Genomic DNA, 72,089 nt, shown 5'->3' with positions numbered 1-72,089 from the left:
AGTTACATGCTAAATGGGCCTAATTTAGCTTTTACATGTTATTAAGCCTTAGTGACCCATTTACATGCTAATTTAGCTTAGAAATAACTTACACGTCTATTGGCCATAGTTGCCTTTTCTTCATGTTTGTTGGGCCTTATCTTTTCATTTCATGCATTATCTAGTGTTCGAACTTCTAAATACATATAACATTATACAAATTCATGTGGAAACAAATGGGATCTAGTAAGACGTGTTGGTTGACATCACTGAGTGTATGTCCGTAGCTTGTAGTTATAATCAGAGTCTCCTGGAAGGAAAGCGAGAGTTTGTGTATAGATCTATACGGGGGTGACTCCCCCACACCTGAGTTGTTCACTACAGTTACACTAAGCCAATCTAGGATGACAAAACCTTGATCAAATACCGGTGTTTGGAAAAATGCCAAGACAAGCAAATCAATCACTATCATGTATGGTTATAACGACTCATATATAGATCCATTCCCATCACGACATTACGGAAAAATTAAAAACTCGTAAGTCATATTGATACAAAACATTTCGACAATGCAAAGACCGTGACATTTTTACAAATCAGAAAATATCGGATTTTCTAGGGAAATACTATTATTCAAATACCACTTACTTACAACAGAAAGAATACAAAGAAATTTGAACTGCATTCCTATATGTTACTACTACGAAACTCATACATGCATTATACTCGATGATGGGTAATTTAATATGCTTATATTTTATTCAAGTTAATTTATAAAAGTAATTTACTTTACTAGACTAATAAACACACTAGGCAGTGTACCTAATTGTGCATTAGTATAGCAATGGTAAGAATGATTGTCGAACATAAGGAACGGTGTTTAGATTGCTTTATTTTACTATTGACTAATTAATAATTAAATTAAAAGAGGGGTTGTTTTCCTAGTTTTGCAAGACTAGATACTTGATTTACTAAACTAACTCAAAAATTCACTTAATAAAACTAGAACTAAAACTAAGCAAGTAACAAGTATGAATTACCAAGGTGAGAAAGAGACTTTCGTTCACCTTCGGAATTGTTGTTATTATGGTTGTTTCATAGAATTGCAATGAATTTAGTTTCTTTGGCTACCGATTCCTAAGATGACCAAATTGGTATTCACCAATTTAATCCTTTAGCAAACTAGCTTATTTATTCGGTGATCAAGCAGAAAAACTTACAAGGTCACTAGTGTTCGGTTCTAGTTGCATAGACTTATAATTAATTAACCAATTAAATTTATTGATTCGATTTCATATATGATTTATCGTCATATATTGGCTCCTATACTTTTTTACCCACTTTTCTACTTAACCCTAGGTTTTAATCAAAACTCTAGTCCTACAATTTTGCAAATAACAAGATCATAAAATTCAAATTCAATTCAGAAAAATAGTCATTCTAACCTAATCAAATTCAACAATAAGCAGATAAAAAGCAGTTACCAAAAGTACTTGAGGTTCTTTAATAAGCAAAAGTCAACAAATAACCAAATAACTAAATTCTAACTATGAAATCAACCATGTTTAATCAACTCATCCTAGCTAAACAAAATTCATGAGTGTTTAGCTCATGATTTCTGCAAACAAAGTCATAAAATCAAGATTTAAAAGTAAAAACGTAGCTATTCCTAATGAAAAATAAAAAAGTAGAGTGTAGTTGCCTTTGATCTCCTCCTTCTAATGATTGTGATTGAATTCCCTGCTTCCAATGCGCAATTCCAGTGCCTTTGCCTCAAAAAGCTTCAAATTATCTAGAGCCAAAAGTTTCCATTCGGAGGTTTATGTGAGATATTTATACTTTTTCCGAAAGCAAGGCACTATGTCATGGTGGGTCCATGTCACACCCCGAAAACCAAAGGCGGAAACGTTTCCGGGGTTGACTCCACGTTGAGTATCAAATCCAATGTACATAGTAATCACAGTAAACAACCATTACATTACATATATATGAAAGTTTACATTTGGTTCAAAAGTAAATTGTACAAAATTTATACATATATCATATGAACAAAAGAGACGAGTCTTCAGAGCACTCCGTCTTCACCAAAAGATATCGTCGGGTACCTGTCTAACTTGGACCTGAGAATACAAGCAGTTTGAAAATCAGCATAAAGCTGGTGAGTTCATAAGCGGTTTTGTTTTGTGAAAATGTTTCGGTTTCCTTTAGTTTTCTGAAAAGGTTTGATATCCAAGAAAATCCCATATTTTCTTATGTAAAGTAGTTAATTTATCTTTCGTTACAGTTCTGTTACAGATATAAGTTAACCCCAGGAAAATCCCATATTTTCCTAAATGTAAGATTGATTAAATAACACATAGTATAGTTTAATATACAAAACTATAATTTAGACGAACTGTATATAGAAAGTATTTTGAAAACCTTGGGACTAACATCCCGAACCAGTTTATAGATAATTCGATAAAGACCATGGGATCACTATCCCGAAAATAGATATAAGATAGCTTGATAAACCATAGGATCACTATCCCGAAACTAGATATATGACTGATTGATAAAATCATGGGATTATCATCCCGTATAAGATTTAGCTTGAAAACCATGGGATTACTATCCCGAACGAGATATAGACACAAAATCATGGGATTATCATCCCGAATAAGATATAGACATAAAACCATGGGATTACCATCCCGAACGAGATATAGATACAAGACCATGGGATTATCATCCCGAACAAGATATAGATTCTAAACAAAATCCTAGCTGTGAATAAGTTTATATTAATACATATTGTGAGTCGGGTAACCATACTGATATGACAACGAGACCTCCTTGACGTTAGTCAGACGTCGAATGATATACAGAATTTGTCACCCCAGGCGTGCCCGCCTAACTGTAGCTAGCAGTTAAGGTGTGGGATTGTCAGTCCCGAATAGATCTATTCACAAATTCCTCGCTCTCCCTCCAGGAGACTCTGGTTACACTTCCGGAGAGGATTTACTTGATCATCCATAAAGGGTAGTGACTATCTCACAAGCTAGTATTAAACTATTCACAGGATTCTCATACGATACTAAACATACAAAGATTTCAAGACATGATACAGTGAAAATAGTTACATATAGGAAACTATCTGGCAATACATTCAAATGATACGGAGATAAACTGAATCAGACATAGTTTATCAAATAACTTTATACAGATATCAGTACATGATATAAAGAGAATTATAGAACCCCAAATTATTCCCATAATAATTTGATTAGTTTGGTTATTTTCTTAACTAAAATCCATTTAGTTGAAATCGATAAATCATTCCTTATGCTCAACATAATACATAAGGAGTAAAAGAGTTTATAAGTTTGCCAGATATTATTTGAGATACATCAATGTTATAATTCGAAAACAGTTATAGTTTTGCTTGTATTCCCCCCCTGAAAACATTGAAAAACACGGAAAAAGGCGTAGGGGTATGAACTCACCGGACGAGAAATGTGACGATTTGGATGCTAAGAGTTGATCCGGGGCTTGTAAATACACGAGGTTCCTAATTATAATGTAAAGATATACATTTGTATCTAATTAGGACTTAGTTTATTCATATGATAGGGACACTTGCTTCAAGTCGCGAAAACACTCCGATACAAGTGTTTGGAGGGACTCGGGTGGTGTTTAAGGACGTGAAATGACACTAGGGACTTGAGACTTGAGTTTACTCCCCATGAGTAAACTAATATAAGAGTTTTGGTCTAAAACACCCACTCCCCATGAGTTTACGGCCGTAAACTCATGGTGGGTGTGGTTAAAGGTGCTAAATGACTTCATACACTTAGGGAATAATTTCTAGACTTGGTTTAAGGACTTGAAAGGATTTTAAAACATAAAATAGACCCACTTATGGGAGTTTACGGCCTAGCATGGCTCCATGGCCGTAAACTCCTATTTTTCCAAGAAAATGATGTTAAATGGAGCTAGAACAATTCACATGTGATTAATTGAATTCTTTCAAGGCCTATTATGAGTTTGCAAGGGACATTTGAGGAGTTTATGGAGTTTACGGCCCATGAGACCCCCTCATGGCCGTAAACTCATCTATAGGGTGCTACAAGATGTTTCAAGGTCTAAAACTTGCATGGAAGGACTTCTAAAATTCATCTAAGGGCCTTAGAGGTGTTTAGTTTGCATTCTAACACCAAGAATCATGGAGTTTATGGCCCAAGAACAAGCCTTGGCCGTAAACTCTTAAAAATCCCACAAATAGTGTGTTTAAGGCCCTCAAACTATTTTTGGTTGGTCCATTGATTTATTCCAAGGCTTTTGGTGGTGTTGGATGGCTTTCTAACACCTTAGAATTGAATTTATGCCAAGTTTTGAGGAGTTTACGGCCCAAGCACATGCCTTGGCCGTAAACTCACATAAGTCCCCCAAATTTCATGTTTCAAGTGTCCAAATGCTAAAACCAAGGTTCTATAATTCATATCTAAGCCATACTAGTGATTTGGAAGGGTTTAAGGGCATGAAAAACCCCATTTACATGAGTTTACGGCCCAAGCTTATACCTTGGCCGTAAACTCCTTCAAATGACTCAAAATCAACGTTTTAAATGTTCTAAGTCCATATCTTGAAGTCCCTTAGCCATATCTAAAGTCCAAATGAGCTTAGGAAGGAGTTTAAGGGCTAAAAACCCTTCAAAATGGTGTTTACGGCCTAGGCAGCCTCCTGGGCCGTAAACTCACATATGATGTCCAATTTCATGATTAAATGTCAAATTTGGAAGCCAAATATGCTATAGATTAAGGCTAGGAAGGTACCTTAAGGATTTGAGGCCTTAAAATTGAGTTTTGGACCCTTAATCTTTGGATTTAGGAGAGAGGTTAGAGAGAGAGTAGAGAGAGAATGAAAAAGCTTCAAATGATAGGTTAATCACATTTATATAGTTCCTAAAACTTGGACACGGTGGAATTCTACCCGATATCGGCCTTAAACGAAGCTTTAGGTCGCACTCGATTGAGTTTCCGTCATCCGACGAGGATATTTCTAAAACTTATGAAATAAATGTTTTGGGCTAAATTCATGAGTTCCTAAATGATTTGGACCCTCATTGAATGATAATAAACATATAATTTTAGTTAACTAAGCCCAAAAACGATATCGGGACATTTCAATCTCCGACGAGTTATACGGGTAGAATGGGTTTTCGGCGATGAACAACTTCGGGTTGTTACAGTCCACCACGTCGTGGTGATTGTGTTTATCCCGTAATCTCCAAGTCATCGAATCTGATCGGGAATCTTCAAGACGCCATGTCGTGGTAGGATCACCACGACGTGTTGGGTGTATTTTTCTTCATTTTATTGCTTTGGTTCAATCCTCCATCTTCTAGCATCCTTAATCCAACTTCCAACTTCCTTTTTGCTCCAAACAAGTCTTTTAGTCCCTACAACACAATTCATAGCAAATTAAGTATCTTTTGTTCTATTAAGGGCATAAAAGTAATTAAAATATTAATGTATGTTATATAAATATGCACATATCACTCGATTTTCACATCATTTTTCAGACTTTTTTTTACAGAAAATATCGAATTTTCTGGGTTTTACAAACAATACAAAGACTTTCATTCAAATATGCTTATGAACTCACCAACATTATATATGTTGACCGTTTTCAAAATAACTTGTATTCTCAGGTAATCGTTAATCAGAAGGATTTTCAAGTGTGTATGGATTTATTTTATATAATGTCACTCATCGTACTATTAATACTTCGAATTTATGTAATCTAAGACAATGTAGTTGATGTGAACAATGTCGGTTATATTATGTAATGTGGGTGACGATTGTATTATGTTTCATGTATATTCATTGTGATGATATTTCAATTTATAGTCACACGAGCCCTTAGACGTTTCCGCCGTCTGGTTCGGGGTGTGACATGGACAAAGAGGAACTCCGCGAGTAACTTGGGTGACTCGGCGAATTGGGTCGCATTTTCCCTCAACTGTCTTCTGGAAATGGTTTTTGGTTGAGTGGAAGGAACACTCAACCTGTTAGGGGTTTGTTATGGACTTAAAGATCGAAGGACTCGACGAGTTCAAGGAGGAACTCAGCGAGTTCATGGCAATATCCCAACCACATGAAGACGGACTCGAAGAGTTCAAGGATGAACTCGGTGAGTCATAGACTTAACACCTTTATATGGATGAAGATGGACTCGACGAGTTCAAGGACGAACTCGGCAAGTCGGTTGAAGATAGCCCGATGTGTTGTTGAAGGAGAACTCGTCGAGCTCTTGCTAGACTCGACGAGTAGGGACAGGATTATGGCATTTTGTTGACATGGGGACTCGGCGAGTTGGTGGACTAACTCGACGAGTCGAGTCAACCAGATGTTGATTTTGACCAAAGTTGATTTTGACCAAGGTTTTGACCTTGACTTTGACTTGGACATGAGTAACCCTTGTAATGGTAATGGGTATGAATTGATAACTTAGAAAAGTTGTCGTATAGGGATTGAGGAGTTGAGGAGAGTCAATTTTCACACCGAGGACAGTGCAGGCACTACACGACATTGAGGTGAGTTACCTTCCAGTAGGAGTGGGTTTAAGGCTCCAAGCCCGACCCACTAGAAGTTGATTACCGTTGAGATGATTGTCTCTGTGATAGTTGTCTGGTTTTCTATTATTTGATGTGTTCTATGTGCCAGTATGATATGTCTTATGTGATGGTGGTGGTAGGAGGGGAATAGTCCCCAAATTTGGTCTTTAGGACCGAAGGGTAGGTCGGACACCCCAGATCCGTCTGACAACATGATTATGATATGTTATTATGTGATAGTAGTAGGGGTGAAATAGTCCCCATGACCGGGTGACATAGACCGGAGGATAGGTCAGCACCCTAGAATGGCTTGATACGGGTAGGTCAGCACCCTTGAATGGCTTGACATGGGTAGGTCAGCACCCCAGAATGACTTGATACGGGTAGGTAAGGCACCCCAGAATTGCCCGCCAGTATGTATGATTGTATGATATGTAGTATGATGGGGGAACTCACTAAGCTCCATGCTTATATTTTTTAGTTTTGGTTTCAGGTACCTCTTCAGCTAAGGGGAAGGAGTCGGCATGGTAGCAGCGCATCGCACACACATGATTTCTGCTTTGAGAACCCTAAGATTGTACTCTAACGTTTTACGATTTGATGTTATGGTTTTCGAGACTTGTGATTTGTGAATTGATGTTTTGAAATGATAATAACGATGTTTTCCGTAAACTATTTTTATAAGTAATATGATTAAACAAAAAAATTTGGGTCTTGATTTTGGGATGTTACAAGTTGGTATGAGAGCCTTGGTTTGAGGGATTCGGGCACACCTTCGAGGGTGTCTGGACTCAAACTGAGGACTTGAAGGATTTTTACAAGAAAAATAGTTTTCTAAGATTTAAAAATAAGGAGTTTTGAGAAAGAACAAGGCATGTGATGCGTGCGGCCGACCGAGCTTAAGTAAGTTTTCCCCAAGATACCCATACATGTTATGTTATGTTATATGATATGATTATGAGAACTGCATGATAGACTAGGGCTAAGGATCTAAGGATGATGCCTTATATGCCTGTTATGTGATTATGAGAACTGCATGCTAGATTAGGGCTAAGGATCTAGGAAGGGTGCCTTACATGCCTGTTGTATGAGTTTAATGAGCTATATGCTAGGGCTGGTTAGTTAGCAGTATGGTAGTCCGATTAGGTTATGCTTGGTAATGGTTACTCAATGCAAGAATGTTGTTTGCTTTTTGCTGATAAGGGTTCCAGCTAGCTTTAACTAACTAGTAAGAGAATATGTAATAGTATTCGCAAACTAGTTACGGGAATATGGAAGGGACTCCTTCTGCATCTGATGGCGGAGAGTAGGTCGGAGAGTGCCCTAGGACAAGCCTAGGATGAGATTAGCTTGGAAAGCAGTCTTAGTAGAAGGGAGTTTGTGAAGTCGAAGAAATCCTTGAGGAAAGTACGGATAGATGTGGAACGTAGTATGGGCCCGTACTACTAGAAGCAGAGGATCCGTACTCGATTCGAGGAGGGCTAAAATGGAACCAGGAAACTTGGAGAGTTTGTGAGACCTCTCGAGAGTATGGGTGACCCTAACGTTTATGTGTTTTATTTATGTATGGCGATTACGCGACATGGAGCAGGAGGTTCAAGGTCTGGATCAGGATCATGATCAGGCTCAGGTGCGGGATCCGAGCAAGTTGATGATGGGCTACACGAGTTCATCGCGTATGAGATAATGAGAGGTATCCTTGAGGCGACCCGGTCATTTTTGGGTCGATCAAGGAGGGGATTATTGAGTTGATGGAGGATCGCCTCCGGAAATTCAGGAGTGACTTGGCGTCCAACCAGTCGGGTATGCGCACATTCTCCTTCAATGACTTTAGGGGGAGTGGTGCGCTAGACTTTCACGGGGTGAAGGACCCCATTGCTGCCAGGAGATGGATCGCAGACATCAAGTCTGCACAATTGACGGGATTCTACCCAGAGGGGTCGAAGGTCCGCTTTGTTGCGGGTTGTTTGAGAGGTAGAGCTAGGGATTGGTGGGAGTCAGTTGGTGACTCACTGGGAGCCCTAGCCATCGAGGCGATGACTTTGTCCGACTTTGTGACCAGGTTCAGGTTTGAGTTTGCTTCAGCTGTGGAGCTTCAACAGCTGGCTAGGGAGTTTCTTGACATGAGACAGACTACGGAGACAGTGGCGGAGATCACCGCCAAGTTTAAGAAAAGGGCTTTGGTTGTACCTCAGTATGCGGGGAATGAGGAGATGCGGAAGACCCGCTATCATGACATGTTGAGGGCTGACATTCAAGAGCATGTCAGCTACTCCGCCTGCCCGACCCTGGAGTCCATGATTGCCAGGGAAATGGAGAGGGAGATTGATTTAGAGCACCTCAGGAAGAGGAAAGCAGAGACAGAGCAGGTCACTGGGGTTTCGGGGAAGAAACCTAAGGGATGCGACACTAGGTCGAAAGGCCAGCTGGGCCAGATCCGCTGCAGGAAATGCGGCAGGCTGCATGAGGGAGCTTGTAGAGCGGGATCATCAGGCTGCTACAAGAGCGGCAAGATGGGGCACTTTGGCAGGGATTATACTGCTCCTGTCCCCACTGTTCAGATGTCAGACCTGATTTTCTTTTGTGACAACCCCAAATCTATTCCCGTTACAAATCCCATTTTTACTAACGGAATGCGTCACTATGCGTGATTTTATGTAATATTTGGAATCGTCAATAACTGAATATTTAGTTATATGCATGTCTTAATATCATCATAAGAAATATAACTTGTATGTGTTAACCCCGTTTAACCTAATAGAGTTGTATTACTTTTTCAACCACTTCACCCGGGTAAAAAGTTTTAACCCAGTTAACTTTAAACATCGGGTAGCCGTGTATCGGGTGCGATACCCGAGACATATGAAATGGGTGTACACAAAATTTGAACACTCTTTTACCACACATCTACTCTCTCTCTCTACTTTCGCTCTCTAAACTCGAAATTGACCCCGAATCCGCTAATTTCCGACTTCTAAACGTAAGTACTCATCCTCTATCTTAATCTAGACATACTTCATTGAATTTAGGGGCCAAAATCATAGAAATCAAGGACCAAAAAGGAGTTTACGGCCTAAGAAGCTCCTTAGGCCGTAAACCCCCAAAATCATGCCAAAGACCAAGTTTTTCCTTCTTTTAAGCTAGCATACTAATTAAGGCATATATCTAGAAGAGTTTGGACACTAAAACACAAGGATTTGATGCTTAAAAAGGAGTTTACGGCTCAAGCTTGTGCTTAGGCCGTAAACACCTCAAACACCCCCATAAATCTATGTTTAAAGCCCCAAAAACTCTTCTAGGATGTTTGGTAAATTGGACTTGACACCAAGGAAGGCTTAAATGCATCAAACAACTTCATTTGGACACAAAAAGAGGAGTTTACGGCCAAGGCTAAGCTTGGGCCGTAAACACCCATGTTTTTGTGTCAAACAAGTCCCTAAACTACTCAAGTGCATGTAAGGAATTTAACTAAGGCCATTGGAGGGGTGTTGTACCATTAAACTTCACATTTGGATACAAAATGAAGAGTTTACGGCCAAGGATGTTCTTGGGCCGTAAACTCCCCAAAAGTTGATGCCAAATTGTCCCAAAACTCATTATAGGGCCTTCTAGGATTTATCTAAGGTGTATGAGGCCATGTTGTACCATTAAGACATACATCTTGAAGGACTTAATGGAGTTTACGGCCCAAGAACAAGTCTTGGCCGTAAACTCCCCAAAAATGTCACAAATTAAGGGTTTAATCCCTCCCTCTTAGTCCAAAACACATACCATTAAATTAAGGAAGTGAGATAAGGCCCTAAACATACATTTTGGAGTGCCATATGAGTTTACGGCAAAGCCTAGGGGGATTACGGCCGTAAACTCCCAAAGGAAGGCCTTTTAGGCCATAAACTCTAAGAGAGTGAGCTCATGGACCCTCCCGTAAATCATTCATGGCCTTGTACCACTCTCGGGAACCCTTTCTAGGCCTTAAAACCCCGAAAACGATGCTAGAATGTCCAAATACTATAATGAAAAGCATAAGATGATTAACTTCTTGTAAAATACATATTTCATATGACATTAGGGTCCTAAAAGGTGCTCAAGTGGTTATTTGGTACCAAACGCTCAATCAACACTTTTACCCGATTTACCCGATTCACCCGATTTCCGCGATTTCAGGTGAGTTCATACCCCTTAATGAACCTTTCAAATGTTTTAAATGTTTTAGGGGGGAGATACAAGTTGCTTACAAATGTTTATGTAAAGTTTTACAGAACAAATTCCGCATTACGAGGATTAATCACATGTGATTCACTACCCTTAGTTCAAATCACATGTGATTTGTCCCTATGCCTTATAAACGGGTTTCACCCTTTTCAAACTGTTTTTAAACAGTGAATCAGAATTTAAATGTTCTTTTGGAAAAATATTTTTATTAAATCAATTTACTTATAAAATGTAACCACTCTGATATATTTATATAAGTAAGACTTGGAGGACTTAGGACCGATATCTCGCCTTATTTCCTGTTCTTGTTTGATTGTGGGCTTAGGGTAGTGGTTATCTGTCCGAATGTCGTTGATTTCTTAGTTATATAATCTGTATATCAGTATGGGATACGAATGTTACTGCTTTCACATAATGCTAAAGTCACTAACATGCCAAGAACCATCCCCACTAAGATAACTATAATAGGTATAGTTACGGTTACTACAGCTACTACTCGCTAAAGTCATTACTATCTACACTATAATACTCACTATTACTAGACGATACACTAGTAAGAGAATACACTATGATCAATACTAAAAGATTACTACACTATAACAATAGAGAAAACACTAGAAAAACAATAATACACTAACTCGCTACGAGATACTCTATTCGCTACCCACTACGCCCGGAGTTTTCCAGCAGGGAGACGACTCTACATGTATAGATCTATACGGGGCAGACGCTATTACATCCCGACTGTTAATCTCAGTCCGCACCGTGCAGGCCCAGGGATGCCACTACTTCACTATATTGTGCATGACTGGGAAGGTCATGGGATCCTCTATTATCCTCACTATTAGTAATATACAAGGAATACTCTACAACTACTCTAAAATACTACACTAAATGCTAAACCACATCTCGAAGTAAGTAAGTATCTATCACTAAAAGAAGCTTGTACCTCTATCACTGATTACAGGCTTAACCTATTCTATCACAATTATTGTTTGGAGATTTCTCAATATACGTTTACAATAAAGTGTTTCAAAGAAATGAAGAATGCATATTTCTTACAAATTGTCACTCACAATGTATTTTCTGGAAAACATGGGATTTTTCTAAATTTCTACTGCTTAAGAATTTAAATGACGCATTTTTCGTACTAATGCTTTGTATACAAAACTCACACTAAATTCTTATGAACTCACCAGCTTTATGTTGATAATCGTTTTCAAAATAACTTGTATCTTCAGGTCAAAGATAGACAGGTACAGACGCAACATTTTTGGAGAAGGTGGAGCACACAAGACCCATCTCTTATTTTTGATTTACTTTTGAGTGATTGTTAAACATTACAAAACACACTTGTAATTAAATTCACTATGTAAATGCAATGGTTGTATGTTTCTTGTTTTTACTATTATGCAATTGTGATGATACTGTTCACTACGTCATCCACCCCGAAACGTATTCCGCCGTTATCGGTTTTGGGGTGTGACATCTTTCATTGCAATCAGAGGGGCCATAAAAAGGCCAACTGCCCTAGGTTGACAGCAGCAGCAGCAGCGCCAGTGGTGGTGCCAACTCCAGCGACCACACGGGTTACAGATGGCCGGAAGTTCAAGTCAGAGGCTCTAGTGGTGAGGAGCCGAGCTTTCCAGTTGACAGCCGATGAGGCACGCGCCGCACCCGATGTGATGACGGGTATGGTTTCTTCTCTCTAACTTTTAGTATATATTTCGCTTGTGATATTGATGTATTATGTTATACGTTTTGTTTAGGATCATTCCATGTGAACGGTGTCCCAGTTCAGGTGTTGTTTGATTCGGATGCTACCCGATCATTTGTCTCTCTTGAGCTTAGCAAGAGGTTCTCTGAGTCTTCAGGCATGTTGGATTGCCCTCCAGAAGTCGAGATTGCGGACGACCAATCAGTTCGAGTAGTGGAGGTTTTCAGGGATTGTGTTTTGAGGTTGTTCGAGGAGCGCTACCTGGTAGACTTGGTTCCCATACCATTGTGGGGGAACAAGGTTATTATAGGCATTGATTAGTTGAGCCCCAATGGGGCGGTGATTTACTGCGCGCAGCAGTTGGTCCGGGTTAGGACCCCAAGTGGGGGAGAGCTGGTGATTCAGGACGAGTGGCCACAACGTGGATCAGCTTTATGTTCAGCAGCGAGAGCTAGACGCTACCTCCAGCAGGGGTACGCAAGGTATGTCGCCTATGTCTTGGATACCCGAGAGACGGACGAGGTGATGGTGAGTGGCGTACCGGTGGTACGAGAGTATGTGGATGTATTTCCACAGGAGTTGCCTGGAATACCTCCGGAGAGGCAGGTAGAGTTTAGGATCGACCTAGTCCCTGGTGCAGCTTCGATAGCCAAGGCACCATATCGGCTGGCTCCTTCTGAGATGTTGGAGTTATCTACTCAGCTGCAAGAGCTGTTAGACAAGGGATTCATTAGACCGAGCAGTTCACCCTGGGAGGCCCGATACTATTTGTAAAAAAGAAAGACGGGTCGCATCAGATGTGTATAGATTACCGGGAGCTGAATAAGGCAACGGTGAAGAACCGTTACACACTCTTGAGGATTGATGATCTCTTCGACCGGCTTTAGGGTGCATCTTGGTTCTCCAAGATCGATCTGCATTCAGGTTATCATCAGATGAGGGTCAGAGATGAAGCTGTGCAGAAGACTGCTTTTCAGACACGATATGGCCACTATGAGTTTGTGGTGATGCCTTTTGGGCTCACTGACACTCCTGCCGCGTTCATGGATCTTATGAACTGCGTGTGTAGACCGATGTTGGATCGGTCGGTGATAGTTTTCATTGACAACATCTTGGTCTATTCCAAAACACGGGAACAACATGAGGAGCACTTGCGGGAGGTATTGGATACTCTTAGGAGGGAGAGCTTGTATGCCAAGTTCTCTAAGTGTGAGTTCTGGTCGCGCGAGGTGAAATTTCTTGGGCACCTAGTTAACCAGAACGAGATTTCAGTCGACCCGGACAAAATGGAGGTCGTGATGAGGTGGGAGGTTCCGAGGCCTCCATTTGAGATTCGAAGCTTACTGGGATTGGCAGGTTACTATCGGAGATTCATTCAGGACTTCTCCAATATATCATGCCTCTGACCCGGATTACAAGGAAAGTTGTGGTATTTCGTTGGGGGCCTGAGCAGCAGGCCGCATTTGAGACGCTGAGACAGAGATTGTGCGAGGCGCCAATCTTAGCCCTGTCGGAGGGCGTGGTTGATTTTGTGGTGTATTGCGATGCGTCAATCTCGATTTTAGGCACGATATTGATGCAGAAGGGGCATGTTATCGCCTATGCTTCGAAGCAGCTGAAGCCTCATGAGGCAAACTATCCGAGGCATGACTTGGAGTTGAGGGCAGTTGTTTTCGTTCTCAAGAATTAGCGTCATTGCCTTTATGGGGTCCACTGTACTATTTACACGGACCATAAGAGTTTGAGGCACCTTGTGGATCAGTCGAATCTAAACATGAGGCAGTGTCGGTGGCTTGATGTGGTGAAGGATTACGATTGTGAGATCCTCTACCACCCAGGAAAGGCCAATGTTGTGGCCGATGCGCTTAGCCACAAGGCTGCGCCGATCAGAGATATTTTTTTGAGGATGACGGTGGTGACCCCACTATTGGAGCGGATTCGACAGGCCCAACAGGAGGCTATGAAGGAGGAACATCGCAAGAGTGATCATATTTTGGGTTAAGTTTCCTCCTTCGATTATGACATCCGTGGATTGTTGACTCTACACCGTAGAGTATGGGTCACATATCATGGAGGTGTGCGCCATGTATTAATGGAGGAGGCACACAAATCCCGGTTTTCTATCCATCCCGGGGTGACAAAGATGTACAGGGATCTTCGTCTTGATTATTGGTGGTCCTGCATGAAAAGGGATGTAGCTTGGTTTGTTGAGAGATGTCTGACCTGCAGGAAGGTCAAGGCCGAGCACCAGAGGCCTCAAGGCAAGACCCAATCATTGGATATTCCGTTGTGGAAATGGGAAGATATCACTATGGATTTCATCACCAAGCTTCCCAGGACCGCGCGGGGGAGTGGATTCGATTAGGGTCATCATGGATCGGTTGACCAAGAGTGCCTATTTCATTCTGATTCAGGAGATCATTTCAGCCGAGAAGTTGGCCGACATCTATATCAGAGAGGTAGTGGCTTGGCATGGGGTGCCAGTTTCGGTGATTTCCGACAGAGATGTGTGGTTCACTTTCAGATTCTGGAAGAAGTTTATGAACGAGCTGGATACTAGTCTGCACTTTAGCACCGCTTTTCACCTACAGACGGATGGTCAGAGTGAGCAAACCATCCAGACTCTGGAGGATATGTTGCAGGCATGCGTTCTAGACTTTGGAGGTAGTTGGGATACTTACCTTCCTTTGGCAGAGTTTTCCTATAATAACAACTATCACGCGAGTATCGACCGTCCCCCCCCTTCGAGATGTTGTATGGGAGGAAGTGAAGGACCCCAATATGCTGGGATGAGGTTGCGCAGAGGGTCATGGGGTACTTAATACTACAGAGAGGATCCAACAGGTGCGAAGTAGGCTTCAGACTGCTCAGAGTCGGCAGAAAAATTATGCCGACAGGCGTCGTTCGGACCTGGAGTTCCAGGTCGGGGATATGGTGCTTCTGAAGGTGTCACCTTGGATAGGTGTTATTCGGTTCAGGAAGCGGGGCAAGTTGGGCCACAGGTACATTGGAACTTTCAGGGTTGTAGTCTGGGTGGGCAAGGTGGCATATAGGTTGGACCTGCCAGCCGAACTCAGTCAGATTCACAGTACTTTTCACATCACCCAGTTGCGGAAGTGTCTAGTGGACGACTCGACAGTGGTGCCTTTGGAGGATATTCAGCTGGATGACAGCCTAAACTACATCGAGCTTCCAGTGGTGATCCTCGACAGGAAATTAAAGGATCTGAGAAAAAAGAGGGTGGGGTTGGTGAAGTTGTAATGGTAGCACCGCAAGGGCTCAGAATGGACCTGGGAGCCGGAGGACGAGATGAGGGAACACTACCTCGAGCTTTTTCCGGATTCAGCAGCAGACTTCGAGAACGAAGTCTAAAATAAGTAGGGGAGATTTGTAATAGTCGGTCCATGGTAGGTATTTAAATTCAAGTATTTTTAATGTTTTTCCCTCGAACTCGGCGAGTTGGAGGCTCAACTCGTCGAGTAGACTCGAATTTAGACTCGGAGATTTAGTGACCTACTCGACGAGTCGGGGGACCGACTCAATGAGTAGGAGCTGTCTGGATGAAATCATAATGTTAGGGTTTGCACCCTATTTAAACATCTTATTCTGCCTCAACCCAGCCCCCATCGTCCCTCCCAACCAAGAGAAACCCTAACTCGAAACCCTAAGCCTCTTTTGAGTGTTCTTGATCTTTTTGGTGACTTTTATGTGCATTTGGAGTTGGAAGAGAAGAAGAAAGCTTGGGAGTTCAATTGGAAGCTAGTAGATCCAGAAGTTTTGCTTCATTCTCAGTTCATTCAAGGTAAAAAGCTTGAACCTTGACCATCTATCTCTTAGATCTTGTTTTGGGGCTATTTTCTACCTTTTCTAAGCTTTTGAGAGGCTATACTCGGATTTGTATACATATTTGGAGTTGCACTTCATATCTAGAACCATTGGGTGTTCCCATGGCATAAAGGTGCCAACTTTATGGCCTTGGGAGACCCATGCAACTTATAAACCCCTTTCTATGGCTTTTTGAGCCAATGGCCCCATGCATGGACATCAAGTTTGTAGCTTTATGTATAAAATGGACCCTAGGAGGCCAGATCTATGGTTTTGATGCATTAAGACCCATTATAATCGACTGAATAGTTTTGGACAAAGAGGGACTTGACGAGTCACTTGGGTGACTTGGCGAGCCGGGTCGCATTTTCCCCAAACTGTCTTCTGGAAATGATTTTTGGTTGAGTGGAAGGAACACTCAGCCTGTTATCGGTTTGTTATGGAATTGAAGATTGAAGGACTCGACGAGTTCAAGGCAATGTCCCAACCACATGAAGACGGACTCGACGAGTTCAAGGATGAACTCGGCGAGTCATAGACTAAACACCTTCATATGGATGAAGATGGACTCGATGAGTTCAAGGACGAACTCGGCGAGTCGGTTAAAGATAACCCGATGTGTTGCTGAAGGCGAACTCGTTGAGCTCTTGCTAGACTCAACGAGTAGGGACGAGATTATGGCATTTTGTGGACATGGGGACTCGGCGAGTTGGTGGACCAACTCGGCGAGTCGAGTCAATCAGATTTTGACTTTGACCAAGGTTTTGAGCTTGACTTTGACTCGGACATGAGTGACCCTTGTAAGGGTTATGGGTATGAATTGATAACTTTGAAAAGTTGTCGTATAGGGATTGAGGAGTTGAGGAGAGTCGAATTTCACACCGAGGACAGTGCAGGCACTACACGACATTGAGGTGAGTTATCTTCCAGTATGAGTGGGTCTAAGGCACCAAGGCCGATCCACTAGTAGTTGATTACCATTGAGATGATTGTCTTTGTGATAATTGTCTAGTTTGCTATTACTTGATGTGTTCTATGTGCCAGTATGATATTTTCAATGAGATAGTGGTAGTATGAGGGGAATAGTCCCCCAATTCGGTCGTTAGGACCGAAGGGTAGGTCGGACACCCCAGATCTGTCTGACAACATGATTATGATATGTTATTATGTGATAGTATTAGGGGTGAAATAGTCCCCGTGACCAGGTGATATAGACTGGAGGATAGGTCAGCACCTAGAATGTCTTGACACAGATACGTCAACACCCCAAAATGGCTTGACATGGGTAGGTCAGCACCCCAGAATGGCTTGACACGGGTAGGTCGGGTACCCCAGAATTGCCTGACAGTATGTATGATTGTATAGTATGTGGTATGATGGGGGAACTCACTAAGCTTCGTGCTTATAGTTTTTATTTTTAGTTTCAGGTACCTCTTCAGCTAAGGGGAAGAAGCCAGCATGGTAGGAGTGCATCGCACACACATGATTTCCGCTTTGAGAACCCTAGGATTGTATTCTGACGTTTTACTATTTGATGTTATGGTTTTCGAGACTTGTGATTTGTGACTTGATGTTTTGAAATGATAATAACGATGTTTTCTGTAAACTATTTTTATAAGTAATATAATTAAACAAAAAAAATTGGGTCTCAGTTTTGGGATGTTACACATAATCCCATATCCTTCTAATTTTCAAAAAAGGGTAGAGTTTGACAGGTTTTAATTATTCAAAGTTTAAATCATATTAAAATAATAATTAAGTAAACTAGAAACCCAAGGGATAAGCATACAATTTTCGAAAATAAGGGTGTAACGACCGTAGATCCGGGCTGGTCAATTAAGAGATAATAGGGGTCGAAAACTGCTTTTCGACAAAAGATTATTTAGAATAAATAATCTTAACCAAGTTGTAGAATATGTCACGAGGTTTCCGTACATATACAGAACGCCGAAATCTGAGTTATAACGAAGAAGTTATGACCCGTCGAAGTTTCGCGACGGAACCGTCACGACACTAGGAAGCGTGAATAGTGAATTTACGATGGAGTGATATTCAACCATAGCAATCTAAATGAAGGTCATAGAATACGTTAAAACGAGAGTGTCCATAAAAAGAACGCCAAAATATGAATTCGTATGAGGAAGTTATGATTTTTCGAAGTTTCGGCTTAGTAGTGTAAAACCCGAAATTCGAATATTAGATCGAGCGGTTTTTAGCCGACACAACCTAAACGAGAATAGAAGATCTCGTTAATAGTTGCGCAACGATAAAAAGACAAACGAAAACGGACGTCGGATGAAGAAGTTATGGATTTTTAACGGACCGATCATGTCCTGGCCTGTTAAAAATATAAAATTTAAAAGAAAGTCAAAATTAGCCGACGAAGTCAAAACAAAAGTTGTAGAGTACGTTCCCGCCTTCACGTGGATATAAAGAACATCAAAAACGGAGCTCGTATGCGAAAGATACGAATTTTTAAAGTTTGTAGTCAAAATTGCGAAGTCTGATAAGAACTTGATGACGTGGCAGCATCTAGGCCGTCCGATGTTGGTTCAGGAGTCACTTTGGATCATGCCACGTCGCTTCACCCTACGCCCCGCATACGAGATCTGATACGCCCAGTGTACCTTCGGGTCTTATCCATCTGGTATGCGAGACAGCTTGGTTCGAGGTGGCACCCTTATCCGAGGACTACGCCCCGCGTAAGCAGGTGAACGTTGCGCGTAATGCGAAGGCTCGCAGCTATAAAAGGGCTGCGAGGGCTGCCATAATTTCTCACAAATTCTTCATTCCTTTCTCTCTCTAATTTCTCTCACTACCCCTCTAACCCCCCCCCCCCCCTAAACCCTAGGTAAACCCCCTAGCACCCGAGGGAAGCCCCGAGGCTCCCAGAGTCCCGAGAAAAAGGGTCTTTCGGTTTCGAAACGCTGCTCCAAGCGAATCCCGATTTTTTTTAAAACCCGCTGTAAGTGAGCTACGTCTATGCAATTTTTAATATAGCTTTCAAATAATTATAGTAATGTTATTAGGAACTTATAATAAGTACTTGGGCTATTATTATGGGTTATATAAGTATTTTTTTAACGCTTATATAATAGTAATAATAGCTAGACTATTAATTAGTCTCGGCGAATAATAGACTAAACTCTAGTGATAATAATATTAGGTTTCGTCGAAGGAAATTATTTTTAAGAAGCGAAACGCTATTTGAGTTCGGAATCACCACCTTTTCAGGTGAGTGCATAGTTACTTTCATCTTACACATAGATATGAAGTATTTTATATAAATTACGTGCTATGTGTGCATATTATCTATATACTTGCTATCTATGTTGGATGAACGATTTTATACATATTTTAAATGATTTAAACTGTATATGTATTTTACATCTACGATAATGCTGGGGTAAAACATGGGTAGATATAATAGATGGAATATGAGTTGGATGATGAGTTAAGAGGTGTTATAGACCACGAGGTGAGGGTGAGAGGTGGATGATGTGAGAAGCCTTTCCCAAATGATGGTTTCGTCATTCAGGAGAGTATGGATGACTACCAAGGACTATTCTAGACAGTCCAGTGGAACACTAGCAGACTCGCAACCTGTAAGTGTTGTGAACGATGTGTTCACCAGGTGTACTCTAAACCTTGGTGATCATGCAGACTAGATGCCCAAACCTTGGTGATCATGCAGACTTGATGCCTAAACCTTGGCGATTGTGTAGACTTGATGCGTAAACCTTGGTGATCATGCAGACTTGATGCCTAAACCCTGGCGACTATGCAGACTTAGTGCCCGTTGTGAAAACCGTGGCAACGATGGACTTCGTGCCGATTCCTTAGGATGATCCTTAGGAATGAATGAACGAGGAATAGCTCATTCTTAGGGTAGATCCTTAAGAGTAAAGAAGATAATGGGGATAGGTAATTGGGTTGATTTAATTGATTGTTGAAACATAATAATTATATTATTGTGGGTTGAAAACCCTATGTACTCACCAGGTTTCCCAACCTGACTCACTCAGTTTATTTATATCACAGGTGTCGATATGAAGTTACACTACACTGAGAGATTAAGGAGATATAAATCACTAGTGATAATGAATGTAAGTTATGTTTATGCTTACGTTTTTGTATCGACGATGACATCCCAAATGTTTTAAAATAAATAAAAATATTTTTCTTCGGAAATGCTTTGATAATGTAATTATCACGTTTTTCTGGGAACAAATTCCACAACATTTTTCTTAAAAGAGATACTCTAATTTTTATAAAGCATAAACAAAATCAGTTTTTTCTGGCCATGAAAATGGGGATGTCACAAAGGGGGTGGTGGCTAGGGCTCCCCAAAACCCTAGCTAAGTCAAAATTTTAAGCCTTTTGGGTTTAATTTCCATAAAACCTAATTTTGATCAATTCATTTTAGTACATCTGATACCACTAATGGATTTTCTAGGTTATAAACAAAAATACATGTGGCGGAAAAACACTTAAACCCTTAAGTTCACATGCAACCTAGAATTAATCTATGTTTTCTCTAATGATAGCAACTAACTATGAATATCAAGAAATCCTAGGAAAGAGGCTATGAAATTGAAATTCATACAAAATTAGGGCTTCATAGCTTTTAATTATTATTGTAAATAATCAAAGTAGAATCCTTCTTCTAGAAATGGATGCCTCTAATGGCTTGTACCCAAAACCATAGTAGCAAGAAGACTTGAGGAGAGAGGAGGCTAGAGCAAAATTTCAACTCTATGAAGGCAAGAAGGATTGGATAAGATAATGAGAGTCAGGGAGGGGTTTATATAGCTGAAGGAAACTTGAGGCCAAAGCTAGGGTTTTTGGGATAAGGCCTAGATAAATTAATATAATAATCAAGTTGCCTTATCTCCTCATCCTAAGCCTCATGAACGAAATTTCTAGGTTATTCCTACCCAAATTTCATTCACCCCCATCCCATGGGGTTCTAGAGTCTTCCTGCTTCAACTTTCAATAAATGACCAAACAGTCTCTACACTTTTAATCAATTCAATTAATCCCAAAATTAATTCTAATTAATTTCTAATTAAATCTAAATTAATTATTATTATTATTTATTATTAATATGTTATTCATAGAATATATTAATAAACTATTTATTCCAATTTATTAATCATATAATAAATTAGCAATTCAACCTCTTTCTCCAAAAGTCATTCTACCCAAATACTAGTTTTGAGTGCAACCCAAAAATGTCTTTGCCTTATAATTCAAGAATATACCAATTTAGTTATTGGCTTAGACACCTTAATTCAACAACTTAGAGATTACTTCATTTATTTTATCACGAGTAATTATAAGACAATAATATATACTATTATTAAAGCAGAGATATATAACTCATAGTTTAGGAATATGTTGTGCAGTGGGTTGCCCAAACGCATCTCGTGAAAAGGATGTTATAAAGGGTTATTCCATGTATGATTTGGTGAGTAAAAGATATGGCTATATAGTCAATATTTTTTTCCCTTGTACCTAAATAAGGAAAATTGATATCTTTTGGTCTCCTAGATGATTTGATGTTGACATTCATGTGTAAGGCCTTGCCCGTACTAAATTGATGTGTTCAATTAGTAGTCTGAATCCAGTCATCAAAATTGGAAATCAGAAAACAGAATCTTAGACCATGATATTAATTTAAATCCATGTCTCATGTCAATACCATGGGTGGTTTATATATAGGGCCAGGAGGGGCTTCACCCCCCCTCTTGATATTTGGGTTGGAGCAAATATATCTTCAAAAATTTTAATTATAGGCCTGTTATTGTAGAAATTGGGTTGTGGCCCCCCAATTTCAGTTCGATTTCCAAACCTAGCAACAAGAAGTCAAAATTGATTCGTATCTTACCCAGTTCCTCCCCCATCGTCACTAGTCGCTACCTCCGTGCCTTGCTCAGTCGCTGCCCATTAGTCTCGTTATTCACCACCGCAACACATGTCACCGGAAATCAAGTATGTAATGCTCATGTTCTTCTCCTGTTTCCCATTCTCTCAATCTCTCAGATTCATCTCTTCTTGAAATTGGAATAGTAGAATTAGAAATTAGAATTTACAAATCTGAAATCTCAGTTCTCATATCCTGAGTTAGTTTCTGTTTTTGACTTAGCTGTCTAGTACCTAGTGTATGATTTGTTTAACTCTTCAAGTTGTCGATTAAGGACACCACGGTAAGAGAAAAAAACTGATTTGGTTCTTGCGTCAGAGAAAATCAAAGTGAACGTGGGGCCCTATGATGGCTTGGATTGTTAAAAAACATCATACAACATTGGAGTGTCGGACGCCAGCCAGTCACCACTATCCATCGCAGCTCCGCCAGTCACCACCGTCCACCTACTGTTGAGCTGTTATGCACTTCTGCTGCTCTTTCTTGTTCACAGGACTGAAGAAAATTAGGTCCGCTCCTAAGTGATCTAGTGTTCGGCTGTTATGTCATCTCTCTTTTCCAATTCTGCTGGAAATTAGTAGCCAATCTATTGAGTATTGAAACTTAAGTATTAAATTTGTTTCCTCCGTTCGCTATTTTTCTTGTTTTTGGGATTTGGTATACAACAAATTATGATTTCACACACATTTAAATGGTTTTTGAAGAAATTTGCTAATGTTTGTCTAGAATGAACTGATTGATGAGTAATATGAATTGTTCCTCCATTTGCTTGTTGCTGGAATTTGGGAATCAAATAATTAGAATTTCACACATTGTTAAATTTTCTCTTTTGCAGAAATTTGCTAATGTTTTGTCTAAATTGAGCTAATGAGTGATGAGTGATGAGCATTGTTTCTGTTTATCTAATATTTGATTTAAGTTAGATACAATCACAGTAATTTTAGGTATTTTGGTATTTAATTGCAGAAATTAGGCTTGTTTATTTGTAAAAACCTTAATTTTAGTTTCTAATACTCCCCCCACCTACCCCCCCCCCAAATTATATGTTCAAGCTCTGCCCCTGGTCCATACAATATCTTGCAGAACGAAAAGTAGCTAATCACTTATCTTAGGGCCAATGTTTGATTTGAATCAGAGTTCAACAATGGCTTTGGAAAGAACTCTTTGTTGTTTAATTCAAGTCTATACTTGCAATTGTAGTTATAAACTTACCAAATGGGACACTGTTGGATTAAGATGTTTAAACTCATAACTAAATTGGTATATACTTATAATTAAAAACAAAGTCATTTTTTGGTTGCCCATATAAACTAAAAATTTATTAAAATGGCACTTGTAGATAGAGGATATAATTTGTTAGTTTATTATATGATTAATAAATAAATTAGAAATTATATGATTTGTTAATATATTATATGACTAATATATTAATTAGAAATAGAAAAACAATTGATTTGTCAATTTGTTATATAATTAATAAATTAATATGAAATCAATAAGAATTAATTTAGAATTAATCAGAAATTAATTGGAATCAATTTTGGGATTAATTAGAATTAATTAAAAGTGGAAGGGGTTGATCTATAATTGTTCAAAAATTGAACAAGAGAAGGATTCCAGAACATTCCAAATGATGGACAATTTGGAGAACTCTAGATTGGGTTTCAGGAACGTTCTAGATAGCTGATAGGGATAAGGATTTGAATTGGATTAAAATAATATTATTTTAAATTCAAGTTAGGGTTTATCCTAGAGATCCTCTATCTATACATAGGACCCCTTAGCTTTCAAATTTCGTTCATACCTTTTAAAGGAGCATAGGAAAGAAATTTTTATCCTCTCTCCTCTATCCTTTTGTCTTTTAGTTCATAAGGTTTTGGGTGTGAACCATAAGCGGCAACCATATTCTTGGTGCTAGCTTTCTGAAGAAGCAAAGGAAAGGATCAAAGATTTACTTACTATAATAAATCTAAAGGTATGTAGATCCTAATTTATGAATTTTTATTTTCACAGAGTTCCTTTAGGGTTCTTGAAGTTTATAGTATGTTGCTATCAGTTAGAGAAAACATAGATCATTTATAGGTTGCATGTGAACTTAAGTGTTAAGATTTTTCGCTTTATATGTTTTCATAGCCTATAAAATACATCATAAAGTTGGAAACTTTATCCATTATGAAGATATTAAGTACCAGATCTAAAAGTTGGAGGTTTGACTTAATGGAACAAGTTAAAATCTCTTTTGGAAAGAGGATAGACGCGGTGCGCTTGTTTTGGGTGCGGAGCACGTTTTAATTTTTCTAAAACTCGCTCGTCTTTAGACTGTGAATTGACTATTTTGTCTCATAGTGGGTGTTGGGCGCCCAGTGGTAGGCGTAGCTTGCCTGGTTGACAAAGAGTTAACTTTTTGATCGCTAACTTTTGACTAGTATGACTTTTGGTCAAATTGAGTATTTGTCTAAGGATTCGTCTCGGTTGTCATTAGGTGGCTAGTGTTAGTTGTTTCTACGATAGGGTTGCTGGTGGGATTCTTTTGTTCTACTTAGGTGATTAGTCCCATTGTATTTGTAACATCCCAAAATACCGATAAATTTTTTTCATTTTCACGCCATCAAATTCATACATCATTTGTTCCAAAATCAAGCATACTTCTCGAATATCAAAGTATAACAAAGCTATCAATGCAGAAATCATAGGGGGGGGGGGGAAGCTATGCAGTCAACCCAAGGTCTTACCTTTAGAACTAGAAGTACCTTAAAATATTAAACTACAAAACCGTAAACACAAAGCTTAGTGAGTTCCTAATAATACCACATATCATACATAACATCGGGTCCCTACCCACATAACCGGTCCTGACAATCATACATATGGGCCCCACCCAACATGCAAACGGGCCTAACCCAGGATACAAATGGGCCCTGCCCAACATACAAATGCAAGAGTCACAAAGACAGCTAGCATCCTACAATATACTCACGTCAATCTGAAGACAGACAAATCTCACACTCGAGTCGTCGATATTGGAACTCCCACACTAATCATATGCACAATAAGACCCTAATTAGAAATCAAGGTAATAATCCACACTCAAGGGCCTTAGCTCATAGTTACTCTCTCTCTCTCTCTCTTTCTCTCTCTCTCTCTCTCTCACACACACACACACAGGGGTAAATCACCATTTTACCCTTCCAAAACTAGAACCCACACCGCTTGACCATTAATCCATTTTGTCCAAAATCCCCCTTTTGGTGCTACTTCCAACATACACCATGCTCTACGCCCAACATAGAGCCTTTGATGAAAATGAGGACACTTCAGGCTACACTAAGCGTAGAAAAAATTACACCCAACGTAGCATGCTGGTTTACCAACTTAATAATAAGCTCTTAATGAATAAAGACCAACTGTCAAATTCTCAGATATGTACCTAATGAACGTCGTAAGTGGTAAAGTCTTTGACTTTACATGTTTGAATGGCTTAAAAAAGCATAAGACCAAACCCTATGTCCAAAACACACGTTAATTCTCACGAGCTCATGTATGGATAGGGATGTCAAAAAACCCCCGTGGGACCCAGATACCGTACAAGACTAAAATTTTAAATAAATCGGGTGTGGAGGCGGGGTGGGGGCAAAAATAAACCCCGTTTATTTTCGGGACCGAGGTCGGGAGTCGGTATTTCCGTCTCGTACTCCCACGGGGGCCCCGATTGTACATTTATGTAAAAAAATATGTTTAATATAAAATACATATACAAAAAAGATTTACTAATTTTAGGTTTAGGTTAGGTTTCACTTTCCCTTTTCCAATATATTGAAGATGTAGTGAATTGATCATATATTTTTAGACATGTAAGTATTTTATATTTGTAATGTTGGATTTTTGTATTTTATATTTGTAAGATTGTTGGAATTGTCGATTTGTAATTTTTTAGACATGTAAGTATTTTATATTTGGGATTTTAATTTTTTAGTTTCTAAAACAACAGGTCTTAAGCTTTTAAAGTTATTAAAATTGTCTTTTCAGCCTAAAACAAAGCAGTTTTTTTAGCAAAAAATCGAATTTTAAGCCTGTAAACCGGGGGAACGGGGGCGGGACAGAGGGGCGATGGAGGTAACCGGGGAAGGGACCAGGGGATATGTAAACGGGGGATCCGGGGGCAGGACCGGGGGCGGGGGAAGCTATTTCCGCTCCCGTTTGGTCCTGTTGACATCCCTATGCATGGATGAATGGGAGTGACCAAACGCCCATTTTTATGACTCTACAAGCTTAGTAACGACTGGAAATGATACTTATAAGGTCTAGAGTAGCTCATGCTCATTAAGACCAAGGTTAAGGGACAAAAAACATAAAACCCATAAGTTAATTAGATCTATCATAAGGAACATCAAGATGCAAGATTTATACCCATGAGCTAATTAGATCTACAAAGCTTTGGACTCCCAAGTGCTTCTTTAATGGACCCATTCTTCACAAAACACACAAAGAAACATACTAATGCTTCAAAGCTCCCACAAGATGGCTAGGGTTTCGAGATGACTGAAAATGTGGGCGGAGGCTAAGCATGGGGAGGCCCTCAAGGAGTTACATCCTTTAAATAATGCTCACAACCCCTCAATTAGGGTTTAGATCCTGCACTCCTACGCCAAACATAGAGCATTAATCCCTTGCGTGGAATCTTTTACCTATGCCCAACGTAGGAGGCTATCTTACACCCAACGTAAGGCACCCACAATGTAAAAATGGCAAAATTAAATATTAAGAATCATACATGAGGATGCGGGTGTTGCAGTATTACTTACATCATAGCTGTTAGAGTTGCTGATAACTTAAGGTTGTTGATAGCCCATAGAGTTATTGATAACCCATGATTGTTAGAGTTGCTGATAACTCAGGGCTATTGATAGTCCATATGGTTGTTGATAACCCATAGGGTTGCTAATAACCCATAACTATTAGAGTTTCAAATAGCTTAGGGTTGCTGATAGCCCTTAGGGTTGTTGATAACCTATAATTGTTATATATGTTTAGTTGTGTTGTGAGATATATGATATTTTGAGGAACTCACTAAGATTTGGTTCACGGTTGTGGATTAAATGTTTTCAAGTACTTCATCAGATCATGGAAAGGCGAAGTCGTGACTGTACATACGCATCAACAATTTTATGATTTGAGATTTTGTGATACTTTCGTTATAACTGTGATTTATGGATTTCGGTTTATGAACAAATGGTTTTGATTTGAATGTACCTTTATAAAAATGAGTGTTTATGTTAGTTTTAAAATGAAATTTTTATTTTAAAAAATAGGATGTTACAAAATTTTTGAAATAATTACAAAGGAAATGATGAATAAAGAAGCAATTCAATCTATATAGTTGACAAAGTAATTCATATTCAAAAGCCATTACTTGACCGTAATGTCCTTTATACCCTTCAACACAATGCAACAGAAGAGGACAAAAATTATGCAACTAAAACTCAAGGAGCTCACACCACCTGTTGAAACAACTTATGATGATATCAAGTCACTATGCTAACGCCAATGTTTCAAATATTGGCCTTGGCGGCCGATTAATCGTTTGGCAGCTTTGAACCGATTACGATTAGGATGTTTGGCAGAAATTGGTCAAAATCGGGTTTGGCGGTCATAGGCGGAAAATATTTAAAAATTTTAATTTTTTAATTTTCAAATATTACACCAAAATTTTAAAACTTTTAAGTTTCAAATTTTAAAAACAATAAAATTTTCAAATACTTATTTTTTAGGATATATTATTTTTAAATAATTTTATTAATAATTTAGGGTCCCTGATTAATCTTCGACCGCCAAGCTACTACCGAACGATTTTCACAACGTTGGTTAATGCCTAATAGTACAACAGTTTTTTATTTAAAAAATATTATCATAAAGAAGATAATCAGAAGGTTTTGCTAAGTATCATTAAAGGTGTTTGATTTCATGATTGTGAAATGATTGTGACTTACAAGTTTCGATTTAAACCTCAATAATAATAATAACAAATCTAACTTTAGGAATTTAACTCTTTGTTTATTTAAGAATTTTGATTTCAAAATCGACAATATTTTGTTTTGTTATAGTTCAAATGTGTATTTTAAAGAACCTCTTTTCATTTTTATTCCAAACCTAAAATATAGGAATTCACAAATAGAAGGTTACTATCTACATTAATATACATTAATTAATATATTAATAAAATTAATTAATATGAAATGACATTTGAATAAAAAACATAAAAATGACAAGTGGAAAAAATATACGTTAAATTTGATAAGAAATTAACATTTAGCAAAAATGATCTTTATTTATTAAAACCAAATAACTATTTAGATATACAAGTTATAAATACTTGAGATAAAACAAAACCCAAAAAATCTTTGTTGTGACCAAAAAAGAGTTGTTAATCTCACCGGAAAATATCATCGTTGTCAGAGTTCTTACCTCCACTGTTTACCAACCGCTCTCCATCTTTTCTACTCACCTCCATTATTCACTAACTACTATCCACCCTTTTTGCTCACCTTAGTTCGCTAATCATATATTCTCAATGACGATTGTCGCACCCGCCATCTTTTTGACCGAAGACCTTCAAACACAGGCTCTCTCCACTGGAGAAAAAAACATGCATGATTCTCTCTATTTCTTTCTATTATTCTCTTGTTTTTTCACAAGTCATAACTCTTAAGTTATGAGGGTGAATAATTGTTTTGAAAACACATAAAACGTGAAAAGTTAGAAATAACTAAGTTTGACATTTTTTTTTGTTATTTGTTATTATTTAAAAATTCAGTTTTATAATCTTAAAAAATGTTGTTATTAATTTTTTTTTTTTTGGAAAATCAAAAACATCCAAAAGTTAAGTTAGAAGTTTAGTGATTTTGTTTAATGAAAATTTGTTTATTAATTGTTACTTTATTTTAATATGGTTTAAATTGTTAACTGTCCGAATAGTATTGCTGCAATAGCAATGTCTCCGAGTTCAAAAAAAGGAAAAAAAATAGAAAAAAAAAGTACTCTTGTAATTGTTATTATATTGTTTTTAAGGCTATTGGGTATATGCCTATTAAGAGGCGTTGAGATCCTATGTAGCATATTATAACGGTATTAGAACACCATGAAAACCGCCCCACCATGATATTATGGTAGGAAATGTTATAACAGCAACAAATAGCAACAAAACATTTAACCAATCAGAACCATTTTCTTTTTCTCTCTACTTCTCTCTTTCTCTCCTCTTAACACCATGTTATCACATGTAAGTTTGTACCATCACCCCCTTTTCATGTTATATAACATGATAGAATATGAGTGGCAATGTTTTGATGTTATAATACTCAATCCATATCGAGTAGCCTAAGTGTTAGTTACCTATGGTATATAAGCTATATTTCTATAAAGGTCTATTGTATGCTTTTTTGGTTTATATTTAACATGTTAAAGAAGAAAGAAGAAAGTTTTACATAGACGTAGCGGATAAACGAGCAATACATTGTGTCACAACTTTTTTTTGGATGACAAAACTAATTCTCTTAAAAACATCTATAGATCCCAGGGTCATAACATTACTATGCATGACTTGTTCGACTCTATTGAGTAGTTCTACAGCTTTTAGCGCAAGGAAACCGAAAGTATCAAATGCAAAAAGTATAAACATGTGTTGATTTTTCATGTACGTTTTTTCATGTTTTGCCATTTTGTCTAATATAACTTTTAAAACAGTTTGTTCCACAGTGAAAACTCCACTCTCAAAGTTCACAACTTTTATGTTTTGTTTTGGGCTTTCTAATTAACGATGGTCTTTTTCTAGCAGAAAACTCTGACGGTGGAATCCAATATTTTGAGGTTTGAGATATTAACCACTTTGTTAATTGTTTAAACGGAGAACTTAGTTTACATCTTCTCTTTCAAAAAAAAAAATACTTAGTTTACATCTAACACATTTAATCCTATATAAATAGGTCGATATAAGAACACGAATTCAAAAAAAAAATTATTGTTTAGTGTATATTCATTTGAAATAAAAAGGTTGTGTCTTAATTTTAGCAAATGCCTTTTTTGACAGAAACATGGAATGGACAAAAGGATACCGTAACATCCTATACTTTCATCCGATCAAAATGCCATTGTGGAGTCAAAAGCCCAAAAGTAACAAAGCACTATTAGCTTGATTGATCTCGATTGATGCCAAGATTGCCTAAATTTATTTAAACTATATATTTTAAATATTCTATTATATAATTATTTTATACATTTTATATATATTAATGGTCGATGAGAAATTCATACTAGAAAGTCTAATATAATAATGTTGGATGAACGTAGATTAGTTGTAAACTCGTGGCATGGTAAGTACGACAAAAGGCTTAGAAAATCATAAAAATACTAACATAATGTTTTTTTATTCAATAAACAACACTTAATTCAAACTATTCGTTGATATTATTCTAGTCCCTATTAGTGACCAGGTGCAATATCATATGTTATACCCACTTTTGAAACCGACAAAATAAGATGGTTAAACCCACATACATATCTTGTCTAAAGAACTAAATTATTATGGGAATAAAAGACAAATACGTAATTTCTTGATTGTTATATACAAATAATATGATTTTATAAACACGCAACTAGTTACTAGTATATCCACAAGCATTCATCTTTCACACATACGTGATGGAGATGCCCTATCCTATGTCACATTCATCATTACGTACAAGTGCATATAGATTGATTTTTAATAGCCCATTAACCAACTAATATGTATATTACATATGTAATCTACACATAAATTCATGTAAAACATATTTATTAGAAATAGCAAACTCAAATTCGTTGCGCCTATTGGCACTTGTTTCCAACGAAGTCCTTAACTTGGAGGTTATACCTGCATCCTATCTATTCCCAATTTGATTGAATATATCAAGATCTCGTAGAAATCCAAAAAATCATAGAAGTTGCGTATACACTATACAGTTCCCGATCATTCATTTTATTAAAGGTATAAACGTCAAATCGTAATGTTTGGATGTCACACTATCGCATATACACTTCCTGATATAAATTATTTTATGTTTGAATATTTATCAACATGCTTTCTACTCATCCATTCATTTAAATTTATTATAAATTATTTTATATTTGAATATTATTATTAAATACATTAATTATAATGTTACACTCTTATTTTTATTTATAAAAAAAAAAAAAAAAAAAAAAAAAAAAAAAAAAAACCCTTAATCGCCGACAACACTACACGCTCTCAACCTCACTCCTTAATCACATCTCACACTGATCAGCTATAAATTGTCGAACTCAAAATACACACACAGGTCAATCCGATGGAACCCGTTTATCTAATAGGTTGGTTCGGGTTAAAAATCTCAAACCATTTAAGTAAACGTGTTGGTTTGGATTGAGATCTTCACCGTTATGTTCGAGGATACAACCACAAGTAGGGGGTTCAGTTTATAGTTTCTTAGTTTCTTGATTTGGTTTTTTCAGTCTGAATTATATTGTGTCCAAACTGAAAACCAATTCAAACCGAACCAAAAATTGAATTACAATTCAATTTGATTGGGTTTGAAAACCAAAAAAACCAAAATTTATAAAATAAAGTTTGAAGTTCCAACTTTCTAAACATAAAATTTACATTTCAATTTTAGTTAAGTAAAAAAAAATCCAAATACATAACCCATGAATAATGAAATATAAAAAATCAAAACACACCCTATACCGTGAAAAAACAACAAAGTTTGATATTTCGACTCATTCTAATGTAATGAGTATGATAGTTCAAAATTATTATTAAAGAATTTAAATTCTTTGAAATATAAATTATTTGTTAAATAATAAATAAATAAAGGTAAATTTTATAATTCAGCTTGGTTTGGTTTGGTTCAAATATCACGATATCATACCTCAAACCATAAACCAAATTAACAATTCAGTTTGGTCTGAACTAAACCAGAAACTGAATTAAAAATTGTTTTGGTCCAAAAGCAGTTTCGATCTAATTTCGTTTTACGGTTTCTTCGGTTTCAAACCAAATATTTCCCACCCGATGGTCATTATGCATCGATAATAAATGATGATTATAATTTATTTTTATAATAATGTAATATGCAAATTAAAATGGTAATATCTTAATTTATTTTTCAATATATAATTGATGAAATAATCAAATTTGATTTTGTGATTAAATACAAAAAAGTTGTTAAGAAATTAAACATTTCATATCGATGAAGAATCAACATATAATAATCAAATAGAGCATTTAAAAAGGTTTAGGCTTTTGGAGAAGATATTTATAAATGGGTTTTTGTTAAATTGACTACGAGTAATTATTTATGTTTAACCTTTTATCCTCCTTAATAAATGAAGTTTTTTTTTTGTCATATGTTAATCTCTCATGAGTTTTGACACTTATCATTTTGTGGTATTTTAAAAATAAATATTATCCACTTGTCAATTTTTGATTTGTTTTAATTTTTAAAATTAAAGTCATATATTTATATATGTAAAGTATTAAATATCATATATATGATATTAAATTGCAATAAATATATTTCTTTATTTCTTATTTAAAGTTGTACATTAAAAAATATTTTCTATTTACATTTTAATTTAATGTTTAATCTTTTTTTTTTAAATCAACCTGTGTATTACACGGGTCTCACACCTGGTTACCTTATTAAACTAAGGCTATGTTTGGCGTACTAGCTGAAAAGCTGGCTGTTAGCTGAAAAGCTAGCTGATAGCTGAAAAGCTAGCTGATAAAAAATAACGTTTGGTAAAACTAGCTGAAAAGCTAGCTGAAATATATAAAATTACATAAAAAGACATGTAAAAATATGTGTTTCTATAATTAATTAAGGGGTGTATTTGGAAAATTTTAAAAAAGCTTATAAAAAGCTAGTCTAAGTAGCTTTTCAAAAAGCTAGCTTATAAGCTAGCTAATAAGCTACTTTTTGGCTTACCAAACACGACAACATAAAAAAACTCAAAAAATAAGTTAGCTTATCAGCTAGCTGTGGCGCACCAAACATATTAATGCTCACTTTATTTTGTTTAATATTTAAGCAATGATTAAACAACGATTACTTAATTACTTAATCTTGAAATTTAAATACATATACCACTATCACTTTATTCAAAATTTCCATTACAATGAAATGATCATGTTTTGTCATCGATCATGAGCATTGTTTGTTGCGTAGTAGAATGAATCTCCTTTTGATTATTGTCTAGATACATTTGAACAAATATTTGTCTATTGGAATGACAGTAACTATCTATATATACTTTTTGTACCTTATCTATTGTATTAAAGTACTATTAAAAATTTATGTCACACATTATAGGTCTATTGGATGCATTATTATTTTTTTGTACAAATGAGGTTAAAGTATGGCGAGAAAATAAGATAAAAGAACTTAACATAATACTTTTTAAAGATGCATAAAAGGTTCTATTGTTGTAAAATTACTAACTTTTCTACTCTAATAAATAAAAATAACTTTGCCACATAGGGATGAGCATATGGACCGGGGAACCTGCCGGAACCGGAACCGGCACCGGAACCGGAACCCGATGGAACCGGTCGGGCCGGGACCGGGACGTTATTTTTGTGGATTTTTGGAACCGGGAATCGGTAGAAACCGGAACCGATATAACCGGAACCGGTAGAACCTGCAAAAACCGGTAGAACCGGTAAAAACCAGAACCATATGATGATATTTTTCGAGGACCGGTTCCAACATTTGAAGACACGACAAGAACCGGTAGGAACCGGGAACCGGTGGAACCGGAACCGGTAGAACAGCCGGGCCGGTTCGGTTCTTGATTTTGGCCGAAGCCGGTTCCCGGTTCCGGTTCGGTTCGGGCCGGTTCCAGCCGGTTCGGTCCTTTTGCTCATCCCTATTGCCACATGTCCTTTTCTCATAAGATTAGCCATATGTCATTTTGTCATAATTTGAAATATATTTATTTTCCATTTGTCATTACTTTAATTTTCATTTTCAATATATCATTGATTTACTTTCTATAAATTAAACCTACCATAATGACTATCAAATTTTAAATTTCAAATTCAATTCCAAATAAATTTACAGTTTAAACCTTTATGTTTAATATTTTGTTATAATTAACCCGTTTAGTACACACTAAACTCATAATTTTAATTAATTTATTATTTGCATATTTTTTTCTCATAATTTTCACTTATTTCAATTTCAAATTCAAATAAAATTTCTATTTAATCATTTGTACTTAACATTTTGTTTTAATCAACCCATATATTATACGGGTCTCACAACTAGTAACAAATATTTCATATTGCCAAATTATTTTCATAAAAAAACATTTGTTATGTTTGTATTAATTGTGTTGGAAATGTGTCAGTCCCTCCAAGTGGTTGAAGATTCTAACTTTTGTGGTGGACAAAAAGTCATGAATTAGCAATACAATTAGATGGACGTGTCAATTAGCCGTTTAAAAGAAATGTCAAATTATCTGCATTAGTAATTTAGTTTGTGTCTTAAAGTTAAAGATCATAAGAAATATTGAAAATTATTTAATAGATTAATATATTTTTTATTTTGTGTATATTTAATCATTGATTTTTTTGTCCACATTTGACAATTTAAGTTAATTTTTTGTATATTCAATCTTTATAACTGACTACTACTGGTTAAGCAAAAAAAAAATGACTTAACATGGTAATATAATTATCAGTTTTTTTATAAATATTCAGTCTTTATGATCGGTTTCTTCAGGTTTTGCTCACATCTTACATGTGACACTCACATTAATAAGTTGCTCTCATATGTAGCTCGTCTCTCACTTATATTAGAACCCTAACTTACGAATTAGTCAAATAATATTGGTGTCCTAGTTTTCTCCAAGCAAAAGATGTCTTCGGTTTTAGTTTCATCTACTTCCATAAAAGATAATAAGATTTTTTGTGATTGCTTCCTTCCAACTCGAATTTACACATCCAAGACGAAAGATGACAATACCACCCTAAAAAAGTTTAGAGTCTTCCCTAATTCATACATGAACCACGTATAAAGTAGGAAAATACTCTAAACTTTTTTGTAGGGTGTTCTTTTGTCTTGAAAGTGCAAATTCGAGTTGGGAGGAAGCAATCATAAAGAATTTTGGTGTCTGTCATGGAAATAAATGAAATGAAGTCGAAGACATCTTTCTTTTGGAGAAAACCATGGCAACAAAATTATTTGATCAATTTTTGAATTAGGTTACCGATATAAGTAAGGAACGAGTCACATATGAGAACACCTTATTAATGATTGTCTCACGTACAATGTCGTGAGCAAAACCTGAATAAACCGATCATAAAGACTGAATATGTACAAAAACATTAATGACTAAATATGTAAAAACTAAAAATTACATCTAGTTGTGAGACTCGTATATTATACGGGTTGATTAAAACAAAATGTCAAATACGAACGATTAAATAGAAATTTTATTTGAATTTGAAATTGAAATAAATGAAAATTATGAGAAAAAAATATGCAAAAAATAAATAAATTAAAATTATGTGTTTAGTGTGTACTAAACGTGTTAATTATAACAAAATGTTAAACATAAATGTTTAAACTGTAAATTTATTTGGAGTTGAATTTAAAATTTAAAATTTGAAATTAATAATCATTATAGTAGGTTTAATATATGGAAACTAAATTAAATTGAAAATGAAAATTAAAGTAATGACAAGTGGAAAATAAATATATTTCAAATTATGGCAAAATGACATGTGGCTAATTTTATGAGAGAATGACATGTGGCAAAGTCATTTTCATTTATTAGGGTATATTTTTCTTGACTTTATTTGGAATAGTTTGTTATAAGGATTGAACGTGTACAAAAAGAAACAAGTTAAATAGTCAAATATAGACAAAAAAATTTCAGTAACTAAATGTGTACAAATAAAAAATATTATATCTTATTAAATCATTTTCCCTAAAATGTATGTGTTATTTTTTAGATGGGTAATTCAATTCAATTATCAAAGTTAAAAATCGGATTTTTTTTTAATTCATTAAAAATCATAAATATTTTTTGTCCTATTATTTTTTTTATCAAATCATTTTCAAATTAAATATTTTTTTTCTATATATACTTTAGTTCATAACATATTATAGGTACATTTTGGATCTATGATTTTAGATCACATAATTTAGGATTATAACATTTTCAACCAAAGCAAATGTTTATGTCGTACAAAAGTTTTTTATCATAATATTTTTGAATTATATAATTTTAAATTAAGATATGATTATGATTAAGGATCAATAGTATTTTTGAATCATAAACATATTCATTCATAATATTTTTATATATAACTTTTAAAAAAATAAATATAATATCTTTAACCAAATCAAATTTTTATCTCATAAATCATAACGGTTCTTTTATTTAGGCTGCGAGGAGTAGGTGCGGTCTTTTGCCACATAGGCAGAGGAACACCTCCCCCGACTACGGTTTGGTGTGGTTTAGTAGAATTTTGTTGCACTTTCACTTTCTCTCTCCTCTTTTGTTTGTTCTCCCTCTTCTCTATCAACCAATCACCTTCTTCTTTTTTATTTCTTTTCTCTCTCTTTACCATAATCTCACTCCGTTGGTGTGACATGAAACCACATTTGTGTGGTAAAAAGTGACGTGACGCATAAAAACATTATTTGCACAGTTCCTATAAAAAAAATGTATATAGTTCAAAATCAATCATGCATCAATTCTGGAAACTATGGCTAGCGGGCTAGACTTCAATCTATATGAGGTCTGTTAGTCCAACTTTCTTTGTTTTGGGCTACTGGTTGGGCTCTTATATGAGTTCCTTAATTACTTTAGGCTTTAGGTTTATGTTTATTTTACGGAGTAATCTAACCATATTTTAATCTTAATGTGTATTTGAATAGAAGAAAATAACAAAAAATATTATTTTTAGCAAAAATAACCATTTGGTCCGGAATTGACATTCAGATTAAGAAAAACACTTTTTTTCTGACAAAAAAAAGAAAAATACATTTTGGACTGAGTTTCGGACCAACATTTCGGGTTCTGGATTAAAATTCCGGATTTCGAAACAAACTCAGTAATTTCAAGAACAAGATAAAAATCCGATGAACAATTCTAAAATTTAAAAAAAAAATCCAATTTTTTACTTATATCTAACAAAAAGTTAAATAAACATAGTAATGTGAACTGTATACGATATTAGTACATAAATTTAGACATTTTATTGAAAAACGTTGACCTTAAGCGCTTAGAAATGTAGCATTCGGAATCCAAAAGAAATATAAAAAGATTTCTTCGAAAAAAATAATAAATAAGAAAATAATAAGAAAAAACTCTAATAGTATTTCGGAATGAAGATATTCTCTAGAAAGTAGTTATTTTTCAAAAACATAAAAATATAGTTATTTTCTTTAAAAACTCATTTATAAAAGTTAGATTACTTAATTTCCCTTTATTTTCCTTGTAATAATGTGGTTCTTGGATATATTTATTTTGAAATTATCCCTTTCATGGGTGTGAATCATGTCATAATGCTAGCGAGGATGTTGGTGATGAATCATGTCATAATGCTAGCGAGGATGTTGGTGATAGGCGTATTTTTAAGGTGTTCAACCTAAAGCGATCATGTTTAAAACTTAATTGCTCATGTGGAACAATATTTTAGAAATAGGAGTTGTAACACTTGTATTTTAATACATATGATGTTATCAAAATCCTACCAGAAGATTTTCAGAATAAAAAATTTGAGTATGTGATACCTTAGGCCGTGAACACAACAATAAAAATTGATGATGTCTAAAATTAGGCCTAGGTGTTGTTTGTTTTTTCTATAAAAACCTCTTCAAACCACTTATTGCTGCGCGGCGCAGCACACGCACAACACTTTCCCTCTCGCAACAGTTTGTTTTTTGGAAGACTTCAGACTACAAAACCTCTGCGCATGTGCTGCGTGGCGCAACACTTGACTTGCCTCTTCTAACCTCTTCAGCTTTCATTTTTTCTAAGTGTTTTTTTAAGAATTTTTGTATAACTTTTTTTTTTTAATTTTTTTTAAAACTTTGATTTTCTTAAATTTTTATTTACAGATGTGACACAATTTATTTTTATAATATCCATGATTTTTTTTAACATGATTTTTTTAATTTTTTTTTACCGTTTTATTTATAATATTTTCAATTTCAGTTACATCTTTTTTAACGTGTGTAATTTTTTACGAACTTTGTAGACAACGTTTGCAATACTTTCTTAATTTTTTTATTATTTTCTTTTTTAATGTTTTTTAAAATTAGTTTTTTTTCTAGAATAAAACTATTAGCTTCTTTTACATTTTTCTAAGTTTTTTTTTAAAAAAAAAAGTTTTATATTTTTGTTTTTTTACATGTTTTTTTACTATTATTTCAATGTTTTAAAACTAGAATTATTAAATTTCGGTGTCAAAAACTATTTTCAGTTTATAAAATTATTTTATTTAAATTTCAGTTTACTGTAGCAGTCTGCAGATATTAAAAAACAAACATGCTTCTTATTATAGGTTGCGACCGTTTGTTCCACCTCTTCTGCTACAGAGGATTGCAGAGGTGTTTCGCAGACTTCATGAATTTTCGCTTCGAAAAAACAAACATCACCTTAGTAAATCTCCAACCCTAACATTAAATCCTATTTTTTATATAAAAATGGTGCGGAATCATCTACAATCCCAATTCATTTTCTATATTATTTTTGTTTTAAATATAACACCAAATTGGATGTTATGGTGTTTATTTACACCAAAATGGTATAACCTTGCATGACGAATCTATCGCATTTACACCAAAACCAAAATAATGCAAGACTTTTGTGTCAATTTTAATTAATTGTCTTTGATTTGATTTGATTTCGTTTATATGAATATGTATATTCTAAATATATTAATTATTCATGTTATATGTTAAATTGACATTAATTAATCATAAATATATAAAAAAATCGTTTATTATAATTTTTTTTTATAAATGTCATTTTAATAAGATAACACCTAATTCAGATTACTGATATACAAATAATACATTTTGTTATAATTTTATAATAATATATTTTGTCAAATTTTTAGACAGAAAAATGATATAAATAAATAAAGAAAAAGCTAACAAGTTGAAAGGTATTTTTTACAATCCATATAAATTTATAAAGAGAATATAATAATGAATATATTTTGTTTGTAAAAATCGATATAAAGTTGGAAATGAAATATTATTTATATCATTTTTGTGTAAAAAAAATAGTGTATGTTTGGAGATGGTCTTAGGGGTGTTTGACTTAGCTTTTTAGAAGTCAAAAGTCATTTTTGGAAAAGTTGCAAAAAGTCAGGTTTTCATGACTTTTCCAAAAAGTTGATTTTTCTTCTATCCAAAATCCAAAAATAGCTTTTAAAAGTCTTTTGCCAAACATCTTTTACCTTTGATCTTTTCTTAAAAGGACTTTTGGCCTCTCAAAAGCTAAGTCAAACACCCCCTTAATGGGCGATGCATCCATTGTGGTGGTCCCGGTGGACCCAACATTAGAACGAAATTGCCTAAAGCATTTGCAATATGTAAATTAAAGTGGAGAGTTAATCACTAAAATGATACCGTAAGTGTGTTCAGTATGGATATGTGTGTTCATAATGTAATGTATGCTTCTAAAACATTCATACAATACAAAATAACCCAAAAGGCTAAAACATACTTATTTTGCTTTTTAAAGTGTTTTTGTTGTAATTGTGCTTGAAAACGAAGGATATTTGGCGCAACTACATGCATGACAAACATATGTGTCAACCATGATCTAAATGTGCAAAAAAGTAGGTGTGACGCACCAAAATCATGACTTAAAAAAATTATTTTTAGATTAATGAATCATTAGTACATGTATTTCTCATAAAAACCTGGGTAAATTATTTTTTAACATAGTATTGTTAATCAGAGTATTTCACGGAAAACAAAAACATGCGGTGTGTGTTCTGCAATCATCTCGAGCCCTTTCAATTGAAAATCAGAGTACCTAAAACATAAACTGAAAATCGTAAACACAAAGCTTAATGAGTTCCCCAAAATACCACACAACATACAACCACAGAATATCACGCAACGTACATATAGTTGCCATGTGCTCCCCCATGGTCTTTATCTGATATGTTATGGGGTCTCCCTATGGTCTTTACATGGAATGTCATGGGCTCCCCCATAGTCTAATATCCAAATGTCACGGGCTCCCCCCAGGGGTCTTCCATGCAAGCATCACAAAGACAACTAGCATACCATATATCACAAAACAACTAGCATACCACATAACACATAATGGGCCGACATTGGTGCCTTCGACCATGGATATAGTGAGGAGGCTCACCTCGCACTGTCGAATCATACCAAAAACCCTTGGCTGCTGGCTGACAGATCCTCAATCTACCAATAACAAAACAACACACAACTAACAATTGGGTTCAAATCCGTAACTATAACTTCATACCTGGGGTAAAAAGACCATTTTACCCCTAACATAGCTTTGCCCCATACTATGGTCCAAACTATAATCTGAAAAGCCCAAAAGCCAAATTAATCAACCAATGACCCAATTTTCCAAATTGGGCCCAAGCCTCTACATGGGCCTTGCCTTAAGGCCCAACCATTCTTTCTAGTCCAGCACACTTAACATTTCGATGACCCATTGACCCATGATCATCAAAACCCAATCATGGCCCACTTATGGCTTAATTTTCCAAATTGAGACCAAACCTTTCCAATGGGCCTTATCCTAAAGCCCAAAATTTTCCTTAGTCCAAAAATTTGTTTCCAAATAGCCCATGAAGGCCCATAAAAGCTAAGACAAGAAATGGCCCAACCCGAAGCCCACTATTGAGAAATCCATTCTGACTGAGTACGTAGGGCGTACTCAGTTGTACGTTGCGCGTACCTGCTTGATGGCTTATACATTGCGCTTATAGGCTTGTACTCCCAACGTACTCCACTCTTAACCTCATTTTCTCCATTAAGCACTTAATGCTTAGCCCATAAATCCAAATCACAGATCTGAGTCCTAAACAATATCCAGACCCATGAAGTCATTGGCTTGGTGAATTTACATGCCCCAGATGGACCTAAACTCAAAATATAGCATTCTACTATCATAGACATGACTCAAACTCCAACATAGATGGTCTTAAACTCTAAAGGTACCAACTTAATGGACCTTGTACCTAAGAAACACTAAGAGGGGCAACTCAAAGCTCCTGGAAGGGAATCAAGACCATTAAATCTCATCCTTGGGACCAAAATGAACTAAAACTTACAAATGAGAGATCTAAGATAGAAATGATTAAGTTCACAACTTTTTACCTCTAACAAGCTAGAAATGAGACATATAAGCAAGATCCATAAGATCCTTCTTGATCCCCACATTTCCATCAAACTCCACCTTCTTGAAAATGAACCCAACACACCAAAAATGGACACCATAAGCTCAAAATGCCACCATGAATGATTAAGGACGATTTCTAGGGTTTTAGAGGGTGGGGGCTGACTTAGAACGAAGCCTAATTTAAGTGGGGGAGAATTGTAACACCCCGAGTTCAGAAGTGCAAAGTTCAGGGTACTTGGTGTAATTAAGGAGGATAGACTCGGCGAGTCGAGTCGCGATTTTGGTCACCAGTTTAGTGACCAACTCGGCGAGTCGGCGGCTGGACTCGGCGAGTTGGTGCTAGAATGATAAACCCTATTTTACAAGGTTTGCACCCTATATAAGGAACCTTATATTTTCCCCTCAGCCTCTTTGCTGACCATTTGAGATCCAGAAAACCCTAATTCGTAAGGAGACCCCATTGGTAAGTGAATTAGAGCTTGGAGGAGGATCTTTGGTGCTTGAAGCTTGAAGGTTTGAAGGCTTGTATTAGGAAGCTTGGGGAGATTAGAAATCTATAGTTGGTTGGACTCATTTCAGGGGTAAGGAACCATTCCCTTAAGATATTTCTTCATGGATTCATGTATGGTGATTGATATGAGATCTAATTCGAGATAGAAGCTTGGATCTGAGGATGCTACTTCAGATCTAAGCTTGTGATGGTCCTATATGTCATAAAGTTCTTGTATAAGAGTTCTTGGTGAAGCTCTTTTGTCCTTAGCCGTAACCCTAGATCATTTTGGGCTCATAGCTCCTAAAGTTCACGTAAAGTTTGCCACTTTATGTGAGGAATGGCTTGTAGAAGGATAGATCTAGGGATTTGACCTCCTGCATGGCTTGGAAAGCCTCTGTATGGAATGAGAACTGAAGAGACTCGGTGAGTTCCATGGGTGAACTCGGCGAGTTGGATGAAGATAGGCAGGAACTCGATGAGTTGGAAGAACAACTCGGCAAGTCTGTTGAAGATTGCCTTGGACTCGGTGAGTCTGTTCTTGGACTCGGCGAGTCTGGTCGTGAAGTCCTAATCTTTTTGGTTGAGCTGTGAATCGGTGAGTCGAGGGACGACTCGGTGAGTTGAGCGAGAAAGGACTCAGAGTTTGTTGGACTCGGCGAGTCTTGGGGTGACTCGGTGAGTTGAGTCATGGATTGGGAGTTTCTGAGTTTAGGGACTCGACGAGTCAGCGGGTTGACTCGGCGAGTAGAGTCAGTCAGGAAGGTCGACATTGACTGAGGACTTTGACTTTGACCAAGAGTTGACCAGTTGACTTCCAAGGGTATTTTGGTAATTATTGGTATTCATTGAGTTCAGTCTTTTGGTATTGATCAGTGGTGGAGTTTGTGTCGGAGGTTAGAGCAGCGTGATCTTATCTTTTCAGTCAGTAGTTGCGAGGTGAGTTATCCTCACTATATCAACAGGGTCTAAGGCACCACGGCGGACCTTTTGTCGGATGGAAATTCGGGTAGTTGTTACATTATTGCTTTGTTATATGTTTGCATCCTGGTAGTTAGGATGGTGTATGTGAGAGACCTGGTTAAGGTCAGAATCCTGGTATATATAGGATGATATTATGTTAGTGACCGGTTAGGTCGATATCCTGGTTAGAGTATGCTATGTATGTGATCTGCTAGATCGGTTGGTTAGTGATGAATTGATATATGATTATATGTTTATGTGCACATGGTTGGTTGACTGGGGTTGGGTTGAGGCGAGTCCTGCTTTGTGTTGTAGGCCAACATACCCAGGGCAGACCGGATATTCCGAAGGCCCAGCGAGCGGTCCGGATAGGTTGTAGGCCCCACGAGGGTGGACCAGACGTGCCGAGACTCGGAGAGTGGACCAGGCCGACTGAAGGCCCGATGCGGGAGGACCAGTCATACTGTAGACTCAGAGAGTGGACCAGGCGGGTTGAAGGCCCGGTGCGGGCGGACCAATCACACTGCAGACTCAATGTATATGGCTAGACTCGGAGGGTGGACCAGGTGGACTGAAGGCCCGATGCGGCGGATCAGTCACACAGTAGACCCGAGGTGCATGGCTGTTTCGTTATGATATGACATGTTATGTGTATGGTATATGTGGTTGGTATTTTGGGGGTATCTCACTAAGATTTCGGGCTTACAGTTGTGGTTTAACGTTTCAGGTACTTCAGGAGACCGTGGCAAGACAAAGGTGTGATCGTACCGCTCCTCATGTTTATGTTTTATGATATGGTTCTGGGAATACTCTGATAATAAATGTAATGAAAACATTTTTGTAATAACTTAATGAAATTGGGTTGCTTTTGAAAAGTTTAAATTGGTTGGAATTTTTAGAGCGTTACACTATGCCTCGCGTAGTTCCTTCTCCTCGGTACGCCCCGCATACTAGGGCTTTTCCCCAAAACCCTAATTCTTCTGAAGGTCATCACTCACTCAAACTGAATACCCGAGCGACCAAGATACATTATCCAACTCCAACTGGGTCCAAAACCTAATCCCTCGAGGATCTAAAACCTAAATATATCCAATCCTTGATCTCCATCCTAAAAATGGAACAATTCAAAACAAGATGTTACAGTAGGTAGATCTTTTCTTGTTGTTGGCGGTGATGGGACAAGATATAGTAGAAAGTAATGATAATCATTAATGTGGCAACGTCTCTTCGGCGTGTGAGTCTTGAGGAGTTTTTTATGAGTCGTATGTTCATTTTGTTAAATAAAATAAAATTGTGGGTTATAACCGCATAAAGAGACCAAATATGTTGTCATAAAATAGCTTAAAACTTACTGAGTGATAACGAACTAACTTTTCAACAAAATTATTGAGAAACATATGTTATTTTATAAATTTCATTTAATTAGTTTATGAGCTAGTTTACCAAAAAAAAAAAAAAAAAAAAAAAAAAAAAAAAAAAAAAAAAAAGAAGTTATCGGTTAACAACTAATTTTTAGCTATTCGTTAGTTCCTAAATAAAAGACCAAACCAAAAATGAGTCTATCAATAATATTCGTATGTATAAAAAAGGATTCATTTTTAGACCGTAAAAAAGTTATAAACCCATGGACAATTTTACTCTTAAACTTTTAGAATTAAAAATCAGAAATGAACTCAACAAAGCAATACATGGCCACGTATCTCACATTATCCATCAAATAGGAGGCTCCACCTAAACGAGTGGTTGCTTCTGCATTCCCATGGATTTTCGATAGGCTCCACAATAACAAAACACCCACCAACGAAATTTAGAAACTCAAAACCCAAAATCATAAGGTTTCCAAATGATTTTCTAACTTCAAAATTCCCACATACCACACACCTCTTTCTCCTCTGTTAGATTAGTAGGAAGAGTGAGTGGTGATGAATGGGGTAACCGAAAGATCAAATTATTAGTAGAAAGAGTGGTTGAAGAGAGATGAGTTTGCAATGGTGTCTATGGCAAGCAGAAATCTTTCATTAACATCCCTTCACAGGAATCTTTATAATAGTTTCAGTTGCAGTTTAAATCCTTCAAGAAGACACTCACCAAATTCTGGTTTTCTTCCTGATACTCGACCTTCTTACAATACACTTGTTTACCAGGTTCTTCCCCTCTGTTTTGCTACCGAATTCATATGTTTTGAATTTGTTTCTTTAGATAATGATGCATAAAGTGGTGAAATTATGTCTATATGTTCGATGTATTTTGATCTTATAAAGAGGAAGAACAGCTCGTTTAGTTTGATCGATGATGTTCGACTTTCTTTTTGCTTCGGATTACTTGATATGCGTAAAGCTAATTTAGTTTTGTTTTGGAATTTTATTTAATAGGCAGTGAAACTTTTAGGCCCTCCAGCAACCTTTTATCCCTCAAAACTACAAGTTGTTTTCAAGGGAGAAGAAACCGATCAGTTCACAAGAATTCTCCCAAGAACCTACAACCTTTCCCATTGTGACTTCACTGCTAACCTCACCTTAACCATCTCAAACGTTATTCACCATGACCAGGTTCCTTTTTTCTTCAGGGTGTATCATACACATTTTGGCTAAAAATAAGTACAATGCGTCTGATACATGTCAGACACATTAAAGTACGTGTTAGACACACTTTAAGTACAGTGTGTCTGATGACACAATGTACATGACAAACACATTGTACTTGTACATGTAATATCAGACACATTAAAGTATGTGTTTGACACACTTTAAGTAGAGTGTGTCAGATGACACATTGTACATGACAAACACATTGTACTTGTACATGTAAGTACAATGCGTCTGTCAGTCGGACACATACAAATTGTATGTGTGAGACACAATATGTGCTACATATTGTATGTTTGAGGATAATGTGCTTGATAATACATACAATGTATGAGATAGGATGTACCTAATGCATACTTAATTCTCTAGAAAAGGTGTTGATTAATGACTTGTATTTGATGTTAGCTGAGAGGGTGGTATAATAAGGACGATGTAGTAGCTCGGTGGGCTGAAGTGAAAGGTCATATGTGTCTTGATGTTCATTGCTATGTTAGCGGACCGAATTCCTTACTAGACCTTGTTGCAGAGTTCAGATACTACATTTTCGCAAAGGAATTGCCATTGGTAAATCAAATTTCATCACCTTAATCTAATGATTATGAAGATTTTAGCGTTAGCTAAAGATGTGTAGCTTTCTAGGGCTATTTTTAATGCCAAGGACATTCACGTCTTTTGCACAGAGGAAACATGTCTGTATCACACCTTTTTGGATGGGACAAAAAGTATAATTTTGGCACATTGACATCAGTCACATGCCAAACACAGTACAATACCATCATGTTCTACCTTGTGTAATAAATGGGGCCTAAAATATTTTTGGTAAAAATGTAGGTTCTTGAAGCAGTGTTGTATGGGGATCGGGTTCTATTCAGTCAACATAAAGAGTTAATGGATGCATTTGTTCGAGTCTTTTTTCACTCAAGTTCAAGAAAGTACAACCGAGTAGAGTGTTGGGGTCCTCTCAAAGATGCTGCTAAGGTATTATACACAATCTTGATTCTTGAACTTGTGTATAAACTAGCAACAAGGATGTGAGAATGTATAATAAGTAAAGTTCTCAGGTTAAAGACTTTTAATATTTGTGAATTTGGATATATTCAGGGAAGAGTAGGAGATCAAATGCAAGGTTTATTTGGTGGAAACATGGAATCATCTACACCTCCAAGTAATAATGGGTTACCTAAATCTGTATTTCAAATTCTTGCAACATTTCTTTTGTAATTAACCACACCATGGGGCAATGACATAGTGTAAAAAGAAAGTCAAACTGTGGGAGGGTTGAAAGTCAACCACTCAATTGCTTCATAGAGGTTGAGACTGAAATCTGAATTCATATTGATGATTGATGTCTCATTCATTCTTTTTTGTATCATTGAAATCAAGATTCTTGATTATAAAAAGACTGCATTTTGTTGATAGAAGTTTATTGTATTTCGGTCGAACAGCACCTTTCTCATAATTATCACATTGAAAGTCAACCACTCAATCTATGTATGGAAATTTAATTTCAGATTTCATATGATTTGATCTATAATAATTTAATTAGATTTCTTTCATATCAATAATAACATACTTTACAAATTCCTCTGACATTGCATTGTTATTCAATTTTAAAGTAGCAAACGCAAAACATTTAGTTGGCAAGCTTACAACCTTTAGTCCCAAATTAGAAGACAAAGATCCTTTAGCCTCAAATTTAAAATATACAAAACCCTACGTGATACAATTTCATTTAAGTTAGCAGACACATAACCTTTGGTCTTCATATTAGGATACATGAAACCATTTGTTTTATAATACCATGTAAATTAGTAGACAAAGATGCACAAGTACAATCGAACTCCATCATGCCTTGTTAAAAACACAATAAGTAACAACAAACAATGGAATTATGAGCCAAATATCAATTTCAGCTAATCATTCATGGAAAAAAAAGTTGAATTGTTACTAAACCCAAAAAGTCAAAATACCAGTTTGATAAATCTAAATATCGATACAATTAGTCATTTTTGTATATTTTGAACACCCATATGAGAGAGAGAGAGAGAGAGAGAGAGGGTTTTGATATTGGTTTCATCCGTTATACCTATGTTTTTTGTGTTGTAAGTTTAAAATGAATATGATGAATATTGTTTTTATAAAGTAAATTTAAGATTAATAAGAAACAAGTTCATGTAGACTATCAAGTAGACACTTATGTCTGATATATACCCTTTTCAATCTCCCATGTAAGTTACCGTGAAATGGGTAGAAAAATCATATTATCCAGAGTTTGTTTCAAGTTTATTTAACAAAATATGGTTCAACAAGCATTTATGACATCATGTAAAATTTTGGGTTTTCAACCATTCAACTCTATAATACTTTAAGAAATGAAAATGCCAAACGGCATCGGTCTAGCACCCCTAGTAGTGAGCTTGGGGATCCAATTTTTTTGGCACATACAAGTATACAAGAGTTTGAGATTTTTGATATTTTGGCTTCATGGAAAGAAAATGATTCCTAATTTCAAATTCTAGTCATTATGGTTTGTGATATACTAACCATCCAAGCTTCTATAGTAGCTTTGAAATCCGTTTTTTCTGTTAATTATAGGGTTATATCACCTATAAGAACAAAACTTACCCCTTTGTTTTTGGAAGTATGCACATGCTTGAAAATTTACTTAGATGTCATGAATGAATACAAAATGTTTCACCATTTGATGGCAAATTATTAAGGGTTGAACAAGAAATAGAGATGGACTGAGTTACACACATCTCTAAATCTAATGGGTAAGAGACATATAATTCCCAAAAAGTTTCTAAGTGTAATAACCGAGTTAGATTCACCTTTTTACCAAACCTAACAAGAAGCATATCAAACAACCCATAAGGTGGGTGCCAAAAAGCTTAAGTGTGGTTTACATGGATAGAGCGAAAAGGTGGGGTTGTCGGATGCTCCCCCCTCTCCCTCTCCCTAATCTCTTCTAAAACTTTAATCATAACCATAACGTAGATAAATATTAAGCCCAAAAGTAATTCAAAGCTACCTATTAGTAGTGCTCAAGAGTGGCAAACCTAGAAAGAAAACACATGGGTTGTACAAATTTTTTAGTGGTTGTATTGTTAGAACGAAACTCATTTTTGATGCATTTTTAGCCACAAAATCATCACTAAACCGATGGATTTACTCTAAATCACACTTATCAAACTTTGTGATGGATTTCCAACTTATTTTTGACGGGTTTACGACGGATTTATGACAGATTTCGACGAAATTTTACTAAATTTACATTTGACGGAAAAATTTGAGAGGTGGCTTGTGCTACCCCGTGCTACATACTAGATCCTCCCCTGGTGCTCAACCCTTCCCATTTTTTTAGCTCAATCATTATATAAGAAGTAAAGGCTATTCCAATTATGACTACAATTAAGTCTCACACTTATTAACTAAAATCCCACCGCATTCATACCCATTTATTTTAATTGCTGATTAAGAGACACATGCCCTAAACGGGAGTGCCATAATTCAAAAGACGCCTTGGGTCGCTTCTTAGCATAAAACTCACAAGCCATCGCTTATTTAGAAGAACACAAAGCCCCCCGATCACACGTTCCTTGAGCCAACATTTGTTTTGTTGTCCGATCCTGAATGTAAAACAAAGATTCGGAGAAAATCACATCCACGTTATTATCGTATGTTAACTTGCTAATAGATAATAAATTTTTAGTAAGACAGGGAACCACCAAAACATCTCGCAACCGAATATCATTTGGAAGAGAGGAAGTCCCAATAGCAACAATGGGAAGAGTATTACCATTACTGAAGTGAACCGAGCCATCACCAACAAAAGGTTCGGGTTTAGCAATCGAGCCTGAAGAAGAATCCATGTGGTCCGAGGCACCGAAATCAACATACCAATCCGGGTCGGATGGGGTCACACGACAATTTGCAAGGAAAGCTTTTGCTAAATCGGCTTCACTATGGGCAGACCGAGAAGCAAATGTCGGAAGTTGTGGACAAGCATTAGCAAAATGACCGTTTTGTCGGCATAGTTGGCAGTGGGGTGACCGTAGGCCACGACCACGACCATCGCGAGGACCACCACGACCACCGGAGTCACCACCCCGACCCCGACCAGCAGTAGCAGAGGCAGCAGCCCCAATGGGCGCAGATTCAGCAGAGAAAGCGACGACAGGTGTGGATTTGGCGTGGAGGGATTTCATGAAAAGCTCATGACTTTTGGCTTGAGCAAGGAGGTCCCGAAAAGTTGGAGAGAGACGAGAGGTCCGAACCCCAATGGAGAAAACTTCAAAATCGCTGCCAAGACCACATAGGAACCAATGATTTTTATCAGATTCGGTAACAGCTTGGCCGATAGCTTCCAATTGATCATAAACCGCCTTAAATTTTCGTCCATATTCGGAGACGGTGGAGGTTCCTTTAGAGAGAAGCCGTAGTTGATCACGAAGATTTTATACACGTTCCATGGAAGAGTTCCCATAGGCGGATTCAAGAGCGGTCCATATAGCACGAGTGGAAGAGAGGCCCACTACCTCAGAAAATGCTTCTTCCGTGAGGAAGGCTTGAAGAATGGTGACTGCCCGTTGATCCGCAGCATGCCATTCCGCAAAAGTGGGGTTCTCAACTTGCTTGTTGTCAACCAGAAGGTGGGAAGAAGGGACTGCAGAGGAGCCATCAACGTGAGCAAGGAGTTGTTGATAGTTAAGAAGGGGAGTCATTTGGTTCACCCACAATAGATAATTGTTAGAGGAGAGGCGGATGGTATGAGGTGAAGGAGAGTGTTCATGGATAGAGTGGCATCAATGGAGGAGCCAGCCATGGATGAAGCTGTGATGGTGACAAGAAAAAACGGAAAGATAGGAGAAGAAAGGAGGAGAATGATCGGCTAAGAAGAGGGAGAGGAAGGGTGGGGTTTTTGGCCTAATACCATGAAATAATGGGTTTCCACACCAAGAGACATGAGAGTTATCACACACACACACACACACACACACACACACACACACATATATATATATATATATATATATATATATATATATATATATATATATATATATATAAGACCCTCAAGTATACAACAATAAATGAAAAGTCTATACAGATACATAACTAGTCTAATAATTACTTTCTATAACCTAAAAATTAGATAGTTAATTAAAAAAATAAAAAATTACCAACAGATAAAAATTATTTTTTAAGAATTAACCACAAAATTATATGTATCAAAATGCATGAAAATATAATATGACAAAAGTACTTTCATTTATCGTATTATGCTTATTTATAGAATCTACCACACGTAGTGACTATTTTACAATTCATGAAAAGTTGCTTTTACGAAGAAAAAAAAAGTAAACAAAACAAAAAACATCAATGAAATTTTCTTCTTTCCAAAATGGAAAAAAAAAAATGAGGGTGTTAATTTAGAAATGGATTTTGTTTGTGTGTTCAGAATAAGATTTCATGGCGTTGAGATTGCGTAATTTAAGGAAAGGACATAACAGAAAAGAACAAGAGATGAAATCATCGATATGTTGCAACATAATTGATTAATTGTTGAGGTATAGTTGGTATATATAGCTCTCGTCAAAGTACAAATTAGTGTATCATATTCCTGATGCTGCATGCATGGGATCAACGTGTGTGAGAATGGGAGGCGTTCGAAAAGCATGCAAATCATTCATCTCCAAACATCGTCTCGGCAAAAAATCACGTGTGAAGAGCAAGGACAAACACCATCTCCAGGTTTCATTTCCATTTCCAATTCCCAACAAATTAATGATCATAACTTGTATCACATACACAGTTGAAAAATCATTCCAATTTTATTTGTTTATAAGAATCCCATAATTTAATTGCTTTATTAACAATGGCGATTTTAGCTATTGGTAAATTAAACAACGTAAGCACATTCTTGTTGTGATTTGTGGGTAAGGAATCGTAAGTGTATTGCTATTATGGATAAAAGAAAAACTACATTAGGGTTTAACATTTTGTTTACATTGGATTACTTTTATTTACCATATCTAAGCAACGAGAACGGTTGGTGAAAGGTGGATAGGGTTAAATATACCTTTTCTCTAAATTATATTGTCTATGTTGATAAAGAGTAAAGTATTATAAAACTATGTTGTTAGATTCGCCAATTTATGGTGTTAACGATTTTATATATGGTTAAATACATTTTAGGTTGACTTGGAGAGGGATGTTCATGAAACCGAAGGTCTTATCTCACCTAGAGTCTCAGTTCCAAGACTTTCAAGAACCGCAAGCACTGGTTTTTTACCTAAAGGCTCCGTGTTCCATGTCAACCCGACAAGGAACAATTCAACAATCTTGTATTCCGATGTTAACGGGCTTCGAAAGCCTCCCGATACTGTGAAGCGACTCGAGTGCACCCTCGAAGACTTGTGTTTTGGTTGCATCAAGAAGGTCTACATCAAACGAGACATAGTTACAGACGACGGGTATGCATGTATTTATATCAAGATTAGTAATACAGGACACAGCCTAACATGTTGTACTGCATTTGATGTATCGAGACTGATGTAGTGTTCATGTCACATTATCTTGTCTAGGCAAGTAATACAAGAAGATGAAGTGCTGACGATAAACGTAAAACCAGGATGGAAGAAAGGAACAAAGATCACATTTGAGGGTAAGGGAAACCAAACTTCACCAACTTGCATTGCGGATGTAATGTTTGTGATTGACGAGAAACGACATCCCGTTTTTAAAAGAAACGGAGACGATTTAGAAGTAGCAATCGAGCTTCCTTTAGTAGATGCATTGACTGGTTGTACAGTTACCATACCTTTTTTAGGTGGTCAAGAATCACGTTTGGCCATCGCTAATGATGTCATTAACCCGGGTTACACGAAAACAATCGAAGGAGAAGGCATGTGTTTACTTAAAGAACAAGGAAAGAGAGGAAACTTGAACATCAAGTTTTCGGTTAAGTTTCCACAGAATTTGACCGAAGAACAACGATCAGAGTGTTTTAATATCTTACAAGATTCATGCTAATCCTATTTAGATTTAAGTTGATTTCCTTTTCATTTTCATTAGTCTAAGCTTTATTGTTTGTATCTGCTTTCTGCTTAAAGATGTGCAACTTGTATCATACAGATGAATTCACATGTTTTTGTTTGTAACGATGTTGTACAAATGTAAAGATAACGGAAACATTTTAACTTTTTAACGGAAATGAAAGCAAACGGGTTGTGAAAATTACGGATTTACATTTATGAAAAGCCGAAAAGAGCGCGAATGATACCAAAGATACTGCCATCTAAAAGAGCTTTCAGAAGCCTAAGCTTGCCAGCTGTGTATGGTGGGTATCTTGCTGGAGCATCTCCCAAAAAGCTTCTATGTAAGACTGCTTTTTTATGGGTAAAAGCATCAAATGAGAATTTGCCATGGTATGCCCCTGTTCCACTTTCCCCCACTCCACCAAATGGCAATGTGTCCACCATAAGCTGCATAATAACAAAACCCAAAATGAGAAGGACATTTTTGTCATTTGCATAAAGTAATGGTAAAAGATGAGGAGTAGTACGTGTAAGGAAATGTCATTAACGACTATGGCTCCAGAAGAGATGTTGCTGACAAAATCCTGTTTAAGTTGCTTGTTGTTGGTAAATATGTATGCTGCAAGAGGCTTTGACCTTGAGTTGATAAAGTCAATGCCATCTTCAATTTTTTCAACCTACCAGAGGGTAAGAAAGTAAATTTATTCGAAAATTTTAACCGGGTGAGAATTTACTGTGGCTGGTAAAAAAATTTTTACCGTTACTACAAGAAGTAAAGGACCGAATATCTCTTCGTGCATAATGAGGGAGTCTTCCTCCGCATCCAGAACAATAGTTGGAGCAATTTTTCTAAAACAGACAAAAAAAACATCACGACTTAATCAGGTAATTAAGTAATTTTTAACAAAATGAAGTATGGAAAACATGAAATAAAACTCACAGGCTACTCTTGTCTGTTTGACCTCCATGAACTATCTTTCCAGAAACCCTATCATCATCCAATAGCTTTGACAACCGAGCAAAATGATTGGAGTTCACAACTCGAGATATATCTGGAGAATTCAAAGGATCTTCCCCATAAAACTTTAGCAACTCTTGTTTTATAGTGTCTATCTGTACACATGATTAAAATATGCTTTTAATATGTAGTTTATTATGTCAGTCCAGTCTGACAAATTGTACTGTGTTTGGCATGCATGGATCAGGACTAGACTCAGGACTAGACTCAGACTGAGACTGATATCAACGGAACAAAAGTTGCAATGTTTTGCCACACCCAAAAAGGTGGGACTGGGACTCCCTCTCGATACCTTGTTTGTGTAAAAGACGAAAATGCCCTCCGTATCTTCATCATCGAAAATAAGCTTAAAAAGCTTGTCTAATCACGTCTGTTCAGGCTATGATTGGACGTGACTAGACAAGCTTTTTAAGGCTATTTTTGATGATGAAGATAAGGAGGGTATTTCCGTCTTTTACACATGTAAATGAGCATACGTACCAAAGTGGGAGCAAATTGTTTTGTTGTGATAATGTAATCAGGAGCTACACAAGCTTGTCCATTGTTGCATGCCCATTTACCTCCAATTATACGCCTTGCTGTCACCTATAAAAAGTATTTAAAAGAAAAAAAAAATGGATAGTTAATTTAACCACAAAAAAAAAAAGCCCAGAAGGCATGGGGGTACTAAAGTGTAAATAAGAAAGCTCCCTACAGTTAAGTCAACGTTTGAGTCAACCACAACAGGAGATTTGCCTCCAAGTTCCAAGACTACAGGTGTCAGATGTTTTGCAGCAGCAGCCATGACAACTCGCCCAATTCTCCCATTCCCTGAAAAGATTCAAAAGGGTAAAATGGTCATTTACTATTTATTCAGACTGTTAAAAGGGAAGAATCAGAGAAAGACCTGTATAGAAGATTTTATCCCATTTTTGTTCCAGAAGTGCAGATGTTTCAGGAACACCACCTTCAACAACTTTTACAGCAGAATTATCCAGATATTCTTCTAGAAGTTTTTTCAGCAATGAAGACATGGCTGGAGCAATTTCTGAGGGCTTCAGAACAACAGCATTCCCAGCTGCAATTGCTCCTATCACTGGATCAACAGATAACACTGCAAACAAAAGACGTAAATGCCCTCATCCTCATCATTGAAAACACCCCTAGAAAACTTATCCAATCATGTCCGGTGTGTGTAAAAGACATGAAACAAATGTGACAGATACAGAAGAAAACCAAGTCAAGAACATACAGAAAGGATAGTTCCATGCTGAAATGACCAAAACAACCCCCAAAGGTTCTGGGACTATTTCTGCTGATGAAGGAAAAGTGCTTAAAGTGGTTTTCACCTGCAAAGAATTATCAATATATTTGCATTACATATAAACTTCCCTCTTAAAAGTACATGAAAAGTTTTATGTCATTTAAAATCCAAAGACAGGTTACTTTTTCTGGTTTCATCCACTCTTTAAGTTTCTTCAGTGACACCTTGCATGAATTTTTTATCAGAGCAATCTGCATTATAAAGCAATAGAATGATTTATTTCAGTAAAGGATAGAATCACTTAAATTATAATATTATAACAACCACAATATATTCAACTATGCAAGTTTCATAGAGTACATGCAAAAAAAAAAAAAAAAAAAAAAAAATCCTTTTGATTTCTAGAAGATGTTAAATTCAAAGGCTCAATCATAGTTTCAACAAACCATCAAATTTAAAAAATATGATTGGAAGTTTTGGTCATAAATAATCTGGAATTAATTATATGGTTAGTGATATCACATCTAAAAATTTTGAGCATCTTTTGGTTCTGTACAAATAGGAGCCTTAATAAACTGCTACACCATGGATGACCAAATCAATTAGTACAACAAAAGGACATATCTACTTTAAAAAACACAAAAGAATTCATCAATATAGGGAACTTCAAATTTCAGCATTTAATGCATTCACCAACTAAAAGAATTGAGCAATTAATTCCTGGAGGAAAAACAGAGCATCAGTGTGTCTGTAATATACTCATGATAAAAGCGTTCATATTGAATTTTGACTCACAAATGAGTTGTTAAAACCATTTTTGTACATGTAAAATCAACTAGTAAACTACTACTCAAATAAGATTGAATTCAAAAAGTGTTTATGTCAATTTGGTTTTGGATTGCATTTAATTGTAGTTTGAACCTCGAAAATCGAATGAACTTTTTTGCAGGAGAAAGTGAGTGTACATACTAGCTGGAACACAGACACACGCACATGTCATGTATGAATTTATTACACAACCAGATCTAATCAATTGCACTCCCAATCAACCAAAGAATTCCGTACGTAATCAATATACTGAAATCGAAACCTATATGTAGGCAAGTAGAGCATCAATAAAATCAAAACCTAAAAAAAAAAAATTGACCTCATGGATGAAAGCTTCCATCTCAGGCTTCGAGAGGTCAGAGAATAAAGCATCGCAAATCTGCTTATCGCGCTCTTCCACCATCTTCAACAAGCTCTTCAACTGTGATACTCTCCACTCATAGCTCTTCGTTTTTCCAGCGACAACCGTGCCTCTCAACTCCTTGACTAAACAGTTAGCAGCTTCTGTATCGAATGCAGAATTCTTTACTTGTTCTTCGGAAGCCATTGCTGTGGTCAATATCGATCTGAGTAGAATCGTCGCAGCTATATATGGATAAAACCAAAGGAAGTGACGTGAGGAAGACTGCTTAGGTATAGTAGTTTACCAGCGAATGACGAGGCGTAAAGTATAAGAAAAAAGGATCGATGGTGACGCCGATTGCCGATTGCCGGTAGCCGGTGGGTTTTTGCGTTGACGATAAGAACTAACAGTTTGTGTACATATTATAAAATATAAAATGTTTTTTTTATAGATTGTAACGCTTTATTAACTGGTTTTTAACTCTAATGTGGTTAGCATTAAGTGTAAAATATTTTCTTTAATAAGCACATTAAATTAAATTTAAATTTGGATATTTAGTTAAGAAGTTGAGAGATTTGTAAGATATACATAAAACTATTAATAATTATCTGATTTTCGAATTATTAAATGATAAATGATTTTCAATGTTTGGTTGTAATGGTCCTTTTACCAACTTTGGTTGATGTCAATACAAATGTACAATTGAACCAAATAATTGAATCAATCCTAAAGTCACATTCATTTTAGGAACACGTAGGTCGAAAGCGAGACATACGTTATTACTTATTAGATAGTGTTTTAACATAATTGTATCCAACATGTGTCTCATACTAAAATTTAAACCAATCACCTGTCCTTCTAGTTACGTATAGTTTATACTTTATATATTCGATTATCTTCCATTAACATCCCTAACATCCCTCGTTATTTTTATTGCAAGGAAAAGTATGAACATTTAATTTAGACGATAATTCATGAAATAAAGATGAAGATAACCTCTTTGGTGAAGATATTGGTATACTGTGAGTTGGAGGCAACATGTAAAACTGAACTAGTCTCATGACAACCTAATCACGAACAAAACGGATGTTTATATTAATATGTTTGGTTCGTTGATGTTGAATTGAGTCATGTAGACGACATAGACATTGTCGCAATGAAATGATATTATCGCAATACACAATCATTGCTTTGGATGGCGAAGAATGCAATTTTAACAGAAGGTTGCAAAGCCAACAAGTTTTGATACCGTATTGATGACCCCATAATAGTACTCTCATATTGGAATAAGGGATGCCACATTCTCCTTTAGATGACCATTATAGCAAATTACTACTCATAATCATGCATTATTCATATGTTGAGTGTCAGCACATCCCCAGTCGGCATCTAAATATTCATTAAGACATATATTAGAGAAGACATCAACCTATAATTTGTGATCAATGGTACCCCCAAACATCATAAAAGAATGTGCTTGAAATCTATGATCAACTGTACCCCAAACATTCCAAAGAGTGTGCTTGAAATCTATGATCAATTGTAGCCCAAACATTCCAAAAATGTGCCTAATATCTATGAGCAACGATATCCCAAAGCATACAAATGGATGTGCTTTGAATATATAATCAACGATACCACAAATATACCAAAGAATGTACATAAAGAGCCAAATTTGTTAGACGAAATAGGTAATATTTGCTTATGTGAAGGTAAGGTACTGAAAAGCACTAGCTAAACTCCTCTTGGGAGGGATTAACAGTTGGTGTGTTATAGGCGTCTAATTTATATTATGTTTCAGTAGGTAGCTTATAGTTGTACATGCCTACACACTCAAGGATTGTTGTGGCAGACTTCTATTAGCTACAAAATAAGCATGTTAAACTACGAGCGGTAGAGATCTCGAGGAATAATTAAGTTCCTAAAATCGATCATGGAGATGTCATGCATGACACAACTACGAGAACGTCATTGACATACAGAACTAGATAATCCATATATTTTCCTTGCATATAGTAAATAAAAAAAAAAGAAAAAAAAGAACAGGTCCGGTTATGCAAATACCAATATATATGACAAACTAGGAAAAACATTTAAACCAAACTCGTTGGGTATGTTTACAGCCATAAAGAGATTACAAAAGATGACAAACATAATAACAGTGGTTGATGCTAAAGATGGTCCCGTGTAAATGTTCATAAAGAAACGTGTTTTTAATGTCGATCCGGTGAATCAACCAATTTCTACAGAAAATGTTTGATGTATTTTATGCATCTTTTAGCATGTTTACAACCAAAAAAAATAAAATTAGGGTATTCATATATATAACACACATTTATATGTACCAAAAAACAGGGGTTAAATCTATAAGGACACAAATTAAATTTTTAATGTTTATTTGCATAAGGCACTTGAGTCTTGAATCAAACAATTATGATTAAAAGGAGGCATATCTAATAAACTAATTTGTCACTAACCTACAACTAAAGTAAGATTTAAAAATAAAAAAAATAAAAAAATAAAATAAAAAAAAAAAAAAGTCAAGCTGCAAATTCTTTCCGCCTAATATACAAGTTAATTATGAAATGATATCAAATTCAATTACTAATTTAAGTTGGGACTAAAATATACTAAACACCTCTTTATTTGCCACAAAATTTAATTAAAACCTTATTAATTAAACCTAGTCACATTAATTAAACCTAATTAAGCTTTTATAATGAACTAAAAGCTTGCATCGAGTTTTATGCAATCTCTCTCTCTCTCTTTTATAATGAACTAAAAGACAAGCAATGATACTAGAATGTACCTAATTTAGTTGGCCATCATAAACAAGTAGAAATTCAAGCATTTGAATCAAACAAAATGTGAAACGCTAAATTAGAAATCGTTTTCAACATCAATCCACGGTACGTAACTACAAAAAAGGAGGAGTAAGAACTAAAAAATGGTAAACTGCATTATCTGAGTCGTCCACGTGGCAGGTCAATCGTGAAACACTAGCAATATTTAGGTGTGTCAATGTTTGAACCATGGACATCTTGTGTGGAATTTCACTCCTCGACCACTAGTCGCCAATCGCGGGGGCAGGAGTAGGCATCAGACCAAAACAAAAATTCAACTCATTTAATGCTCGGTTGTGGTTTTGTAAGATCCCAAAAATCATGACCAAAAATTTTCGTTTTAAATTATTAAATAAATCATAGTTATCAAATCATTTCATTCAAAAACATAAGTCATCGTATCAAATCAGAGTATCATATCAAAACACATGTCAATATATTAGAGTAAAACATCTCAGGCTAACAAATGGTGTATGTACTACAGTCATCCCGAGTTATTCTCTTTGCTACCGGAAGTACTTGTAACCAAAACTGAAAATTGTAAGAACGAAGCTTAGTGAATCTCCATAAACTACCACATAACATACACATAACCACATAATCACATAATAGCATATCATGGGCCTTGCCCGCTTCATCAGGCCCCACCCAGCATCGAACAATGTCCGGCATCGGTCCCCGCCCGACATCGGATCGAAATCCGACATCGGTCCTCGCCTGGCATCGAGCAAAGCTCGGTATACATATAACATATCAACAAATACACATAAATAATCACATAACATAAACATATAAACATTCCTTGGGCCCTGACCGACATCAGACTGAAATCCGGAAGCATACAAACATTCCTCAGGCATTGTCCGACATCGGACCGTAGTCCGTAACATTCTAAACAGACACATGCAAGAATCATGAAGACATCAAGCATACAAACATTCCTCGGGCCTCGCCCGACATCAGATCGGAATCTGAAAACATATAAACCTACATCGTGCATTGTCCGACATCAGACCTTAGCCCGGAACATACTAGCACACATATATGGGTCGGTATTGGTGCCTTCGACCCGTTCATAATGGAGGAAACCCACCTCCAATGTCGAATGATAGCTGAAAAGTCTCTGTCGCGGAATCAACTCTACACACTACCTGAATCAAAACAATCCCCTTAGATACTATATCATGCTCATAACCCCTTTAGGGTTAACTGTGGTCAAAGTCCCAGTCAAGTCAAAGTCAAAGTCAACGCTCCGAGTTGACTCAATTCGTCGAGTTCTCATGAATCACAGAAACCGTGAAGTCGCGAATTCATGATCTAACTCGTCAAGTTTTCCTCCAACTCACCGAGTTCCTCCTTCTGAACAGAAACATGACTTTCCTAATACAACTCGTCAAGTTCCCTTGAGGACTCACCGAGTCCCATTAACAGAATCGGGGACCTTTCAGACCAACTCGTCGAGTTCACTTATGGACTCGTCAAGTTTATCAGTCTGTCAACTCTTCTTAATGCATTAAGCCCTTATTCTTCAGATCTACCCCCTAAACTTCAGATCCAAACCGGAAATACGCCTAAAAGGGTAAAGTTTCCACCTTTACCCATTAAGGTCTTCTCCAAACGCATAAGACTCAAATCCCAACTCAAAATGACTTAGATCCTACTCCTAAGGCCATCAAAACTTCAAGATAAACTATGAGATCTTAGATATGAAATCAAGTTACAAGATAATCACGTAATGTATGAAACTTTATCCACATGCATGGACATAGGAGCTTCAAAAGACCAAAATTATGGTCCAAAGGTTGCATGGGGCTTCCATGACCTTAAAGTGGCACCTTTATGCCATGAAAACCCTTCAAGGTCCTAGATCTGAAGCATTCCCCACTTGGGACGTCCAAATCCCAAGGATCATGTCATTTGGACCAAAACTATCAAACTAACCCCATAAAGGAGATTTAAGCAACTACAAGGAAAGGTTTAAGCTTTATACCAGCAAAATGTCGTGGATGAGGCAAGGATTTTGGATCTATATGCTCCCTCTTGTGTCTCTAAGCTCTTCTTCTTCCAATAGCTTCAAATACACACCAAAACTCTCAAAAATAGCTCAGAAACACACAAATGGCTTTAGGGTTTTCGAGATTTAGGCTTTGGAAGTTGGAGGCTGGAAATGAGGCTAACATGAAGGGTTTAAGACGTTTAAATAGGGTGCAAACCCCAGAAATCAGGGTTTCACCTCTGCTAGCCTATTCGTCGAGTTGAGGCCTCTCAACTCGTCGAGTAGGTTACTTAAATCACGCGACTCATATGGTCTCTACTCGACGAGTTTGGGGCTTCCAACTCGTCGAGTCGCTCTTATAATTTGAATAATTATTAAATTAAATACGTACCAGGAACTAGGCGTTACAGGTTTTTTTTTCGATCATTGCTAAAAATGATTGAACAATACAAGAATTCAACTCAATTAGTGTGTTGATTCAACTTACAATAAAAAAGAAAAGATTGTTTCCAAATTACTTCTAGTCACCATATCTTCTAGAAAGTTGCTCTTGTTACTTCCAAAGTCGAGAGATGTGAAAAATGGCACCTAAAACCGTGTTCGACGAAAGAACATTAACAAGAAAACTTGTTCGTGTTCGTTCGTTTGTTCGGCTAACTTAAATGAACTAGCATGAACAACCCCCATTCGTGTTCATTCAGTTCATTTACAACCCTAAGGGGGGAGGGAGTCATTCCCTCCCAACCCACTGAACCCACTGTCACATCAGTTTTTCTCTTTCATTTTTCTTCATCTTTCCCAACCTACAATACACGGAAACCTTATCTTTTTCAACCCACTCAACTTATTCAATTAAAAAGAATACAAAGCAATCAAGGTAAAATCTTAATTAACAATAAAGTTACCGCCTGTACCACTCCTTCTTCAGCTGGTTGTTTAATTGGTTTCAGTAACCCACTTAATCCTCTCTCTCTCTCTCTGTACTTTCTCTCTCTCTCATTTTCTCTTGTACCATGTGTTTTAAAACTTATACCTTAGTTCTTTTGTATTTTTTTAATTGAGTGGGTTGAGAAAGATATGATTTCCATGTGTTGTACGTTTGAAAAGATGAAGAAAAAGGAGAGACAAAAATTAATGTGACAGTGGGTTGGGAGGGAATGACTCCCTCCTCCCTAATCGGTGAATTACTTGATCGTGTAATTTTATACTAAAAAATATCGGTCACACCCTCGAACCAGAAGGCGAAAACGTCCAAGGGCTCGTGTGACTATCAATTGAAATATCATCACAATGAATATACATGAAACATAACACAATCATCACCAAACATTACATAACACAACTGGTATTGTTCACATTAAGTACATTGCCTTAGATTACATATCCAAAAATATTAATTGTATGATGATTCACATTACACAAAAATAAATCCCTACACTTGAAGGTTTCCCCTACTTAACGGTTACCTGAGAATACAAGTTATTTTAAAAACGGTCACCATATATAATGTTGGTGAGTTCATAAGCATGTTTGAATGAAAGTCTTTGTATTATTTGTAAAACCCAGAAAATCCAATATTTTCTATAAAAAGTCTGAAAAATGATGTAATAGTCAAGTATAAATGCATGTGTGAATTCCATTGTAAAATATGTATAGATATGAAATCCAGAAATTTATTTGTATTCTTTCTGTTGTAAATAGAAGGTAATTGAATAATAGTATTTCCCCAGAAAATCTGATATTTTCTGATTATAAATGTGTTGTGGTCTTAAACCCTACGACCATGTATTGATGTATGTATGATTTGTATTGACATGATTAATGTTCTGATTTTCGTAATGTTATGATGATAATGATCTCTATGTGAGTCGTTATAACCATGCTTGATAAGGACTAATTCACCTGTCTTGGCATTTTCCTAACGCCGGTTTGTTGAAGTTAAGGTTTGTCACCCTAGACTGACCTAGACTAGCTGTAGAGAACTGCTCAGGTGTGGGGGAGTCACCCCCGTATAGATCTATACACAAACTCCCGCTCTCCCTCCAGGAGACTTTGGTTATAACTACAGGCTACGATCATACACTCAGTGGTGTCAACCGACATGTCTCACTAGATCCCAGTTGTTAATGTATAATTATTCGAATTTCACGACATAAGATGTATATGAATTTAGATTCTTGCACATACCAATTAAGAATTTAAATGAATAGACAAAGCCCAACCAACATGGAAAAGGGACAACTGTGGTCCATTAGGCATGTAAGTTATTTCCAGGCTTGTTAAGTATGCAAAAGGATACTTTAAGGCCCATTAAGCATATAATGTATAGTCCAGACCCAATCAGCGTGTAAATGGGCCACTAAGGCCCAATAAACATGTAAAAGGTGATTTCGGCCCATTAAGCATGTAATTGGGTCACTAAGGCCCAATAGACATGCAATGAATGAAGTGGGCCCAATAAACATGTAATCATTGTATTTTGTTTCTGTTCGTTACATCATTTTTTTTATTTGAGTTTAAGTATTTATCAAAAAGACGTAAAAAGGCTAAATTTGTTATTATAATTGAAATTTTTAGTCCATTAAGTTGTAACTTTACAATTTAGGCTTATTTTCAACAAAATTGACTCTTTAGGTCCCTTATGACCTAAATTAAACATTTGAGGACTTATTTCACCTAAAATGACATTTTTTGTCCTTTTTTATGAAAAATAACATTTTAGCCCATTAAATTATGAGACCTTGTATTTTCGGCCCAATAATAAAATAATTTACAATTTCGGTCCAAAAATACATTCATCGACATTTTCAGCCCTTATTTGCTATAAATGACATTTTCGGCCTAAATTTTATAAAATTAACATTTTTGGCCTAATTTTGAAATAAGTGTCATTTTCAACCCCTAAATTTGTAAGTTTTCATTTTTACTCAACTTTTGATCAAATAACATTTTAGTCCATAGAAGTTTATATTTTTGCAATTTGGGCCCAAAATAACCGTAAGGCCCAAATTAAGGCCCATAATGCAAAATTTTCCACTTTTGGTCTTTTGGAAGGTATGATTGTTATAAAAACTGATTTTTATACAAATGTAACCCTTTTGATCCTTACAAAACCGTAAGTGTCACAATTATCCCAATCTTTTGTTTACTTGTCAAAAATGATCCTTTTACAAGATTTTTGTTTTATTTTTCACCTCTTAGGCATGTATAACACTTTTATCTTTGTAGTATGATGATTAGAGTGTTTTAGTTTATGAAACTCACCTATTTTTGTTAGATTTTTCGAGATTCATCAAGTTTTATCACATAATCACAACATAAACCAAGAAAATCACACATAACATGCATAAGTACATAGATCTACACATAAACACTTGTATCCTCCCCCAAAAAACATGTAAAAACCGAAGACAAGGGGGTATGAACTCACAATGGGTTGATGATCTCGGTTGTGAAGAAGAAAATGGCAAGATCTCGGCCTTTAGCAAGCTTTCTTAAGTGGATTTCGAACTTAGGAAGTTCTAGGAAGCAAAATCACGAAAACATGTGTTGATAAAGAGTGATTTAGCTAAAAAAAATGAAGTAAACCAACTTAAGTTTACAAGATCTTACCAAGGATTGATGATTTTGGTGGAGAATCCTCTTGAAAGCACTCTAGATCTTCAAAAATTTGGAGGAGGAAGGAGGTTTTCTAGAGAGAGTTTCTTAAGAGATTTTTGAAAGAAATGAGGTGGTGAGGAGAGTGGTTCGACCGAGAGGAAGAAAAAAGAGAAAGAGAGGAAAGAGGTTAGGTGTGATAGAAGCTTTGATGCATGAGATTGGTGTTTACTTGGAGGATATTTAGCATGGAAGACCACCATGCAATCTTGAGGTGGCACCATAAGATCTTTTCTCTTTTTTTTACACATGGGCCAAGAATGGGCCAAATGGAGTGAAGGAAAAATGATTTTGGGTTCAAATCCTTGTCTTTGATCGAATTTCATATACCCAATAGTATTTTTCGGCCCATTGGGCCCTTAGGATGGTTCACGGCCCAATGAAAGTCCATTAGGTGGTTTAAGGTCCATTAGGGTAAATGGAATCATTTATGGCCTGACAATGCCCATTAGAGGTAAACTAATCCATTTTAGGCCCAAATGGTCCAAATTGTTAGGTTTTTATGAATGTGGGTCCATTTAGAGCCCATTTTAGGGTTCTTAGGCCCAAAATAGTCGAATTGAAGGCTTATTGGCCCATTAGGCCCAATAAGAAGATCCTAGTCCAGAATGAACTTGAACCGGGATATCTAAGGCTTTCAACTCATAATTGACCATTTGAAATGCTTTGTATTAGGTTTTGAACTTTACTGGGTGAACCTTGATTGAATTTGTTGTCATTAAAATGAACATAATGCATATCATCAAGTTAGGGTTACAAGTGTTATCATAGTTAATGTTTACATGAGTACAGAATTCCTTAGCTAAATTGCCAGTTGTGACAATATCACACCAATTTAATGTTAATAAACAATATAACATCAAATATAATGTTATGTTATTTATTAACTAGTTGTGAGACCCATGTATTACATGGGTTATTTTTTTAAGTTAAATATAAATGTCAAGATATTTGAGAACTTTGAATTTATAAGAAAATAAGAAAATAATGAATTATTATAATAAAAGGTTTTTTATCTTTTAAATTTAAACAAATAATTTAAATAAATAAAAGAAAGTAATGGACTTTAATTTTGGGAATTTTGAAATTAAAAGATAAGTTAATTAATGAAATTGATATCAATTTATTACTACATTTATTGCAATTATTACATTAAAATTGAATTTAATAAAATAAAAAAACCCTCATAAAATGACACGTGAAAAAATATTAATTCAAAATAACCATTAAATGACATTTGACAAATTGAATGACAGCGTGACAAGTGACAAAAAAAACTTTCATTTATTAGAGAGGATATCAGATATAATGATACTAAAGTTTAGTAGTACAAGGTGGTGACAGAGATGGTGGGAGGTGGTGGTGGTGGGCGATAACGGTGGTGATGGCAATGGCGATGGTGTTGAAGATATATAGGATGGTGGTCGCTGTGGCGGTGAAGATGGGGGACAAGGTGGTGACAGAGATGGTGGGAGGTGGTGGTTGCTATGGTGACTGGTGGTGGTAAATGGGTTTCATATGTAGTGTTAATATGAAAAGGGTATTATATTAATCTTCAATATTTCCACTTGAAATGAATTTTAATACCCTCATCTTTTGGATGAAATTAGATTCATTGGTTCGACTCATTTAGGAATTCAATTGCTTTTAAAAGCCGAACCAAACATAGAAAGTGGCGAAATTAGGTTCCATTTCCTTCTAATTTCAAAAGATTCCCGCAAAACAAATGTCATCTTAGATTTTTTTTTTTGTGTATGTTAAAATGGTATAATGGGTTGGAAAAAAAATAATGTCTATACTATGGGGTGTTTGGATAGGGAAAAAATAGGCCGCTTATTGCTTAATCCCATCGCAATAAGCAAATTTAAGTGTTTGGATAGGAGTCTCTAAAAATCAGCTTATTGCGGTAGGAATAAACTAAATAAGTTGATTTTAATAAGCAGGAGGAGGGGAGGGGATGCTTATTGCTTATTGGTCATTTTACTCATATAAGCTGTTTTGTTTGTCAAACACTTCAAATGCTTATTGCTTATTGCTTATTCCCACTGCAATAAACTAAAAACTGTTTATCCAAACACCCCCTATATTTTTACGTATTAATAAAAGTTGTTATCCATAACTTCATTTCATGAATGTAATGCAAAAAAATGGTAGCTAGAAATGAATGCATTAAGTGGTTATCGGTTTGCTTCATGGAACTTTTCTTTCTTTCTACGGTGACATGTGAAGGATCCTAGTACACTTATATATGTTGGTATAACATCCTTACCTATAGTTGCTGATCTATTTTCCTACCTTTAATAATTATTTTTGTTTTTTCTAATTATGAAAATTAATAGTCATCTTTGACTTTCCTATATGTTTGAAGTAACCCATGTCACCTCCATTTTTTTTTTTTTTTGATATAGTGGAAATTTTTAAGAGTTTTGTGAGGAAAATGTAATTTTTCGGATGTGTTATCATTAAAATCATAATTGTTATCTCTGACATTTTGTTTTGGGCCCGCCGTTAGATTAAAGATCACCTTTCCACCAACATTTGACATCGGTGGACTACAAATCATTTGAAAATTATTAGACTTGATATCTAAAGATTCATCTCAATCGATTAAACTATAATTATTTTATCTTAAAGAAAGTAATTGTATTTATATACGAATTTGAGTTAAATTTACTTACAATATAACATTAATATGTCTTGAAATAATTTTAATTTTTGTTTATATGATTAATTCTATTTACAAGTGCATTTAAGTTGAAACCAGAAAAATATAAAATTAATTGGTCTCGAGAGCTTCAAATTGAAACTAAAAATCTTAACCAAATGGGCTTTAGATATTATATCATGTACTTCATCTGAAATAACATTATCTAAAACAATCGCAAGGCTTAACTAAAATGACTAGGCCAGGACTTGAACATGAACTTGGGACACTACAAAAATTAATAATAATAATAATAAACAAAAAAAAAGCAAAACAAAAAAGAGTTTTCTATATATTTATTATTTACACATATAAGTCTAAATTATTTATTTATTTTGGATTTTTAGCATTTCATTAACACGCCATTCTTTATTCCAAAAAGAACTTTAAAATATCTTGTATATTTTCAGTTTTTCCTTAAGGATTAAATTCTTTTCCATTAAAGGATTATATACTTAAAACATATATCTATTAATGACAAGTTTAGGATTCAAATTTAATGTGTGCCCACTTGAATGGGGTAACAAAATAAAGAAAACATTTTTTTTTTGGTTTGTCAGTAACATCATCTCAGACTATTAACTTTAATAACAAAGATTAAACATAGATTAAAATTACTAGTAAACGCCTTGTAGTTGTTCACGACGGGTTCTCATATTTGAAAACAAAAATATTGGTGCTAATAGTATCTAATAGATCTTTCTTAATATATCTTAATATATGACATTATACAATATTTTATAAACTAATCGTATAAGCTAAATAAATTAATGCATCAACTAGCTATACAAAAAGATAAAATCATAAAAGAATCAAATGAGAGAGAGACCACGGAGTCTAAGCGTGTCGAAAAGCAGGTCATCAGCCCGGACTATCCATCTACGATCGTTGAAAATCGGAAGGGGGTTTGGTGACGCGCCTCTAGGAGCTGTATACTAAAAAACAAAAGCTAGCTACGAGGTAGCATCACAAAAACATGTAAAACTAATTCATAATTGGATTTTGCAACCACACAATCCAATTGTTCCTATCTTTGGCGTTTTCAAGCATAAAACCAAGTAAAAAAACGCTACAATGTTGTCGAATAGAAATTCCTTACAATACCTGTTTTGATGGAAGATCAAAGTATTCTAGAAAGGTCAAAAAAAACCCAAATGATTGTCACACATACACACCGACTCCAAAGTTTTACTCTTTAAAATGAGTTTGTGGTTAAATATCAACCATTTTGTCATAGACAAAAAACAGTCAAATATCAAATAACGAAAGTTGTAAATCCACCCAAACCCCAACACAAATCCCCCAAAACAAATTGAGTTAAAAAAGTTGTGGTGGGATGTATGCAATATAAAATTTAATTTATGTAATACCCTGACTCACAGGTATAAGTTTTAAAGCATTATATACATGTTTATGGACTTACTCGACGAGTGGGTTGCCCCCAACTCGTCGTGTAGAGGTGGGGTAGCCTGCGTGGATTATTGGATCTATCGGAGGACCCAGACTCAATGAGTAGGAGCTGGGAGATGAAACCCTAATTTTTAGGGTTTGCACCCTATTTAAAGGACCTTAAGTCCTTACCTCCATTCCCTTATCACCTCTTGATGGACAGAAGAAACCCTAATCGCTATTAACCTTGTTCGTGAGTGTTTGTGAGGCTTAAAGAGTGATTTTGGTGCATTTTGTGAAGAAGGTGTGTTGTATAAGAAGCTTGGAGTAAAGAGGAGCTTATGGATCTGACTCTACTTCATCTTGGCATCATTTTGAAGGTAACAAGTCGTTACCTTGGCTTATCTTTAGCTAAATCTTTTCATGCTTAGGTTTAGGGTCATCTTTAGCATTTTTGGGAGTCATTTTGTGTATTGGGGGTGATATGAAGTTGTAACTTCAGATCCGGACTCCTCTTGGTCCCTATAGCCATAAAGTTATCTGATTTAGCAAGCATGGGCCTTTCCCCTTGACTTAAACCTTTCCCTTAGCTTGGTTAGGACCATGTATGCACGTAAAGTTTGCAACTTTACGTGGAAACCATGCCCTAAGAGATTAGATCTAACTTATGGAGCTTTGGGTGGCTTAAAAACGTCTGAATAAGAAATGGACTGCATGAACTCGACGAGTTGCATAGACGACTCAGCGAGTCCGATGAAGATTGATCGTGGTTAGTTTCTGCATGGATTCGGCGAGTCAATAAGACGACTCGACGAACCAGTTAGGGTTTTGCCGACTTTTGGATACGCATGGACTCGACAAGTTGTCTAGAAACTCGGCGAGTCAACTAGAGTTTTCACGATTTCTCGAGTTCTGGAAGGACTCGACGAGCCAGTGAGCTGTACTCGACGAGTTGGGTCAACATGGACTGTTGACCTTGACCGTTGACTTTGACTTTGACCAAGGGTTGACCAGTTTGACTTCTAGGGGTATTTTAGTAAATTGGGAATTTATGGAAATGGTTTAATGGTGGATATAAGTGGTGGAGTTTGTGGCTGTGATTCGAGACTCCAGTCTTCAGTTGTCTAACTGCAAAGACAGTCTTCTATTTGTTGCTACACTCGCAACTTTCAAATACCATCTCCATTTCGGAGATCCAATCCATAATCTCAACAGGCTTCGGGCTTCCAGAAAGACTTGGCGGCTTGGTGCCCAAGAAATTCTTGTACATTCGCCCATCCTTGTTGTTTCTCCTTTCCGGGTCGTTCCTTCGTTCTCCTTGAGTCCCAACTTGACTCACCATGCGACTATTGTTCCCTTCCTCTGATTGCTCGGGAATCAATTCAGGTTCCTCAACAGGTATGATAGGTTCGTCCCTATTATCATGCAACATCTGTCGCATTTCATTCCTTTGTTCGGCTAACATAACATAGCCTGAACCAAGGCTTGCACCCCAGCCATCGTTATTGGTTCTAGTGCTACAGCTACAACAGGTGCTTGCTCAATCACTGGCGGTTGATTCCTGTTTTCATCCGCGTTTCCAACGCCACTCCTTGTTCTCACCATTTTTGATCTACACACCAAAAAAGGTGAAATTAGATCCTCAATCACGATAGATATTTAAATCATCCTTATTTCTCCGAAATGTTTACATGTTAGTTCTAATACCGTAGACATACGCTTAGAATCCTACGCACATAAGGTTTCCAGATCCGGTCGGCAACAGACCATAGATTCGAACAAATATTATCATATATGGCAACATATAACATTTAGCACATAAAAGCATTTTAGGCAACTTTTCTAAAATAAACTAGTGCTCGTGTCTATAATATAACAGACGCACGTCTCACAATCTCCACTTAGCATTCTAAGTTTAAGTCTAGAAATCCTACAAATTCCTAGTTCGCTTAAACAAATGCTCTGATACTGTAACGCCCGCAAATCCGGGCTAATCAAATTAGAGGCAATAGGAGTCGAAAATGACTTTTCGACAAAAGATTATTTAGAATAAATAATCTTAACCAAGTTGTAGAGTATGTCACAAGGTTTCTGTACATATAAAGAACGCCGAAATCCGAGTTATAACGAAGAAGTTATGGCCCGTCGAAGTTTTATGGCAAAACCGGCACGATACCGGAAAGCGTAAATAATGAATTTACGATAGAGCGAGATTTAGCCTTAGCGATCTAAACGGAAGTCGTAGAATATGTTAAACTAAGAACATCGATAAAAAGAACGCCCAAATCTGACTTCGTATGAAGAAGTTATGATTTTTCGAAGTTTCGGACTAGCAGTGTACAACCCGAAATTCGAATATTTGATCGAGCGGTTTTTAGCCGACACGACCTAAACGAGAATCGAAGATCTCGTTGAGAGTAGCGTAACGAGAAAAAGATGGGCGAAAACGGATGTCGGATGAAGAAGTTATGAGGATTTAACGGACCAATCGTGTCCCGGCCCGTTAATAATATAAAATTTAAAATCGAGCCAAAATTAGCCGACGGAGTCTAAACGAAAGTTGTAGAGTACGTTCCCACCTTCGCGTGGATATAAAGAACGTCGAAAACGGAGCTCGTATGCGAAAGTTATGATTTTTAGAAGTCGAGAATGCAATTTGCGAAGGCTGATAAGGAGCTGATGACGTGGCGCATTGTGGGCCGTCCATCGCTGATCAGATCTCGCTTCGGATGAAGAACACGTCGCCCTCGCTTACGCCCCGCGTCCGAAGCCAGTACGCGCCGCGTACCCTCGCCCTGATCTATTCCGAGTGAGAGACAGCTGGAACCTCGCTGGAGCTCTTATCCGATGACTACGCCCCGCGTAGGTCCGAGGTACGCCCAGCGTACCGAGGCCTCGCAGGGCTATAAAAAGGGGCCGATTTTCCTTCATTTTTCACACCTTTCTTCACTCTCTCTCTAACTTCTTTCTCTCTCTAAGTGTTCTAAACATCCCTAAACCCTAGTTAAGCCCCTTAGCACCCTAGGGAAGCCCCGAGGCTCCCGGAGTCCCGAGAAAAAAGAGTTTTTCGGTTTCGAAACGCTGCTCCAATTAAGTCCCGGTTTTCGATAAAATTCGCTGTAAGTGTGCTACGCTTACGCAATTTTTTTATATAGCTTTCAAATAATTATAGGAATGTTATTAGGTCCTTAAAATAATTATTTGGACTATTATTATGAGTTATATTGAGCGTTATTAACGCTTAATAATAGTCAGACTAATTAATTTGTCGCGGTTATCGTTAAACTAAACCCTAGTGGTAT

At 36.3% G+C, this 72,089-nt stretch overlaps 3 protein-coding genes across 4 annotated transcripts; 2 read left to right on the top strand and 1 right to left on the bottom strand.

The window, feature by feature from the left end:
* Positions 1-44,929: 44,929 nt before the first annotated feature.
* Positions 44,930-47,147, top strand: LOC145057301 (STAY-GREEN-like protein). The gene is made up of 5 exons (XM_079005106.1): positions 44,930-45,285; positions 45,514-45,690; positions 46,132-46,290; positions 46,558-46,704; positions 46,828-47,147. The coding sequence occupies exons 1-5, from the start codon at positions 45,130-45,132 to the stop codon at positions 46,945-46,947; spliced, it is 759 nt and encodes a 252-aa protein (XP_078861232.1). The 5' UTR covers positions 44,930-45,129; the 3' UTR covers positions 46,948-47,147.
* Positions 47,148-51,301: 4,154 nt separating this feature from the next.
* Positions 51,302-52,870, top strand: LOC145057300 (uncharacterized). Its single transcript, XM_079005105.1, has 3 exons — positions 51,302-51,480; positions 51,925-52,202; positions 52,314-52,870. Exons 1-3 carry the CDS (start codon positions 51,364-51,366, stop codon positions 52,759-52,761), a joined length of 843 nt encoding a protein of 280 aa, XP_078861231.1. The 5' UTR covers positions 51,302-51,363; the 3' UTR covers positions 52,762-52,870.
* On the bottom strand, positions 52,829-56,633 carry ALDH3H1 (aldehyde dehydrogenase 3H1). 2 transcript variants are annotated; one of them, XM_079005104.1, is made up of 11 exons: positions 56,503-56,633; positions 56,175-56,404; positions 55,210-55,278; positions 55,016-55,112; positions 54,671-54,877; positions 54,479-54,594; positions 54,265-54,369; positions 53,707-53,879; positions 53,525-53,615; positions 53,294-53,443; positions 52,829-53,213 (listed from the first exon to the last, which is right to left on the bottom strand). In XM_079005104.1, the coding sequence occupies exons 2-11, from the start codon at positions 56,400-56,402 to the stop codon at positions 52,980-52,982; spliced, it is 1,470 nt and encodes a 489-aa protein (XP_078861230.1). In that variant the 5' UTR covers positions 56,403-56,404; positions 56,503-56,633; the 3' UTR covers positions 52,829-52,979. The 2 variants fall into 2 exon arrangements, with proteins under 2 accessions (XP_078861230.1, XP_078861229.1); XM_079005103.1 differs by having other exon boundaries at positions 56,175-56,534.
* Between the last annotated feature and the right edge of the window lie 15,456 nt (positions 56,634-72,089).

This window comes from Lactuca serriola, chromosome 6 (genome assembly GCF_051521515.1).
Source record: "Lactuca serriola cultivar US96UC23 chromosome 6, Lser_US96UC23_V15, whole genome shotgun sequence".
NCBI lineage: Eukaryota > Viridiplantae > Streptophyta > Magnoliopsida > Asterales > Asteraceae > Lactuca > Lactuca serriola.
Note: the sequence above shows the minus strand (reverse complement) of the source record. Positions and strands in the feature narration are given on the sequence as shown.

What these genes read in the sequence shown, in the direction of transcription:
- LOC145057300 (XM_079005105.1), top strand. Translation starts at nt 51,364, where the DNA reads ATGGGATCAACGTGTGTGAGAATGGGAGGCGTTCGAAAAGCATGCAAA. An exon ending in AGGACAAACACCATCTCCAG is followed by an intron (nt 51,481 to 51,924) that starts GTTTCATTTCCA and finishes AATACATTTTAG; the next exon opens with GTTGACTTGGAGAGGGATGT. An exon ending in GACATAGTTACAGACGACGG is followed by an intron (nt 52,203 to 52,313) that starts GTATGCATGTAT and finishes TATCTTGTCTAG; the next exon opens with GCAAGTAATACAAGAAGATG.
- ALDH3H1 (XM_079005104.1), bottom strand. Translation starts at nt 56,402, where the DNA reads ATGGCTTCCGAAGAACAAGTAAAGAATTCTGCATTCGATACAGAAGCT. An exon ending in ACTCAAACGTTGACTTAACT is followed by an intron (nt 54,370 to 54,478) that starts GTAGGGAGCTTT and finishes TACTTTTTATAG; the next exon opens with GTGACAGCAAGGCGTATAAT. An exon ending in CTTTACTTCTTGTAGTAACG is followed by an intron (nt 53,444 to 53,524) that starts GTAAAAATTTTT and finishes ACCCTCTGGTAG; the next exon opens with GTTGAAAAAATTGAAGATGG.
- LOC145057301 (XM_079005106.1), top strand. Translation starts at nt 45,130, where the DNA reads ATGGTGTCTATGGCAAGCAGAAATCTTTCATTAACATCCCTTCACAGG. An exon ending in ACAATACACTTGTTTACCAG is followed by an intron (nt 45,286 to 45,513) that starts GTTCTTCCCCTC and finishes TTTATTTAATAG; the next exon opens with GCAGTGAAACTTTTAGGCCC. An exon ending in TCGCAAAGGAATTGCCATTG is followed by an intron (nt 46,291 to 46,557) that starts GTAAATCAAATT and finishes GTAAAAATGTAG; the next exon opens with GTTCTTGAAGCAGTGTTGTA.